Source organism: Perca fluviatilis, chromosome 15, assembly GCF_010015445.1.
Source record: "Perca fluviatilis chromosome 15, GENO_Pfluv_1.0, whole genome shotgun sequence".
NCBI lineage: Eukaryota > Metazoa > Chordata > Actinopteri > Perciformes > Percidae > Perca > Perca fluviatilis.
The window spans coordinates 35928572-36000660 of NC_053126.1; the positions used below are offsets into that span (position 1 = coordinate 35928572).

At 41.0% G+C, this 72089-nt stretch overlaps 3 protein-coding genes across 3 annotated transcripts; all 3 read right to left on the minus strand.

Annotated features, from left to right (window-relative positions):
* Window positions 1–16899: 16899 nt before the first annotated feature.
* Window positions 16900–28641, minus strand: LOC120574793 (keratin, type I cytoskeletal 13-like). Its single transcript, XM_039825245.1, has 8 exons — window positions 28133–28641; window positions 25607–25689; window positions 23130–23286; window positions 22628–22789; window positions 22275–22400; window positions 19052–19305; window positions 17319–17344; window positions 16900–16934 (listed from the first exon to the last, which is right to left on the minus strand). The coding sequence occupies exons 1-8, from the start codon at window positions 28562–28564 to the stop codon at window positions 16915–16917; spliced, it is 1260 nt and encodes a 419-aa protein (XP_039681179.1). The 5' UTR covers window positions 28565–28641; the 3' UTR covers window positions 16900–16914.
* A 32424-nt stretch (window positions 28642–61065) lies between these two features.
* LOC120574807 (stonustoxin subunit beta-like) lies at window positions 61066–65723 on the minus strand. The gene is made up of 3 exons (XM_039825261.1): window positions 65712–65723; window positions 62577–62602; window positions 61066–61943 (listed from the first exon to the last, which is right to left on the minus strand). Exons 2-3 carry the CDS (start codon window positions 62581–62583, stop codon window positions 61402–61404), a joined length of 549 nt encoding a protein of 182 aa, XP_039681195.1. The 5' UTR covers window positions 62584–62602; window positions 65712–65723; the 3' UTR covers window positions 61066–61401.
* Window positions 65724–65740: 17 nt separating this feature from the next.
* Window positions 65741–69985, minus strand: LOC120575323 (keratin, type I cytoskeletal 13-like; the record flags this gene model as incomplete). The annotated part of the gene is made up of 6 exons (XM_039826040.1): window positions 69487–69985; window positions 68297–68379; window positions 67484–67640; window positions 66844–66957; window positions 66392–66553; window positions 65741–66058 (listed from the first exon to the last, which is right to left on the minus strand). Coding segments are annotated over exons 1-6 (1221 nt in total), but the record flags the coding sequence as incomplete, so codon positions are not given.
* Window positions 69986–72089: the final 2104 nt, after the last annotated feature.

Below are 72089 nucleotides of genomic sequence, written 5' to 3' on the forward strand. Positions count from 1 at the left end.
CCAGTCTCTGGTCTCTTCGCTGCCGCCACCAGTGTCTGGGCTGCATCGGGGGGTTATGTTCCTATTCCCTACCCCTTTAAGAAGATTATTAATTCGATGGAGTCCAATCTCCAAAAGACTTTGTACATTCAATATCATACAGTTGTACAATAAATATCTTTGCATATCTGCAAACGAAGTCTCTCTTGATTGAAATCAAGAGAATAGTGGCAGCGCCACACCAGTTACAGAACAACATGCATCTCACCGTCAGTCCAAATTACGCACAATAAGCAGTTTGAACTCACTGATGTAATGGCATTTACTTTCTAAGTGTTAGTACGCTCAGTGAAACTGAGTCCAGTGCGAGGGAGATCCGACTCAGAGGAGGAGAGGTTAGTGAGGCCAGCGTCTCCATGGCAGGTGACAGTGCCCACGGATCCGCTGCGCCACTAATGGATGAAATAGTAAATAGGACTATAGTAACAGAAATATGTGCCGAATTAAGACCCAGTGTTTGGTGGACCGGGGTACACCTTGTACACTTAATAGCCTACAAATCATCCACGGGATCAATTACGCATCACATGAGTTTGCCCACCCGACACAGCGTTTGTTCCTGGGGAAGGGATCCGTGCGTCCCCCCTCCTGTGCGCCATGGATATCAGCAACTACTGCTACAGGCAGATTATATCTTTATAGTTATAACTATAAAGATATAATCTGCCTGTTCCCAGCATAAGCACAGCACTTTGCGACGATGGTTAGCTTGTTACCTATGACGATATATGCTAAATGTAACGTCTCTTTCACATTAGCGTGTGAGTGACTGACCTATCTGGGTGCGTTTTGAGATGCCTGATGAAGTCCGACGTTGTTGATCCGGCATCATTTATCTTGGTGTCCCACACCTTGCATGTAGCTGTTGGCTTACTTCCACTGTTTACCAAGTTATTGAAAGCAAAACTAATGACAAAAGGCACAACTCCGGGAGGACTTGGTATTTTCTGATTCTAAATCTACAACTATTTTTTGTTTTTTGGTGGTAAAACCGAAACTTGTCAGGGCCGAAAATGAATTTGGCGCAGGTGACCTTTTTTTCGGTGGCATAACTGACAGTGATATTTATATGTATTGGTATTTACCTCAAAAGCACATTAAGCTAAAAGCAAGGTCACTTCTTCAGACTTGCGAGTGCTGTGAAGTCGATCGTATGCGGTTTGCTCACGTAGCCTGGTGGTTTGGTGGTGAAGTGCAGTCATGCTGCGTTCATGAGCATAGGGTAGGCTCAGGTCTACGTCCGTATCCTATATTTTAATTTAACGTCTTTAATGGTAAGAGATCGCACAGGGATGGATAATGAGCGTTGATTAAGATTAAATCACAATGCCACATATGGCAGACACTTTCAGATATGAGAGACCCCCTCAGATTTTTTACTTTGGTGCTTTCATGGCAGCCAGTCCTCACTCTATGGGAGCTCGGCTCCCTCTGGCTCCCACGTAATTCGAACACTGCAGTACAGTTTGAAAAGCTTGTCCACAGAACACGTCAGGCCATCATCCAGAGGAATGGTTACTTTGTCATTCTTAGCAACAATGACATACAGCTTGGTTGTACTCTTCACATCACCGATGCATATCAGCTGTGGTTGGTGAGTTGTGGATGGTGCTGCAGGATCATTGCAAAGTGATGCAATACATTTTCCAGGCTTAAAGACAGAAAAGAAAGAGATATACGTCGGTTAATTGATCAGCAACATTGCGACAAATGCTATTTTTGAGTAAATGCAATCTGAACTTTACTAAATACATATTGGTTTAAAATCAACCAGGTGTGTTATTGCAGATCTCAGACTGCAACAACTGGCACCAATCAGGGGCAGCAGGTGTGTTAGCAACACTAGGAAAGTGTAACACGTCTCATCTGTCAATGAAAACAAATTAAAATGCAGAAATGCAATTAATGGAGTGTGCCACTGAAATTATTTTTGTCGTCTCTACTTTTAATGTCACATTAAGAATTATTTAGTGCCCTCTCTGGTAGAGAGAATGTCATTTGGCTTCTATGTAAAAAAAAAAAGTCCTTATCAGACAAAGCTGGAAAAATATACATATGACTTTAATTCACTTTCCATAGAGATCACTCTACACCAACATGAATGAACATAATACAATTACCCATCTACCATTGAGGGGTGTCTAACAATTTTCAATAATATAGGCAGCCAAAAATATATAACCCCTTTTTAAATAATTCTTGTGATATATTTTTAACATTCACTTGTTAATTAACCAAGTAAGGACAGAATAACAAGACAACTTAATTTGAAGGTTTTTTCTAGCATCACACTCAAGGCTTCTTAATTATTTCTGATTTGGAGGGATTTATGTTTACAGAAAAATACCTTCAGTTTTTCTTCAATACCCTTCAACAGAGAGGACACTCTTGGTTCCAAGGCAGCCACTGATTTGAGTTTGGGAATGATGTTGGCCTCCCATCTTCGTAAAAATAGGTCCGTCTTTCCGCCTTTAAGCCCAGCTTACACAGAGGATAATAAAAAAACACATTACAATCAACCTACCAAATATTAACAAACTCACAGCACTAAAGTTTTTTTCAATTGCTTAAGCACAATTTTGAAAACAGGGACCGTTTTTTAAAACACTACACACAATTAGCACAACCACACACCCAATTAGCAGAACACCTCAGACCCTTTGCAAAATGAAACACTCTTGCAAAAACTATACACTAATTTATAAAAAACATATTTTGTTAACCTATGAAACACACACGTTTCATTTGACTTAATCTTGCTTGACCCAGATACACTGCTGTTGCTAACCTAAAACACTTTTAGCAATTCTACTTCTCAGTGATTAGAGTACTGTAAATGAAGTACACAGAGAAAGTGCAAATTTACAATAAGTTCACCAAACACTACACAAGACCAATGCTGCAGAATGAGGCAAATGTAATTTATTTCTCTCCATATACCCAAATTGGTCAACATGAATCAGAATCATGAAACAAAACAAGTCCCAGTTTTCATGCTACTACAGTAGTGTGCATAACACTGTTAACAACAGACAAACATAAAATATTGTATCCAGTACAGGTTACAATCACAGAAAAAACAGACAAACAAAAAAAATATCTGAAAAAGTGCAGAAAATACCAGACATTATCTCTTCGCCTAGCTGGATCTGACCAGAGAATTTCATCAACATCACAGGAAAACATCCTCATTGGCAAGACAACCATCTTGAATGTGGAATCCATCCTTGCACAGCTGCGGCATCGACTTGGTCACAGGCGTCTTCCATGGCCTCAATGAGGGGTACCTGAGCCTGGGGCCTCAATGAGGTGTACTTTAGCCTGGGGCCTCAATGAGGGGTACCTGAGCCTGGGGCCGGAGATCGTAAACCCTCGTGTGAATATGGGCCCCGTTCCTCCTTGTCGTTCTCGAACCTCAATCCTCAAATGTCACAGGGAGGGGTATCAAAAGTGCTGATATGGTGCATCTAATGAGCAGCTGATTACTGTAACTGTAGACAGATTTTCTTTTACCTGTTTCCTTGTCGAAATGTCCTTATGACAGATGCCACTGTATATCTGCTACTCCCTCAGCGTCAATCCGTGGTTCACAACATGGTCCACTAGTGTTGCGCGACTTTCATTTGATAAATTTGGTCCTCTTCTTCTTTGACCATATTCTCTGGCTTCAGGTCTTCCTCTCCCTCTCCCTCTTCCTCTACCTCCACCTCGGCCTCTACCTCTGGCTGGGCCTCTTCCTCTTCCTCTACCTCCTTCTCCTCCTCTGTGGATTCTCACTCTCAGTCTTCTTCTGACTCCTTCCATTTTGGTTGAAGGCAGGTAAACTTACCTGCTGCATTTTATATAGTGCTTAAACCTGATTGGTGTGTCTACAATTAACCAATCATGTGTTTTCATACCTGGTGGCTGTGTTTAACCAATTGGTTCATGGGTGTGTTCATTTGAAAGCCTTTGCTTTGAAATTGCAAGGAAAATGCATACAAGTGTGTTTAGTGTTTTGCAAATCACTGTGTGTAATGTTTTGCAAAAAGTGTGAAGCTGACAATGTGCTTCCAGTTGTGCAAATCTAGGCTAGTGTTTTGCTTCTTGAGTATAATGTTTTGCTACTTGTGGGAAAGTTTTAATTTTATTGTGTAAGCAATTGTAAAAAACTGTAAAGGAGAACTCCGGGCAATTTTTACGTTGATCTTGATCGCTATAAATATGTGAGTATTGTCAATAGCAAAAAAAATGAACAGAATTGGTCTTAGCAAACTGTAGTTGCTGCAGCTACTGCCCATAGCTCCCAGTTAGCTAACACAGTAGTTTTGGGGGCATAACATAAAGAGTGCATTTGTGCCTCTTAACAGACACATGCAACATGAACAGGGCTCTTACATGACAACAAGATGCGTTTTCAACTCATACCTCCTGCCGGTTGCTAGCTTGCCGTGCTAGCTGCTAGCTGCCGTCCAGGAGGGAGTGTGTTCAGCCAGGCAGGCTTCTGTGATAATCCACATGCAGCAGTTCCGTGTGTATTTGTAGCATATATATCCATTTTGTGTGTGATCCATCTGGCATTGGTGAGTAGGAGTATTGGCAGTGGTGATATGTGTATTAGTTTCCTTAGCCGTGCTAGCAGGCCCGGCCGGCGTCCCTGCTTCTGCTTCCTCCTCGTCCTCCTCGCTTGCCCCGGCGGACAACAATCCAACGAGCGCCCGCTGGTCTATGCTAATACCATACTCACAATTGAGAAATATCAGATTAATTAGGCTACATTAAGATACACCTCTTTTCAAATTTTGTAAACTATACGCATGTTGGCCCAATAAATCTTAAAATATTAGATTTGGTAATTTGATGAAGATTATGAGGGTAAGAAAAAGACCAATAACTGGACATGTCATTTGGCTTTTATAGTTGATATAGGCCTACAATTTAATTGAGTAACATAAAAACAGGACCAACACATAGTTACTGAGATACTTGTTTTTGGTGAGGCTGTTGTTGGACTGAAAATAACACATTGATTGTGTTAAATTGTCCAACACATGCAGTGTGTTAAGATATTTTTACGCATTATTACACATCTTATGTTGATATTCACACACAATATGTAAAATGTGTAACAACACATTTTTTGTGTAATTTTTTTAACACAACCCTTCTAAGAGTGAAGAGACATTTCAAACCATGGAGGTAAGTAAGAAATTAACGTAATGTTACTTTATATTTTAGAAAGCTAATGCCAACTCATGAGGCTGTGGTTAATGTGTCTCATTTTAACGTTAGCTTTAGACGTTAACCACTGGAGCTGAAAACAACTGAGACAAACGTGTGTGTGTGTGTGTTTGTGTGTGTGTTTGTTTGTGTGAGAGAGTGTGTGGGTTCTTATTTCCTACCTGACTGACTCCATTTGTAATAAGCATCCCTTGTTGGCCAACATTTTGGTTTTGTCTATACTTCTACGTACTTATACTATATTGACTGGATTAAATAGAATTGCATTACTAAAAAGAGACTAAAATACAATTTTCGTCGACTAAAATGTCATCAGTTTTTGTCGACTAAAACTAGACTAAAATAGTCATGGATAATTCTGACTAAAGTAAGACTAAAATGCTCAGACTAGACTAAAAAGAGTATGAACGTGACTAAAACTAATAAAAACTAAATGACAGCTTGACACAAAGACTAGACTAAAAGGCCCATGCCCATGCTGGGCGCAAGGTCGGGAAAGAAATCTTCATGACTGCGCATGCATGAAGGTATAAACCCAATAACAACAGCTCTTAGAGGGCAAAGCCTATATGAAATAGAACAGGTTGGACTCTGATGCTTCACTTGTTTCTACTTTTAGAAACGTTTGAACCCCCCTCGCCACAAAATAACATTTTACGAAAAGTTTTCAGATGCAGATTTCTGTAAATGTTTGTTCTTACCTCCGTAGCAGGTCTTGGTTTGGAGAAAAGGACCCGAGCTGATGGCCCGGCCCATAGGCGCCGATACGTGGGTGCTCAGGAGCTCGAGCACCCACGGAAAATACTGAGCACCCACGTGTGCCAGACTGCCAGTAGGCTCCATTCATTTAAAATTAAACATTGCAGTTGGTGCTGAGTGGAGCGTCTGTCATAGTGGGATTGGTTATGTTGGTGTCAGTCCCCTGCTGATTGCGGTTACGTGTCAGTTAATCTTCTCATCTCCAATCCTATCTGTATTTGTGAGAAGTGGCGCTATCCTGAGTTGAAAGCCTACTTTACAGCTTTGTTATCGAGTTAATAGACGTGTTTGTTCGTGTTGGCCGCTGTCCATTTCCTAAGGTTCTGAAATGCAAAAATTTTTTGACTACTTTTTTTTTTTTTTTAAAGGGAGTGCCGTGAGCACCCACAGAGGAAAACATAAATCGGCGCCTATGGCCCGGCCATCCTTACGTGTGCCTGAGAGGATCATCTTCTTCTTCTTCTTTCATGTGTTATATGTCAGCCAGAAGAGGGTGCCCCAAAGCCCCTCCCTTAGGTTCACAATATGATTTTCTTGATATGTTAAATTCTGCGAAGAGCTTTATGTCGACAACAATGCCACGAAGTTTAGAAAATGTGACAAAAATGTCAATAAAAAGCAACAAGGAGGAAAAAAAGTGACAAATGAGAGAGAGAGAGATACCCGTTTCTCTTTGGGAGAATTTGTTTAATACATTAGATTTAGTATTTAGTTCATACTTTTTTTGGTGTATTTGTTTTCTGATTTATTAGAAGTTGAGTTTCAGTCTGTATGATAAATGAACAGTTGTACATAAAGTGGTAACATGCTGTTATGTAGACTAAAGGGGAGACACCAACCTTTATAATTTGAATTGCTAATTTCCATCTGTTGTCCCTGGGCATATACAGTGCACTACAATAATATAGAAATGATAATTCCACATAACACTAGGGACACCTAGGACACGGCAGTGCATAGGCCTACCCATTCAGAGAGGCCTACTTCTTTTCATAATTTAAACTGACTTAAACTAATGTAGCTCAGCGCAAATTCTTTCAGGAAGACCTAACAATAATCAGTTCTCTCCTAAAGCGAATCAGCGCTGGAGGCTTTCACCTTTCTGATAAGCCAATCAGAATCGGCCACAGATTCCATAGGCCAATCACAGCGTCACAACACTGCTTTAAAATCTGCTTCTCTCCCTGTGCTATCAGCTGTCATTTCAGGAAAGGCGTTCATCCCTCCTCTCCTTCCACCTCCTGTCATACCAGTGCCTCCTCAGTCTGGTCTTTCGGCCTTTCTCCGCCACCACCGGTGTCTGGATTCCATCGGGGGGTTACAGCATGGTTCTCTACCCCTATATTAAATGTATTAATATAACGATGGAGTTCAATCTCCAATACTCTGTACAGCTACATGCTCTTGTACATTAAACTTTTTGCATATCTGCAAACAAGTCTCTCCTGATTGAAATACACTAATAGTCGGGATGGCGTTCCACTCTTTTGAATAAGTAAGGGTTGTTTGAGCTAAACCATAAACAATCAAATTAAAGCTCAATAAGTTTTATTTTTCAATATTATTGCAATAGTTGTAACATTGTGAGGTTTTCTTGTTTAAATGCAAAGTGGTTATATTGTTGTGGTTTTTATTTCTAGCTGTTATTTTGGAGCCCTGCAGGCAGCGTCTGTGCTGTTAACAGCGTTTTCTGTGCTTGGGAACTTGCGAGTTCATTCTTCCAAGAACAACCAGCAAGAACGTTCTCCCCAAGAACACAAGTCCGTTCTTTGCATTCTTGAGACTGAGAAACAGCCAGAGTTTCTGCGCTGCAGAGCGAGAGACGGCCTGCAGGGGGAGCAAGAGACAAGAGGGAGAAAATCAAATGGAGATGGAGGGATAAAAGGAGAAGAGATCGTATAACATGGAAAGGAAAGACGAGGACAAGGAAGAAAGAGAGAGAGAAGAGGAAGGAGGATATGGGAAGGAAATGAGGAAGAAAGAAAAAAGCACAATTAATTTTCATATTATACAATATATTTACACTCCCACAGCTGCATTAGGTTTTTACGGTATGTAAGGGACAATGTAGAGCGAGGCGGTTGTTATAGCGACTACAACCCCGGCAGGGTTATCAGGACCCTGACGCGAAGCGTAGCGATCATAGACGTATATAAAGATGTAGAGATCATAGACCGTATATAAAGATGTAGAGATCATAGACCGTATATAAAGATGTAGAGATCATAGACCGTATGTAAAGATGTAGTGATCATAGACCGTATATAAAGATGTAGAGATCATAGACCGTATATAAAGATGTAGTGATCATAGACCTTATATAAAGATGTAGTGATCATAGACCGTATATAAAGATGTAGAGATAATAGACCGTATATAAAGATGTAGAGATCATAGACTGTACAGGGCTGCCAACTTTTCAAAAACCCTTGGAGTGAGATTTGGTGGGGCCAAACAAAATTTAGCCGCGTACAAAGCTAATTTTTTTTTTTTTCATTCAGCATTATTACCTTTATATATAAAGAAGAATGAGAACCACTGATTTACATAAATTCTAATCCTTCAAAATTAAATAAATAAAAAATTTTGGACACCAGGGGGACTGGTGGCCAAAGACCAAACATCATTAGATTAGGCAGTGAGGGAAATTCATTCTTCAATCAAGGTCCAGCAGAAAATAGACTGAAAAATACCAACAGCAAGACAAAACACACAGCATGGCTCATTTTGTGCATGTTTACTTTGAAATAAAGTTCATGTTATTTTAACATTCAAACTACATGCAGCCAATAACTTAAATACAAGAAGTGTACATTGTCTTTAAAGGTCCCATGGCATGAAAATGTCACTTTGAGTTTTATTAAACATTAATATGAGTAATATATATTACATGATATGTATCTGTGCAGTAACGAATTATTAGTATAATTTTTGGTTCTGGCAACAAAACTGTCTGATCATGTTTCATAACTCAGATTTTATTAAAATAAATTGTAATATGCACAGGAATTATCCTTTAACTTTTGTGTGTCATGGTGTTTTTTTTAGAATTGCAGTTAGAGGATATTAATTTTAATATCCTCTAACAATCTTGTTGCTGCTTCCTTGTTGTATTAACTGAAAAACATGACAGCACAAGAAACACAAACACCAGGCCTTAAAACACCTAGAACATTTTTTTACTTTTGTTTTTGTATTGCCAGGGACAAAATTAACTTAAGTCAGTGCGTACAAAGTGGCAAAAAAAATGGGTATGTGTTTTATAACTGATTATTAAGAAAGAAAGTAAAAGTAAAATCAATTAATAACTAGCAGCAGCAGTAACTGCAGCAACAGGATATTCTTGTTGTTTTGCCCTTGCATGCATGAGTTACTATCTTAACTTGGCAGCTGATACTTTGCCAGAGTGGTTGTGCTAAGAGGTGTATTAGAAGTGATAATAGAGAACACACTTACAGTTGAAAAAGACCTGCCCTTCAATAGCATTTATTGGCCAGGCGTCCATGCTTACGCAAGGTAACGTAACCCCATTGGTACAGGTCCTATCACCTGACCAATCAGCTATCTCTCGAGGTCAAATGCCTAACCTCAACCAATCAAGGTGCTTCGTAGGGCGGGTCTTGGCTTGGCCATAGTAGCATTCGTAAATTTGCAACCGGGTTGACACCGTTGACACAGGTTGACTCCGTTCTCAACCAACATCCATGGTTGACACTTAAGCGTGATAAATCGGGGGCGTGGCGTGTGAGAGTGTGAAACCAATCAAATGCGTGTGTCTCACGGCCAATGCGTGAGAGTTGGCAGCTCTGGACCGTATATAAAGATGTAGCGATCATAGACCGTATATAAAGATGTAGCGATCATAGACCGTATATAAAGATGTAGAGATCATAGACCGTATATAAAGATGTAGCGATCATAGACCGTATATAAAGATGTAGCGATCATAGACCGTATATAAAGATGTAGCGATCATAGACCGTATATAAAGATGTAGAGATCATAGACCGTATATAAAGATGTAGCGATCATAGACCGTATATAAAGATGTAGCCATCATAGACCGTATATAAAGATGTAGCGATCATAGACCGTATATAAAGATGTAGTGATCATAGACCGTATATAAAGATGTAGAGATCATAGACTGTATATAAAGATGTAGAGATCATAGACCGTATATAAAGATGTAGCGATCATAGACCGTATATAAAGATGTAGCGATCATAGACCGTATATAAAGATGTAGAGATCATAGACCGTATATAAAGATGTAGCGATCATAGACCGTATATAAAGATGTAGAGATCATAGACCGTATATAAAGATGTAGCTATCATAGACCGTATATAAAGATGTAGAGATCATAGACCGTATATAAAGATGTAGAGATCATAGACCGTATATAAAGATGTAGCGATCATAGACCGTATATAAAGATGTAGAGATCATAGACCTTATATAAAGATGTAGTGATCATAGACCGTATAAAGATGTAGAGATCATAGACCGTATATAAAGATGTAGCGATCATAGACTGTATATAAAGATGTAGAGATCATAGACCGTATATAAAGATGTAGCGATCATAGACCGTATATAAAGATGTAGAGATCATAGACCGTATATAAAGATGTAGCGATCATAGACCGTATATAAAGATGTAGCGATAGATGCTCACCAGATCTGCAGAAGTTGCTCCACGTTTCCCCACTTTTTGCCACAGCTGATAAATTATCTGGACTTCTTCCAGTGGATTGACTGATAGCTCTCCTCCAGGGTGAACAGAACTGCGTCCATGGCAACGCTCTGCTATGCATGCAAGGTGTGTTATACTTAGCAACGGTCTGTTATCAAGAAATAACAGACCGCATTCTACATTAGAATTCAACCAAGCCATGTAATAATAAACATTAAATCAGGAAAGTCTAAATCCTTTACACAACCACCCTTCATTGCCATGCTTTTATTTAATTGAAAACATAAATCATCTTTGACTGTCTTACTGCACAGTCACATTTTTCGTCATTTTTGTAGGTTTTTTTGGTCGCTTTTTAAAAAATGGGTTGCTTTTTCTTTGGACACTTGACGTTCTTTTCGACACACTGAGACAGTAAAAAACAGCTGTTTGTGTGTATGTGTGTGATCTGGTAATCATAATGTTGTGGGGACAAACTTCTGTTTACACAGTCACGTCATGGGGACGTCTTGCGGTGTGGGGACAAAAAATAAGGTCCCCATAAGGGAAACCCTTTTAAATAAATGCTGAAGTTATTCTGAAGGAGCCTGCATGTGTGTGTGTGTGTGTGTGTGTCTGCGAACATGCGTGTGTGTGTCTGTCTTACTGCATTTCATATTTTTTGTCATTTTTGTCACTTCACTTTTAATTTGTCGCTTTTTTTGAAAACTTTTCTTAAAATGTTATTTTGTGGCGAGAAAACAAATGATTTAGGGGGGTTTAAAAGTAGAACCAAGTGAAGCATCAGAGTCCAACCTGTTTATACTTTTAGTTAACAATGTGTCCCTCACAAACACAACAGGAAGTCCTTCTAAAAAAAAGATTACAAAAAATTTTGAAGTATGTGGTAAAAGAACATGTACAAAGTATGTCAAAATAAGAGCTCGCTTTATTTCTTTTTTTAACACAAAAAAAATTACAAAGACATAGACTGTGAATTTACATATATTTTGGGGATAAAAAACATGAAAAATAAAACTCCTCAGATCTCTGCAGGGTAAATCCAGACAGCTAGCTAGACTATCTGTCCAATCTGAGTTTTCTGTTGCACGACTAAAACTACTTTTGAACGAACACATTCCTTCCTGAGGCTATTTGGCAGAGGCACCGTGGCTCCGTCCGTCACTGAGCTCCGCCCAAGACGATTGTGATTGGTTTAAAGAAATACCAATAAACTAGAAAACATTTTACTCCCATCCCAGAATGCTGTGTGGACTAGACAGACCCTCCTCTTCAGTGCTGTGGAGGAATGTCTGGCCTAATTGTGTAGGCTATCATCCAAATTGTTGTGCATAAGTTTTCCTATGATATTTAACAAACTCCTTCATGAGAATGCGTTTAACTAAACAGCTTCACGAGTGGTCGTGCTTAACCCTCAAGGCTCCGGCGTTTCCAATTGATGTTTAAACAAACTCAAACTCAAAAAGAGATATTACAACATTTCATTTGATGATGAAGGTACATGTGTTGGCACTCCATTCAGAACCATGATAGGTTATTGATAAGTCACTCTCCATAGATAAAAGTTTAAAAAAGTTGTTAATTGTAATTTGAATGTGACCAAACTTCTGTATTCTGTTGTATGTGATGTATGTGTATGTGATGTACACATACCACATCCCTGGAGGGGACATGAACGCTCTACTAAAGCATGTTTAGGTATGTTAGGCAGAGGTGGGTAGTAACGAGTTACATTTACTCCGTTACCAGGGCTGTACTGGGACTGAAATTCAGCCCGGGACTTTAAGATGGAGAGGCCTTTTACGCGAGTGCCCTTGGTGCACGAGCAGAAGGATTTTTTGCAGTTATTTTAATTCTAATAGTGTTTTTATGGTATAAAGAGAATCAGATTACGCTGAACACACTCATATACTCAAAAACTACAATGCAGTCCCATAAAATAGAGATTTGTGTGTGTGTGTGTGTGTGTGTGTGTGTGTGTGTGTGTGTGTGTGTGTGTGTGTGTGTGTGTGTGTGTGTGTTTGTCCTTACTTTCTCAGCTTGGCTCCCTGGCTCAGCTTGCCCTGTGATGGACCGTGCCTCTGCTTACTGATTGTGCAGCTACATATCATATGTATGAGAAGAACATCAGTTACAAATATGACTAAGAATAAAACATGTTCTAATTCAATCTGTGCTTCAGTCAAGTTATTATCTAGTATGTGGAACTATTGGCATTTTATCCTATATGTAAATATCTGATTGATTGATATGCCTAATATGATTGCCTACCCAGCCCTGCACACTGCCCCTCTACCTGTCTGTTTCCTGCTCTTCCTCTCTCCTCCTCCTCCTCCTCCTCTCTCCTGCTGCTCCTCCTCCTCTTCTCTCCTGCTACCTACCTCACATCACCAAATCCAAACCTGACTGAAAGTAAACTCTTTTTTTCGGCGCCTTAAGTTTGAGCCAATCGGATGTCAGGAAAAACGCGGATCAGTCCAAGTTAGGAGGGGCCGCTCGTATCCCCCCTCAAGACTGAAAGTATTGGTTTGGCCCGGTCTGAAACACACACAGACACAGCGCTCCGCTGCAGCTGAACGGCCGGCCAGGCCGGTCGCGTATGAAAGAAAAAAAAACAACAACGTGTTGACCACGGGCCGGTTCGGCCTGAAATGGACCGGCCGTTCGGGATTGTTCCCGGTTTTCCCGATGGCCAATCCGCCCCTGTCCGTTACATTTACTTGAGTAAGTTTTAGAAAAAATTATACTTCTAGGAGTAGTTTTAAATCACTATACTTTTTACTTTTACTTGAGTAGATTTGTGAAGAAGAAACTGTACTCTTACTCCACTACATTAGGCTACAATGAGCTCGTTACTTTTCTTTTTACCTCTTTGGTATTCTACGCGTCATTGTTTTCATCCCCCCGCGTACGCCTCATTTTAATGTTTTATTTTGACAGAGAGAGAGACTTCCGCTAAAGGCTCTACCACGTGACTGTGTTTCACCAATCAAACGTAGTTGTGCAGTCTCGTCACGTGACCATACTCAATCTCAGCGGCGGGACCGGACCATGGATGTATTAAAAGAACGGACGGGTCAGCTTTACAGTCGTAGCAAAACAAAAATGTCAGAATCAACCGCCTGTAGGCCTACTACCAATCCAGATCAACATGACCTGGATTGATTTCAGTTCCCCGGCTTCACCTAACCTAATAACCGCGGTCCCGCATAAACTGTGTCACGACGGTGGTTAACGACTAGTTCAATCAACCATCAGCGTTTCCCAATCTAGAGACGCGCACGTTCACATAAAAGAGGCGATGTTTGCACAACATGACCAATAGCCACATATTTTACATAAGAAGAGTTATAATTCTACATAAATATGAAGAACACAGACACGGTTTTACAGGCAAAACGCAATACATACGCTGCTTCCTAAAACAGGAAGGAAAGCTGGCAAAAAAAAATAGGCGACACTGCAGATGCGTAAATCACAACACTTATCAGTATAACTTCCCCATCAGTCAGGCACAAGATCTGACCATAATTACACTTGTCCTTTCCATAAACTGTCGTTGCTTTAGGGTAGCCTATTTGCAATTGCAACCCTGGCAGTGGAAGCGATCATGAGAGCAAATAAAAAATATATAAAAAACATAATTCAAACCGCTGTGCGCATTTGCGACACACGGCTCAAGAAGCCAAGAAATAGCGGATATGTAATTCCCTCCCTTTAAAATCTATATATTTCATAAATATACCCATCAGGGAAGGATAACGGGGTTGTGTGTCTCTAAATGTTTTTCGTATGAGCGCAACCCTCTCTCCCCCTCTCGCTCTCTCTTTCTCTCTGCGCACCGAGCTCCGTCTGATCTTCTATAAGAACGGTGATGCTGTTATCAATCGAGTATTGATTGGTCAGTAGGCGGAGCTTTTACACCGGTTGATCTCTGATCTCCAACCTGCTCCCGGCCAGGTTAGGCATCCAGCATTCCCACGGCGAACCCGGTATCAACCTGAAGTTACCTCGTTAACCCCAAATCTTGCGTCGTAGTACAGGACTCTGACCTCATAATGAAAGCATGTTTACCTTAGTAAAAGTGCAAAACAGCAGCTCCATTACCTTGTTTTAGTTCTGCCTGCAGAGCCTGGTAAAAAAGTATAAAGGTTTGGAAATTTGTGTTCCTTGTGCTTATTTATTTTTTATGTGTTATTATTTTATTGACTTTATTTTTTAAGTACTTGAATTTACCTGGATTATATTAATTTAAGCTATTTTGTAATTAATTAATTCATTTTAATTTATTTTATTGATTGGATGAAGTATAATTTTCCTAAAGATGATTAATTAGTATTTTTGTCCATCTGATTGAATGCTTGTGTTAAAAAATAAATCAGACGTTACTCAACAGTTACTCAGTACTTGAGTAGTTTTTTCACCAAGTACTTTTTTACTCTTACTCAAGTAATTATTTGGATGACTACTTGTTACTTTTACTTGAGTCATATTATTCTTTGTGTGTGTGTGTGTGTGTGTGTGTGTGTGTGCGTGCGTGGCGCGTCAGTCACGGGGGGAACTGAGCAGCAGCCCCTTCTGCTGCAGAGAGCCGACAGGATTGAAACAGCAGCAGCTTTCAGCAACTTTAGAGACATTGATGTTAAAATGTATAAAGGTCTTTCGTTGTTTTGTTGGAAAATGTGAGATGTTTGACTAACACACGTCTCATCTTCATATCAGAAACAAAGAAATTAATTTGGTAATGTACATGTGTTACATCAACACATTCTCACTCCCGCTTGGTCAGTGGTTCTCAGAGTACGCCTCAGAGGAACATACTGACACAAAGAGTGGCTTTAGATTGGTTCAAGTCGCGCGGCACGGGTTATTGAAATAAGTCAAATTTGCAAAAACGTTACGGTTATTGGTCAAAATTGCGAGACGCACAAAGTTCATGGTGATTGGTTTAATTCGCGTGAATTGTTTCGATTGTGACATCGTGAAATCCTGGACTGATAGATTGTGAAGGAAACATCTTTATTCTTCAATTTGATTTGATACTTTTGATTTTCAAACTGAAACTGAACTCATTAAATCTTTTTTTATCTTTAAACCTTTATGTAAATAAATCACTAACAGCTGAAGCTGCTCCAATAAGTGAAAATCAAAGTCAACACAGTTTATACACAACTAGTTTTCATCCCTGAGGCGATCATTTCAACATTACTAAAGAAGAAGAAGAACATTTCTGACATTAAAGACACTATCAGTGAGACTAATATGAACCAAAGTGAAGCCTCGTCCTCCATCAACATTTAAACCACAGGACAGGAAGTTGTCTCCTCCTACAGAGGACACAGAGAAACTGAGGAAGCAGCTGACCAGGACCTTAACCCAGGATAAAGAGGTTGAGTGAATGTGGTGTTGAAGGTGTGGAGGTGGATCAGTGAGTCAGAGGAGACTGTGTAGAAGGACAGAGAGCCAGCAGGACAGTCTACATACACTGCTACTCTGTTAGAGACAGGGGAGGAAGTGAGGGCTGTTTTTATCTTATTGTGCATGACAGAGTAACCATCATCATCAGAGCAGATCAGACTCCAGGACTGATCATTCCATCCAAACACACAGTCTTCACTGTATCCTTTTCTCCTGATTCCTCTGTAACTCACTGATATATAAACATCTCCTCTCCTCTCGACCTCCCAGTAACAGCGACCAGTCAGACCATCTCTACACAGCAGCTGATACCAGGATTCAAATCTGTCTGGATGATCAGGATATGGCTGATCCTCTCCCACCCATGTCACCTTCCTGTTGTTGTCAGACAGTTTGAGTTTTTCGTTTACTGTGTTTGTGTCCACTTCCAGTTCACAGGAATCTGACGGAGAGAACAAAACACAACACACCTGCAGTTAATAATTACCTCATTAGTTAAACTTTAGTTAATAATTATTATACTGTTAATGAAATGATATTTAATAATTTAATAATTAATAACTGTTTTATAAAGCATTAAATAATAATGTTTATAGATTATAAATACATAACATAATTTAGAGCTTTAAAAACTCTGTATTAACCGTTAACAAGTTACTATAATCAGATACAACTTTATAATAACCATCCAAATAATGTTTATTGACCTCAGCTGTGTCGCCTGAAGGAGGGTGTCTGATGTTTCGAAAGACCCGAAACACCCAATGAGATCAGGAACATCACTGATGATGTGCACTAGCTTAGCATCAGAAGATGTATCATTACAAAATTGATATGATTTATTAATCATTTACAAATACTTAAATATATACAATATTATGATGTGAGCAATATAAATTATAGCATAACTAATAATTAGTAAACATTAATTATCATTTTATTGTTAGTAGTTGTAGTTTGTTGTTATTGTAACAGTAAAATAACTATCAACTTAAGTTAAATTAACTATTCATTTATCATTTATTAGTGATGGTTATTATAAAATGTTACCCAAAACACAGACTAATCTGAAGGTTTTATTCTGTGCTGATGTTCATTTACATAAAGTTTAAAATTGACGCATGTAGTCAGTAATGTTCTAATGAATAATCAGCTGTGTATTTAAAGAAACTAACAAACTTACATTTCATCAGATCACGCCTCTGCACCCTGGAGGAAGAAACACAGTCAGAATGATTTTCTATCCAACATGAGTCCTAACTGCTGTTAGACATGATGCACAGTTCCTCAGTTTGTCAGAGAGACTCATCTCAGTTAAATGCACACTATGCAAGATTTGTACCTTAATATAACAGCTTCAAAGCAATTTCGATGTTAAACGAGCACGGGGGGACGCCGCTGGCAAAACCAGCAATGCACGTTTGTGAGGTGGCGCCCCGCCAAATGTCGCAAGAATCACGACTTTCTTTATGGCACAATGTCACATACATCAACAACATATAAGAAGCAGCCTCTATGGAAGACACTAGTTGCACAGTTGAACATTGCATTATGTTTTATTGGCTAGCTTGCCACACGATCAAGTTTGCCAGCTGAACTCAGGTGTTGTGAGGTGTATTTATCAAGTAGTCCTTTGTCTGGTTCCGATTTCGTAGCGTGTGTGTACTGTGCTTAAGCAAACTTTAGCTGGCTAACAGTGAACTTCCCGACTGAACCTTGAAATTGTGCTTTTTACGAGTCAATTACATCAGGCCGTGAGTGCAGAGACGGCTCTGCGTGAGTGGTATTTACAACAGTAACGTTAAATACAGGTACTCCACAGCGACTCTAGAGGTAGCTGTTTGATAAAAACGGAAACTGCATAGTATGCCTTTAACTGGTCACTGGTATCTAAGAGGAACGGGAAGATAATGTAGAAATAATAGGAAACACAGACATCACTAATCTGCTCTGGTTTCATTAATGTCCTCCCATATCATAAAACATAATGTGAAATATGACATTTTCTGCCCATCACATTGTTTGTTGCAGTACTCTCTGAAACATCACGGGGGCATACAAACCAAATCATCTGTGAATAAGTAAGTAGTAGAGAAGAAGTCGAGAGAGAGGTAAAGAAAAGCAGGCTGCCTGGCAACAGCAGTAAACACATTCATAAACATTACATTTCTACATCTACTCTAATATTGTGACTGTGGTTTATTCATAAGGATACTGCTACAGTGGCCGGCTACGAGCTCTGTGCGCAGCGAGACAGTTGCTTGTTGTTTAAGCCTTTACAGACCTCCGTCAAAGCTTGGCCATATCAGTGGCAGTTAGTAGATGTTTAGCCGCTACAGAGCTCTGCGACGCCGGCTACGGTTGCTCCGCATGGTGCTCCGCATGGTGCTCCGCATGGTGCTCCGTCGGGTCAGTGGTAGTTGGTGGTTCAGTTACCCGAGAATAAGGTAACCTTGCTCCTTATGACCTCATAAGGAGAAGATTCCAGATCGGCTCATCTGAGCTTTCATTTTCTCAAAGGCAGAGCAGGATACCCAGGGCTCGGTTTACACCTATCACCATTTCTAGCCACTGGGGGACCATAGGCAGGCTGGGGGAACGCATATTAATGTTAAAAAACCTCATAAAGTGACATTTTCATGCCATGCCAGTTCTTCTAGTGGAGCTAAAAACACTTCTGTGCACAGAGATTACTTTTGGCTCAAAACACCGCTTAAAAACAAGAACGTAGCGATGTAGATGTAGCCAGAGTAGTTTGCCGCTCTCTTCATCAGTTAAAATCAGACGTTACTTCACTTCCTGAAGTTTGCGCTTGTGAAGCAGAATGAGACGTAGCTCCGTTTGTTCCGTAAAGTTAAAATAATTCTCTGTTTCCTTTTCTTTTTCAAATGGGAATCAACACTTTGCTTCTCTCACCCGCTGCTGTTGCCGCTGCCACCGCTAACGCCGCCGCTGCCCTCTCCATCCAGCAGCCTCCTGTACTCGGCGATCTCCATCTCCAGTCTGGTCTTGATGTCCAGCAGCATCTGGTACTCCTGGCCCTGTCTCTCCAGGTCGGCCCTCAGCGACACCAGCTGCTGCTCCAGACCACTCACCTGCATCTGGTAGCCATTCAGCTGCATGGCGTAGCGGCTCTGCGTCTCGGCCAGAGTCGACTCCAACGACGCTTTCTGCAGGAGAGAGGATTCACGGCCGCACAAAGACACACTTTAACAGCGCTGTAAAAAAGTATTCTGATCCTTTACTGCAGTAAAATTACTAACACCACACTGTTAAAATACTCTTACTTACAGTAAAAGTCCTGCAGTGAAAATGTTACTTCAGTAAAAGTCTGTAAGTATCATCAAGAGAATGTGGTTAAAGTATTAAAAGTAAAGAAAAAGAAAGAATAAACTACATGTGCTTTGTGTACGGAAATCTTAATGTGTAAAGTAACTAGTAACTAGAGTGACCAGATGAGAATGGGTAAAATTCGGGACGAGGGGTGGCGGGGGGGGCGGCAACATCCAATCCAATCATCTTCTTCGTAACCAACATCCAATCAATTATCCAATCCTCCTTCATCGTGCGCCCCTGCACTTCCCCTGGCGCTGCATCCGCTTGGCTCTCTTCATCTACTCTATGACATAAAAAGGGGACAAATAGGTTGTATTTTCTTTGTGCGTATAAAACAACAGAAACAACAAAAGTGTAATACACTAAAGCTATATTACCTACCTAAGATTGCTTCGAGAGGGATTTCACTACCGCCGGCCCCCTCCGTTTCCCATGATGTCTTTGTGGAATTCTGCACAGCTCATTTGTAAATTCATTTTTACTTTAATTTCGCTGCGGACCAGGTTAAATGAGCATCTGTTTCCCACATCAGACCAGGCACCTTTCATTATGGAAAACACAGGAAAACACCGCTCTGAGTAAGCGTTGCTCACAGGGATGCTCAGGACGAAGGACAGCAGTTTGGCATACTGAGGGCACGAACACTGCTCTTCAGCGCTTGGGCCCAAAGCTCACCTACAGGGTGACTGTCTGTCGCCAGATTTGGCAAGACATCTTTCAGAGCACAATTCCGTTGTAAAGGCTCATCCATGTCGAGATCCTCATCCATCTGAAGGGCGGATACAGCTGTGGTCAATTGCCGGTAGCTGATGGCTTGTTTTTCCCGTAAGTTTCAAACACTGGATGTTGAACAGGTGCCCAGTTTCGGAGAAGTTGAACCATTTCTCAAGGTATTGTGCTCGCCGGTATCATAGAAGCTGATGAAGTCTCCACGGAGCCTGTCAACCCTCAGAGTAACGGAGGAGGCGAAGACACGGTCAACTTTTGCTCCGAAGAAAGCATCTTTTTTGCGCTGCTGGAGTTTGGTTCGGAGGCCGTTCATCAGCGCATACACTTCAACTGAGGTGAGACTGTCACTCTCAAGACTCAGCACAGCACCAGAGAAAATCTTTAGAATATTTTGCAAGAAGAAGAGAGTGGCCTCCAGCTCGCTGCACTCATTTTCCTCTCCATGCTCGTTACCCCGGAGCGCATCCCAGATGACACGGGGGCACTCTTCGCCTCCCAGCGACAAGAAGTAGCTCTGCACAGCTGGCCAGGTGTTGATAAGTCTGTCAATTGCAGGGAGTAGGCTCAACCAGCGTGTCGGGACGTGGCGCAACAAGGTAAGATACTCCATGTCAGCAAATTCAAACATTTCTTTGAGGGTGGTAACTCTCTTGGCAGAACAGCTGAAATGATTGAATGACTTAATCACTATAGACTCGACATCTGTTTTCAGTGCATTGCTGGCACGTTTTACTGCATTGTGTATTATGTGAGCTGGGCAGTTTGCAGGCAGGATCTTGCTGTTTTGTTGTTTTAGATTTTGGTAAATGGAGTGTTTTCTGCCGTAATTCACAGCCGCATTGTCAGCTGAGAAGGCCGAGACGTTATGGATGCTGAGTTTGTGTTCTGCTAACTTCTGCAGTAAGGTTGCTGTGACAGCATCTGCACTCTCGGCTGCCTGTTCAAAAAAATCCAGAACCCTGTTTTGGATGCCTTGTTCGGGGGTCCAGAATCTTACAGAGATGGGGAATGTTTTCACATTGCCTTTGTTAGAGGCATCAGTTGCAATAGAAAAATACATGTCTTTTGACTCAAAGGCTCGGGGAGGAAGTCAGGACGCCAAGGGTGCCAGTATGTTTGTGACAAGTGCCTCTGCTTTTGTGCGACCGCAGCAGATGTGTTTAGCTATAGCCGGAGTCAGAGTACAGGTGCGTTAACTTCATAGCACAGTCAAGCGATCTGTATGACTGTTGGTGGGTCACACAGTGGAACACAGATGTCAGCTCAGCAGCAGCTATTTTATTATACGTGGAGTCATCCTCCCGCTTAAAGAACGAGGAGACCAACGTGTTGGTCTGTACAGTTGTGCTGTTAGCTGTATGTAGTTTGCCGCTAGCATGCAGCCTGACGTCGGACTCCCCCCCGTGTGAAACACCAAACTCCTTCCTACATACATTGCAGAACGCTTTGTTTGCATCGCGTAAAACTGCAGTAATCCAGGGGTATTTCCCTACCCAGTCCTCCCGGTATCTGCAGAGACGTTTTTGCTTTTTAGCTATGTGTTGATCTTGATCGGGTCCGGGGACACCAGCCTGAGCCTCCATTTCAAAAATGAATGAATGAAAATTCGCGCCTATAGCTGCCTATACATACTATTGCAACTTGCAGCCAATGAGCAGCCGAGGGGAGCTGGCTGCAGGACGCCTCAATGCATGGACAGTTTTTTATGTTCTATCATACCAGAACTAACCGAGAGTCAAAAAAAAAAAAAAAAAAAAAATTACTTGAGTCTGCTTTTGAGACTTTTTTCTAATTTTCGGGACAATTAGGGCAGGATTCGGGATTCGGGACAACTGCTTGGATTTCGGGACTGCCCCGAATTTTTCGGGACATCTGGTTACCCTACTAGTAACTAAAGCTATAACAGATGAATGTAGTGGAGTAAAAAGTCCAATATTTCTCTCTGAGATGTAGCGGAGTAGAAGTAGAAAGTGGCATGAAAAGAAAAGACTGAAATAAAGTACAAGTACCTCAACATTTGGACTCAAGTACAGTACTGGAGTATATGTATTTATGTACTTAGTTACTTTCTCACCATGCTGCGCTGCGACTGTAGCTCGATCTCCAGGCCCTGCAGCGTTCTCTTGAGCTCTGTGATCTCTGATTTGGACGAGTGGAGAGTTTCTGTGCTGACGGCGACTTCTTTGTTCAGCTGTTCTGACTGGAGAGAGAAACAGCAGGCGCGTTCACACTGGAACTACATGGGTTCTAAAAAAATGTCCTTTTTTTAATATTCAGACGTTTTTCTTTAATTATTCCATCTTTTTTTTCTTTCCTTTTCCTTACATATTCAACTTTTTATTCTAAAAATATTCAACTTTTTATTCTAAAATATTTAGACGGGAGTTTTAAAACCAAAAGTGGGGCAGCTATACCTATGCCCCTTACCTTGGACTGGAACCAGTTCTCCAGTTCTTTGCGGCCCTTGTTGGTGACGGTTTCGTAGTGCTCCCTGACCTCCTCCATGACCTTCTCGAGGTCCACGGCCGGAGTGGCATCCACCTCCACCTTCACCTGGCCGCTCATCCGTGTTCGCATCGCCAGCAGCTCCTGCACACAAACACACGGAGACCCATGAAACCAGAGGAGACCCATGAAACCAGAGGAGACCCATGAAACCAGGGGAGACGCATCAAACCAGACCAGACCAGGGCCCCCAATCAGGGCCAGTCCGTGGTGTAGGCAGTATAGGCAGATGCCAGCAGTCCAGATGAGTAAAGAAAAGTTCAATATAATAAGAAAATAAAAAGCCCCCCAAAAATGTCAGAAAACCCCGCCAATAACATTGGGAAAAGCGACAAAAACATTGAGAAATGCAACAAATACAGCTGTAATCTGGCCTAGCTCTGAAATACCCGATAGACTCACAGAGATCGTTCAGCGCTCTCACCTCCTTGTGGTTCTTCTTGAGGACGATGAGTTCCTCCTTCAGACCCTCGATCTGCATCTCCAGGTCGGTCCGGCTCAGAGTCAGCTCGTCCCGGACTCTCCTCAGCTCGCCCATGTCGGCCTCCACCGACTGACGCATGGCCAGCTCGTTCTCAAACCTGCAGGGAAAACAAAGCATTCATTTCAAAATCAGTTTCCCCCCAAAATATAGCTCGCTGAAGCAGGCCAAGGACGCAAACAAAGAGGGAGAAGAGTATTGTTTCTATTGTGTGTCTATAGAGACAGAGCGCATTTAACCCTTGTGTTTTCTTCCTGTCCACCATGAATGTTTGGTCTTTCTGGGTCAAAATTGAAAATGAAATGTTTTTAGCAGTTTTTTCCAATGTTTTTGGCACTTTTCTCCACGCTTTTTTAAATTCATGGTAATTAAGCCTAATGTAAATGACATTATACCTAATTTTTCTCTCCACTCTCCAATGACTTGTATTGCATTAAGGTTTCATCCTCTTTATTCTGTCTGCTAGCAAACAACAGAAACATGTCTAAAAGCTGCTGTGTGCTGATAGAACCCGGTCTCACGCCAGTTCGTGAAATAGTCACGTTATTTTGATTTATTACTTTGTGTACAGGTCATGATTTTGACGTTTATTTAGTGTATATGTCACGATTTTTGAACGTGTAGAGGTCGCGATTTTCGAACCTGCTCTAGGGGACGCAACAAAGGGGAAATGAGGTGCCACACGCAGCCACCAACAGGACGGACCGCCACGGGCGCATCCCCAGGCACAGGGGCACACAACAACAGGGAAACGCAACGCCACACACTGGTCACAACAACGGGACGGGCCGCCACTCGCGGGACGGGATCCCCAGGCGCAGGGGTACACAACAAAGGGGACATGAAACGGGACGGTTGTGGTTAGGAACAGAATAACTTGGAAAGGAACCGTCACACGCAGGAGACGCCGACAACAGCGGGAAGGTTGTGGATAGGATGAAAATAACGAGGAAAGGAACTGCAACACGCGGGACGCGATCCCCGGTCTCCTGGGTGAAAGTCCTGTGATGTTTGACCCATCCACCACCCTGACCAACCTTCCTGTGCGGACTTTCGCCTTATCAATACTACTCGCTACAGTAATCGTTCGGTGATCACGAAATATGCTTCCCATTGAAATACATTGCTTTAAAATTCGTAATCATCACACCAAAAAAACGATATTATCATGTCCTGTCCACGAATCAATAGATTCAATAACGTGACCATTTCACAAACTGCCCTGGGACCGGGCTGGATATTCACTACCAACAATGTAAAGAACCCAGAACGAAGGAATCAGCAGGAAGAATGGGAAGATGCTAAGGTAACATCATGTCTGATGTTACGTGTGTCAGCTTAACTGTTAACAGTTAACAGACATATAGTGAGCCTAAAACTGCCATTTGGATGTTTGACTTGGTAACTAAATGTTTGCTGCAAACGTCAGACGTAACGTTAGTTTAGTGTGTCTCCATTCTCTCTGCTGATCTGTTTTCACTTTTGTCTTCATAAAAGCCTAGTTTTTCGGCTCAGCAGCTTATAAAAACTTTAGTTCTCGGTTCTTTACATTGTTGGCAGTTCATATCAGCACACAGCAGCTTTTTGACACGTTTCTAAAAATATTAAAAAAATATATGTTTTTTCTAAAAACAATCAATGTTTTTTCTAAAAAAAAATCAATGTTTTTATAATGTTACATTGTTGTTAGTTCATAGCAGCACACAGCAGCTTTTAGAAATGTTTCTGTTGTTTGCTAGAAGATGGAATAAAGAGGTGGAAACCTTCACACAATACAAGTCAGCGGAGAGTTGTTTTCCCGTCCGGTGTGCGTGGCTTTTAGAGTATGAGACGCATTCTGTCTCTGTTGTTTCAAACTGTTTGTTTCAAACTGTTTGTTTGAAACAACAGTTTGCTTTTACCTCAGTTTTGATTATTGAAGTAGTAGTTCTTTTAGGATTAGCTGCTCAGCGCGCCCCCAGAAGAGGAGGAAGTGCTAATATATTTAGGGTATTGTTTGGAATTTTTTCCGATAGCGGTGCTTTAAAAAAGAAGAGCAGAAAACGATGATCAGTGACATTAGTTTAATTTAAAAAGGAGAGGGAGAAATGCCACACTTCTCCCTCTCTCCGTTTGCGTCCTTTAGTTTCCGTTGCTTTTCCATTAATGATCCAGACCTGCTGGGATGTACAACTCTCTGCAGCTAAATTAAGATACAATTTTAACCATACAGCGTAGCAAAGACGTTCTTTAATGTCGTTGACTGTCATTTTGTGCTCTTGTTTTCTTTTTAAATCAGTTTAGGCACCGGTAACAGAAACAAAACCCAACCTATACCTAACCTTGCATATATAGGTCTAGCAGTGGTACCTCCGACACAGATTCAAGGACCATAAATCAACGCTAAGTGTGACGACTCATGAATGAATGAATCGACTTACTTCATCCTGAAGTCGTCGGCAGCCAGCTTGGCGTTGCCGATGTTGAGGTAGATGCGGCTGTTGATCCTGGTAGCTTCCTGGATCTGGGAGAGGAAAAGGAATACTGTCAGCTTTTCATGGTCATCCAGACTTACTAAGATAGATAAGATATACTTCATTGTCCCCGAAGGGAATTTTGTTTTGGAATTTTACAAAAAAAAACACAAAATACAGAAAATAAGCATCTCTCAACACATACTCTCATACAACACAAAACATGCCCTCATATACATTAGACAGGTCCATATATATTACGCACATTAACTCCTCCTTTCAGTGGCAGTTTTTAATTGAACAACCCTGTATGTATTGCACAAAATGACACAATGCACTGACATAATGCACAACCCAAATAGCCTACATATTGCACAACTGACACATTTCCACATAACCTATGCAGTACATAATGACATATTGAACAATTCAACAACCCTATGCCCTACCACTAACATAACCCCAATAACCTACTAATATTTTAAAGTTCCATCCACATAGACGGACGGAGAAGTACCTGATTATCTATCAAGATAGAGGGACGACATCAGGAAACCAATCAATCTATACATTTATCCCTTTTGGTTTCTTACACGTTCATACTTCATACAGAGTGAGCAGCAGCTTCTTGTGGAAGTACTGCATGATAACATGAAACACATTATTTGTAAAAAAGAAAGATGGGTGCTGTAATGAAACGGCGAGAGAAAGCTTCACAGACGATCTCAGACCGCATGAATACGTATGTAGCCTAAAAATATACATTTACTGGCCACTGCTCTGAATTGAAACTTTCGTAATCATACCATTCAAGGATTAGGCTACTAATCATTTGCAAAAGTAAGCAGAAGATAATGTTACTCAGGAAATTTACCATGAAGATCAATTTTCTACAATGCATATGATGCGTAAATATCTCTTTCACTCAGTTTCTCCCTCTCTCTCATGGGCTAAAATATAAATTACATAAGTCATATTAACTTCTACTGCTCACTGCAAAGTGTACAACTGTTGGTTTTTGCAAATGACAGTGACTCATTGAATGCTTTCAGTTAAGAGCAGTAGTTCATAAATGTATATCTTTAGACATATAATTTAGTTGGTATGCTATTATCTGCCACGCTTTTTCTCACGTGTCTTTTTTATTTATTGTGTTACTTTTAAATGTCCTTCTTTATGTATTATATGCTTTGCTCTCTCATATATGGACATAGAAAAGAAAGATACTGAAGAAATTGGACTCTAAAATCTAGAAGCTATAAAGATAATTAAGTGATAAATGTCATGCACACTGCAAACATGAATGGAACAGAGTATATTCATCAGTTATTTCCCCCCAGCAAAATAAAAGTCTAAAAACCATTGAGGTGGCCTCTCCCTGTTGTTATCTGAATATCTGAATATCTGAGTGGTCTACACTAGATAGTTACGTATTGGTTCAGTGAACTAAGACTGTCATTTGGGAGATTTGTTATTAGGATATGTTCTTAAAATTGTATAATCCTCCCAAATTATAGTCATTAAAGAATACAAACAAATTAATCAACTAAAATAATTCAAGGTGCATTGGTCCACCATAGAAACACACATGTACAACACTTTATATATTGCCCTTAGTAACAGACTTCATTTAAAACACATTTGGCAACTTCATCAGCCTTTTCTAATTATCTCAACAACTGCAGTAATATATTCATCAAACTTCTAAACAACAATATGAACAGCAATCTTCATACAGTAATATAACAGTAAAAATGACTGTCACATTAATAAGGGTCAACTTTAAATAATAACTTAATTTTAAGTCTTAAATGAACAGCAACATGCACCTGTTGTATTTTAATCCAGGCTGATAACAATAAGGTAAACCCACTGCTGAGTAATCAGAAAAGGCTCCAGGATTAAATAAATCCTGGCTGTTAGCCTGGTCAGGAGCAGGCTAGCTGCACAGAATAAATCTCCATGGTGATTTATGTGCCTCTGCTTTTGTGAAACCGAGTCAAGGCTAAATTGAGCCAGGATAACTGACACAGATATTCATCTGATCAAATAAAACACATGTTGACAAAGTTTTTCTTTGGCAACATAATTTGATGTTGGAAACAAGGTAATATGTTGCAATATATCACAGAATATCACAATAATTGTGTAGGCTATTGGGGTTGGGCAATATGTTAGTTGTGCAATATCTTATTGCGGAGAATGTAGCCGACTGGGTTGTTCAATTAAAAACAGAAACTGAAAAGAGTAGTTAATATGCTTACTATATATATACATATACCTATACCATCTTATGCTTATTTCCTGTATTTTGTGTTGCATAACCAAGAGTCCAAAACAAATTTCCATTCTGGGACAATAAAGTATATCTTATCTTATCTTATCTATAATTTCATTTGGTGGGGCCTCTGGTGATTCCCATCCCTAAGGATTATTCTACACCTTCCTGTTGTTGCATGCAGACAGTTTTGGGGGTGTCCCCGGTGAGCCTACCTTCCCCTGCAGCTCTGCGATGGTGATGTAAAAGGCGCTGTAGTCTCTGGCCGACGGCCCGACCTTGCTCTCCAGGAACTGTCTGATCTTCAGCTCCAGGGCGCCATTGGCCGTCTCCAGCTTGTGCACCTTGTCCAGGTAGGTTGCCAGGCGGTCGTTCAGGTTCTGCATGGTGGCCTTCTCGTTGGTGGAGATGTCCACGCCGCTGCCTCCTCCGCCGCCAAAGCCAAAGCCACTTCCCGCTCCACCACCAGAGCCGAAGCCATAGCCAGCTCCACCGCGGCCGCCGCTGCTACCAGACATTGACATGGTGGAGCCACCGTAGGAGATTCTGACGCCAGAGCCTCCAGATCCTCCGTACATGGATCGGCTGCTGCTGCGCATGTAGCCACTGCCCCGGCCACCGCTGATGGACTGGGAGTAGGAAGACATTCTGGTCTTTCTGTTTGGCGTTGAAGAGTGAAAGCTGTCTATCTGCTTCAGATACTCAGGAGGGAGTGAAGAAACTCTGATAGAGCGGCTGATGTTTTATACTGTGTGAGTTTTGTGAAGAGGCGGAGGGAAAGGATGGCGAGCGCTTGCCAAGCCTGGGAGGAGACACCTGTCCTTGTTTAACTTGTTTAACTTGTTTAACGGGCCGTGGATGTGTCTGAGGAATGTAGAATCCACTTATACAATCGCCTGTATGTGCTGAGAGGCTTCGTCACGCCATCTCTCATTTCCTACAAAGAGCGAGGAGATTAAATCTGCAGGGCGAGTTCAGACACAGGTGACATTTAGATTTACAGTTCACGCCCAGCCAGCATAACAAAAGCAATCAATCACTCCACAGCGGTAAAAAGAAAAGCCTTCCTCAGAATAACCTCAATCTGTTATTAGAGTTTTTATAAATTGGGTAACTGATGGCATCCCTAATAAATAAGCTCTATTTTTACATTGGTGTGTATGGGATGGAATGCTCAGACTAAGAGGGCAGAGCCCAACTGACAGACTGGCAGCATTCACAAAGAATTGCCTGGAGCAGGGGTCTTCAACGTTTTTTAAGCCAAGGACCCCCCTAACTGAAAGAGAGATGGAACAGGTACCCCCTGCTACATAGAAAATTAAGTTGCACATTAAACTGGGCCTACAATAACATGTAGGTTGGCCTAAAGCCTTCATACATTTGTTTGCATAGGCTATTAAAATAGCCTAATATATGTTGGCATGATTTTATCAATCATGTTTTAATGTTAAATATACACAGTGTATCCTTAAAATGAACTGTATCTGTGCCTTAGTGACTACCTTGCCTATAGGCCAGTATACCTATTATCAGTGGGGATTTATATTTGCAAATAATATGTTGGATTCATGTTAAGACTTTTTTATTTTTGAAAAAACTTAAAAACTTTATTGGATTGGATTGAATTTGGAGGCCCCCCTGCATTGACTCTGAGGACACCCCCCAGGGATCCCGGACCCCCTGTTGAAGACCCCTGGCCTAGTGGTTATCAAGCTTTTTTCAATAATGTTCCCCCTTTGAACAGTGTTTTTAAACCAGCGCAAATTATTTTTTTGTAGAAAAAAAAGTCTTTATGAAGAGGAAGAATACAGCGATGTCAGCAATAGATTTACTAAACAACAGCATGGGCGTCAGTTTGGTTTGAAATGTGCTGGGGACACAGAAGCATTCGGAAGTACATTTCCAGAAGTGCTGGGTACAATGCACATTGCCTACTTTTTTTCTCTCTCTTTCACGCAGGTCATGTTGTGAAAGACGCTGTCCTGTAGCTTATTAATTAATAAAAACGTGGTGATTTAATGTACGTTAACAATGATCAATGATTACCAGATTTCTCTCTCATATTGAGACTCACTTCTTTTCAGTGTCTATTTTTGTGTGAAAAATCGAAACGCAAAAAGTGTCTCAACTGTACTGAGTCTACCCGTTGGGTTTCGGTTTAGTTCTTTTGACAGGCTTAAGTGTTCATTACAAGATATGGCCATGAGAAAGTTGGTGATCATTGATCGTTGTTGAGGTACATTAAACCACGTTAAGCTGTTTTCACGTTAAGCAGAATGTCCCGACAGGCAGAGTTCGAGCTCGAGGTTTTAAAAAAAAGTGGTGGGTACAAAATAACTCATGACGAAATCTGGTAGGTACGCGTACCCACCGTCCCCACCGAAATCGACGCCTATGAACAACAGCCTTGGACCTGGAGCTGATGACAAAAGGAGACAAAACCTCGGAAATAGACGGTAGAAAGAAGAAAGTAAGACAAGAATAGGTCAAAAATAGTATCAAAAACTTTGAAAAAAGAGACACAGTGGAAAGAAGGAAGGCAACACTAGGGCGACTAGAGTGACAAAAAATTAAAATAAGCGACAAACTTAGAAAAAAGTGACAAAAACATTGAAAAATGAGACAAAAACTTTGAAGAAAAAAGTAAGGAAGAAATGCAAGAATAGGTCAAAAAACTTCAAAAACAGCGACAAAAACTCTGAAAAAAGCGACAAACTTGGAGAAAAAAAGACAGTAGAAGTAACTACAGCCTTGGAAATGAAAAACAAGGGGTACAGGTATCCCCTGCAGTCCTCCAAAGTACCCCTAGGGGACACGTACCCCCTGCAGTCCTCCAAAGTACCCCTAGGGGACACGTACCCCCTGCAGTCCTCCAAAGTAACCCTAGGGGGACACATACCCCCTGCAGTCCTCCAAAGTACCCCTAGGGGACACATACCCCCTGCAGTCCTCCAAAGTACCCCCATTTGAGAAACACTGCTCTAGGCAATTCTTTGTGTCTAACACAATGACAAATAACTTATTTTGAGGTCGGGGAGCTTGTTGTAACCACAGAGTTATGGTCATTTGAATGGATCAAATTGCTGTTGTAAAAATAATACATTAAATGTTAATAAAATCAAATAAATGCATACCATAAAACTTGTTAGCCTGAGTGAAGGTCTTTCTGTTAAATGCATCAATGCCTACCTGATTTTGTTATGTTTATCTGTTATATCATTTGTGCAAGACATGGTTCAGAAGCTACCAAGTAAAACTGGAATCTATTCAAATAACTTATATTTCCCAGTGCAGTAGGTGTATCTCAATACCTATGGAAAGATACTGCTAACCTATTTAAACAGTACCCACTGCACCTTGGATTTCATTAAGGTGGATATGTTTTTAGTGTTTACTCTGTACCATTTGTATTTTATTGTATGTATGTACGTTATCAACGTGTAACTTTGCTGCTTTCTTGGCCAGGACACCATTGATTTATAAATGTCAAATATAAAATAAAGTAGCTGTAATTGTAAACATGTTTATGTAAACATAAATCACCTTGGAGATTTATTCTGTGCAGCTAGCCTGCTCCTGACCAGGCTAACTTTTCTGACCACCCAGCAGTAGTTTTACCCTGTTCTTATCAGCCTGGATTAAAATACAACAGGTGCATATTGCTGTTCATTTAAGTACTGTTATTATTTAAAGTTGTGACCATTATTTTTATAATTATTCATGTGACATTATTACTGTTGTATTGCTGTATGAAGACTGCTGTTCATATTGTTGTTAGAAGTTTGATGAATATATGATGGCAGTTGTTGAGATCATTAGAAAAGGCTGATAACATTTCAAATGTGTTTTAAATGAAGTCTGTTACTAAGGGCAATACATACAATGCTGTACATTTCTATAGTTGACCACTGCACCTTGAATTATTTTAGTTTATTTTTTTAATTTTTTTATTATTCTTTAACAATATGGTTCATGTTTGCATTGTATTTGGCATTCTTAGCACACAATTTGTGTTGTCCAGTAAACTGGGACTATAATTTGGGAGGATTGTACAATTTTAAAAAACATTTCCTAATTGTACAATCCTCCCAAATGATAGTTTTAGTTCACTGGACCAGTAACTATCTAGTGATGTATGCTACTGTACATTCATGTAACAACAGGGAAATGTTTTTTTACCTTATATTTTGCTGGGGGGAAATAACTGATGAATATACTCTGTTCCATTCATGTTTCCAGTGTGCATGGAATTTATCACTTAATTATCTTTATAGTTTCTAGATTTTAGAGTCCAATTTCTTCAGTGTCTTTATTTTCTATGTCAATATATATGAGGGAGCAAGGCATATAATATGAGATAATAGCGGACAGACTTCATGATAGGCTATATCTAAAAATATACATTTATGAACTACTGCTCTTAACTGAAACCATTCAGTGAGTCACTGTCATTTGCAAAAATGAACAGTTGTACACTTTGCATTAAAAGAAAGCAGTGAAAGTTAATATGACTTAGGAAATTTATATTTTAGCCCATGAGAGAGAGAGAGAGAAACAGAGTGAAAGAGATATTTACGCATCATATTCTAGCGTTGTAGAAAATGGATCTTCATGGTAAATTTCCTGAGTAACATTATCTTCTGCTTACTTTTAAGGCAAAGAGTACAACTGTTAATTTGTGCAAGTGATTAGTAGCCTAATCCTTGAATGGTATGATTATGACAGTTTCAGTTCAGATCAGAGGTCAGTTAATGTATATATTTAGGCTATTTACAAATTCAGTCGGTCTGCGATCGTCTGCCTCGCTTTCTCTCGCTGTTTCATTACAGCGGCCGTGTTTCTTTTCTTTTTATACAAACAATGTATTTCACGTCATCATACTTCCACAAGAAGCTGCTGCTCACTCTGTGTAAAGTATGTACAACGCGTCTTCTCCATTTTGGCATAAATCTGTGATCGACCTCATGGTCTTTTGAGGAAAGCTGTGAACTTGCATCTTTCTGAATTACTTCAGCCTGACTCGACCTAGTCTCTCCTCCTCAGCCTGGCTCGGCCTTCGTGAAACGCACCAAGGCAGGATGCACAGATTAGACTAGGTCAAGCCTCGCTTTATCAGTTATCCTGGATTTATATATTCTGCTTTTGTGAAACAGGCCCTCTCACCCACAAGGAGCTCCTTAGTCTAAGCCAGTGACGGACTGGTAATCTGGCATTTGGGCAGATGCCAGAGGGGCCGCGGGCCCTCATGGGCCGTTTGGGCCGGCCGGCCAATCAGAGAGCCGCATGATTGAATTTAATTATAAACAGCGGCCCATATATTTTCTCTCGGCCCCCTTTCAAACATCAATAATGAAGTTCTTTGGCTAAACAATAGCCAAATTTGTCCAAATCCTTAACACCTAGTGATAGTGTAATCTGATCATTATTTATACCATGTATGAATCTCTTGATATCACAGTCATGGTTACCCTCTACAGTCACAAACTTTTACATCAGTCTGTATTGTTTTGTAGCAAAATTACTTATTCAGATCAGATGTTCAAAAACGTAAACGTGCATGGTTTGAAATAAAATAAATCTACCTGCTTTTCTTTTTTTTGAATATTTGTTTGCAAAAATTGAAAAGAAGCAATGCCTTCTGGGAATTTCAAGACAGAATTGAGTAGACCCATAGACCACATCTGCATCTTTATATATAAGCCTACTGTCTATGGTCTGCGTCAGCGTGGTTATTGGAAGTTGAAAATTGGAAGTTAGAAGCTATACTGTTGACAAAAATGGAGGCATCAAGCGACACAAGGGAGAAAAAGAGAGAGAAATATAAGAGAGCACTGTTGGCTGACATTGAAAAATGGTGCAAACTGACTGATTTGTTTTAAAATCAAGTGCAGCTTCAGCTAGCATTAGCGCTAATACTGCTAGCATGTTAGCAACACATCTGAGCCAGCACACCAGGGAGAAAGACAGGACAGTGAGGAATATGAGGAAGAGAAAGAACAAAATGAGCAAGAGGAGGATGAAGAGATAGACATGGATAACGAATCTATGGAACTAACCAACACAGAACAACAAGCGTGCTGTGGGTCTGAATGTGGATTACCAGAAGCAACAGAGATGGAGACCGATGCTGCAGGAGGGAGTGGCAATCCAAATCTGTGGCAGAGATAGAGGCAGTGATGTTTCCTGTTTCCTATACGGGACTCCTGTAAATTAAATCAACACAATTAGTTTCTCTGTTGGTCCTGCCCCTCTCTGTGCCTCCTCTGTGTTCTCCCCCTCTCCTCCGGTCTAATGCCGCCATCTGACGATGCGCACCTGTTTGCCATCCCATCATCACCTCCCCTGCCGTACACACCTGCCTAGCCTATCCTATCCTATCCTACCTAGACTATCAGTCCCTCGCCATCACTCGCCATCCTACCCCAAGGATCAGTCCTTCACCATCCCTCGCCATACTACCCTGACTATCAGTCCCTCGCCATCCTATCCTATCCTTCGCTTCCCCACCTCAGAATTCTGCTACTAATTCAGCTCCGCTATCTGTCACCTCTTCTTCCCTCGAGTCCCCTGCTTCACGCCCCGATAAATTCTCTGGCATGCTGGGAACCTGCAAGGGGTTTCTTGTGCAGTGTGCCCTTGTGGAGGAGATGAGGAGGGTGTTCGATCGCCCTGTACGGGGGGCGGAGTCGGCTTCCCGGCTCATGTCTCTCTGACAGGGGGATCACAGCGTCGCGGAGTACTCGGTTGACTTCCGCATTTTGGCCGCTAGATCGAGCTGGTCAGTCCGGTTCTCCGCTACACGTTCCTGGCCGGACTCAGTGAGTGGACGAAAGACCTATTAGCCACCGGAGGATCTCAATGACCTCATTGAGACAGCCTTTGGTCTAGCCTCCTGAGACCCAGCCCATTAACTTATGTCCACTGTAGTGGACATTTGAGTTTCATTCCTCTCCTTGGAATCTTTTGTGGAAGTCTCTTAGTTCCTGCTGTACTGTACAGAGGACATCTTGGGCTTTTCACTGATGTGTTATTTGATTGGCTGGGAGGCCGGGAACCGCCTCTATCTTTCAATCCAAAATGGACAGCACAGGAACAAGCACATTTTATGGAAAGATAAGAGATGAGTCAAATATTATTTGTCTATGGTTTTGTTACTATGATAATCATATATTTTCTTGTTCATTAAGGTGTTAGGAATCATATATTGAGTTCTGATAGCAACTACATTATGTATCTTTTATGAATGTCAATTATAGTGGACATCAGGACTATCTTCATGTAAATAATGACTCCACATCTACTAAATTTATCTTTTTTCGTAATCAAATGATCCTGTTGTCCACTACAGTGGACATCCTGTAAATAAATAAAAATTTAAAAAATGTAATTGTAAGATGTTTTTTTTTAACCTTAAACAGGTATGGAATCATAAAAATATGATTAGGAAAAACAAAATTTTCCTCGGTTCTCAGGAGGCTAGATAATTGCATCCAGGAGAGAGAGAGAGCGTGCGCCCCGTGGCTCCTCCTCATCCCGGGCCTGCCCTCCATCATCGCGGGTCATGTTCAGTCATTCCTTCGGCTCCCCCTTCTCCACCTCCACCTGAGCCCCTGCAATTAGGCCGCGCTTGCCTATCCACCGAAGAATGCGAACGCCACTGTCTTGTGGGCATTTGTATTTATTGCAGAAACCCCAGTCACTTTATCTCTAAATGCCCAGTTCGCCCAAAAGATCTGGATTGCCAGTAGTGATGGGGACCCTGGGGGCGTTGGTAGACTCTGGGGCTGATGAAAAGTTTTTGGACTCTGAAATCACCCGTCAACTCTCCAATCCCCAGATTCCCTTGGACACCCCTCTTCATGCCTCCGGTCTCAACGGCCAACCCCTCACCACTATTACTCACCGCACCCCTCCACTCCATCTCCTTACCTCTGGCAACCATCATGAGTCCATTTCCTTTGACCTCATCTCCTCTCCTGCATCCCCCATTATCCTAGGTCTCCCCTGGTTCACCACCCAAAACCCCAACGTGGACGCAAAGATTACATTTCTACATCTACTCTAATTATTAATGTCACTGTGGTTTATTTATAAGGATAATACCTAATAATTTCAAGAAAAGGTGTTTTATGGGGAAAATACTTTTAATGATGACGCTAGACAGAAAGTCAGAATTACTACAATTCATCACATGGGGAACATTAATGTCTGAACCACATTTCATTAAAATCCATCCAAAAGATGATGAGATGTTTTCACTTAAAGCTAAAAGTGTAAACACCCAGAGGATCACTATGGATGAATCCTCTGGGGAATAAATGTCAGAATAATATGTTATCTCAACACATATAGTAGTTGTTGAGATATTTCAGACTAGAACAAAGCGGTGGACCGACATAACTATCCATAGAGCCATGCTGCTAACAGGACTAAAATGAGAATGATTTTCATTCGAACCAGGGTATGATGAAGGCATGTTGGGTGGGTGAAATTAAAAAGCGAACGTTAGCTAACGAGCAGAAGACAAAGAGCCAAACAACACTTTTTTTGCTCACGAGTTCCATGTCCACTTTTTCACAGCCTACTGCATTGAACCTACGTAAACACCTTCCCATAATCAATGGCGGCGTCATTACATCAACCAGCATAGCACAGACTTCCGGTTATGGCGTGGTGCTAGTGGTGAGGCTCCAAAGCTAACTTATTTAACTAATTATTCACGAGACCGCAAACAGTTTAAACTTCACATATACTTGAAACAATAGAATGCCAGACAATACAAAGGTTGGGAAGTCTCAGAAAACAGCCCAACAAAGCTCAGCAACATCGAAAACACCAGCTACTTCACAAGCTACTGCTAGCACGTCTTGCTAGCGAAGAGGAGAAGGCTAAAGATGTGACAGCAGATGGGTTCGGCAATGAGGTCCTCAGCGCCATACGCTCGATAAAAAAGGACTTCTCAGATAAATTCGAAGATGTGTTAGCCGGGATAAATGGACTCAAGAGTGAATTACAAAGCCAAGCTAACAGGATAACAGAAACCGAAGACAGAATTGGGAGGGCTGAGGACAATCTACACGCTATGCACAACACTATTAAAAATCTGAAAGAGAAATGTGCCACGCTGGAAACGATAGTAGAAGAGCAGGAAAATAGAGGACATTGCAACAATTTAACAGTCATCAGCCTCCCTGAAAAAGCTGAGGGCCAAGACGTGTGCTTTTTTAGAAGGATGGCTACCAAAAGCTCTTGGCACGGACACCTTTCCCAACCCTCCCGGCATCGAGAGAGCGCACAGGATAGGACGACTTATTGCTGGCCACGATAGAAAACCAAGAGCGGTAATTATGAGATTCCTCAACTATAAAGAAAAAGTTATGCGAGCAGCCCGAAGACTAGGAGAAGTGCAGTTTGGAAACTACAGCGTCCGATTCTAGCAAAAACTCACCGGCAGCAGCGGCTCTTCGACGCGGTGAAAAGGCAGCTACAATCCATGAGTCTCCGCTATGGCATGTTCTACCCGGCCATCCTGGTAGTCACGCACAACGGACACTCATTCACCTCGGCCCCCAACACAGAAAAGTTTGTCCGAAGAATAAAGAGAGATATCACCTCCACATCAGCGCCGGTCGATGAGTAGTTTGAACAGAATTTGCAGTACCGTGGCTATCTCAACACCGGCTGTCTCCATGTGGCCAGAGGTAAACAACCTCATGATGTACAGATGAGCCAGAGCAACGTCATGATGAGTGATAGGCTGTGATAAGCTATAACTGCGGTAACCTGTAATGTTAACTGCCAGTGCAATTATGCAATGCTATACTGAAAACGACTCGTTCCTGAACGGTTGTTTAAAGATGACTAGGCACTCAAACATACATACATTTCTTATTTCCTTATTTGATAACAGTCTACAAATGTTGCCATGCCAAGAGGCAAGATCCATTTCATGTTCACAGAAATGTTCAAATGGTCTGATTATTTATTAGTTTGCTGGAGCCCTCAGAGGAATGGGAGCTCTTGCTCCTCACTATGAGGACCAGGGGTCTCATTTATAAAACTGTGCGTAGGATCCTTACTATAACCCTACTACACGCCCATTTTTAACCATAAATAGTCAATGTAAAGCACCTTGTGAATGCTGATCAGTATGTTAATGACCCTGGCAGTTGTTCTTCGTTACACCGAAACATGCCGAATCATGACGACTGGCGGAGAAAACAAACAAACAAAGAAAAACTCTCAGACGCTCGGGAATTGCTGCCAATTGAATTATAATTTCGGCCTGTTGTCGCACAGCGTATGGAAACCGGATCTATAGACTACCTTTATTAATAAAATCTTCCAAATCAGCAGGCATTACGGTACTCGGGGACAGCTTCGATACACCAGACGTATATAATAAGATTTAATAGAACTATATATTGTATCCAAACAAGCCTTAGTGATGAAGTTGAAGATTATATATAATATTTATTTAAAAAACACTTAGCTGTCAGCCATTTCCCTCTGGAAACAGCCGGTTTCACCCAGAGTGGTGAGGACCTGTATTTGGACCGGGATGGCAAGGTTCTGGTGCGTTGCCCTCTCTACTGGACCCAATTCAGTACATAGATCCAAGAGCGCAACTATATTACTATTACAGCTATATTAGGGAATTTAAATCGGCATCGTCATGGTCCCTGAAGTCTCTTTTTCTCCTGATTCTTCCATTGCTGTCCTGTCCATCATGCAGCATTACGCACGGTTTCACCGCAGTATTTATATGTTTAGTCTACAACAATTTGTGATTGTTAACACCTTGCTAAAATCACAGCAACAACTGGTATCCCCCACCCGGAGATACAATTTGAAATCGAAATGTAATAGGCAAACACACTTTTCTTCATGCAGGGTTTGTTATAAACAGTATTACATTTTAGACCGATAACAAGGACATAGAGCGTAAAGACAGATATTTAGTTATTTACACTGTGTTCTGCAGTTATCTAATGCTAGGGTATTTGATGCTATCCTGTATTCCACGCTGGCGGGACATCTCCTCCTCCTGCGCTCCATAGCGGACAATGTGACGGCGAGACAGCGCTGATTAAATATTAAGAATGAGCTTTTATTAAAGATTTGAGTTTGAGGTGTTTATGGAACAATTAATAATTAATCTTCATATGGTGTGAAGAAATGTGCGTGAGGCATTATTTTTTAATACTTAAACATATTAAGAGTAGCCTAACCCTTATTCCCACATGTACTTTCTGCAGTCTGACTTCAGTTCACCACCTCACCATCTGCGTCGCCAATTCCTATTTTGTCTCCAAAATGTGCGTACGCATGGGTCAGAGTTTGCGTGGAGGACTGCACATTCTCCCGTCAAGTTAGTTTTTTATAAATCACAACCTTTGCGTGAGAAGTGGCGTACGCACGTTTTCAGCCCCGTTTTGTGCGTACGCCACGTTTATAAATGAGACCCCAGTTGTCTAAAATAACCAAAGTAGTTACCTAAGGGGTTACAATTAGTCAGTTGGGGAAATACATAAGGGCAGGGCCGGTTCTAGCCATTTTGTTGCCCTAGGCGAGATTGAGTTTTGCGCCCCCCTCCCCCCCAGTCTTGCATTGCCAGATCTCCACAGCGCTGTGTCAGCAATAGAGTAGCAATGTATGTTCATTTTAGTTTCTAGCTTCCATGTAAGTTAGATGGCACCAACATTTGGTCTAATCATAACTGGTCTGGCAACCCAGAGGCCAGCTTTTTGTTTCCAGATTTGTGTACATGGTTACTTATGATGGGCGGGGTCTGGGGTCCACCCCCTGAAAATTTTGAGCATTAAATACTTCATTTCCTGCATTCTGGTGAATATGTATGCACTTATTTATTTATTTATTTTACCTTTTTCTGAATCAATTTATGCTGGAAATATCTTTATCTAAAGGGAAACATATAAAAACATAATGGAATATTTAGCAGTAAGGCTCTCAGGCATTCTGTATTGCTTTCATCTATTTATTCTCCTTTGGATCGATGTTTCTAATTATATCTGAGTCGGCACACATGTACCCTAGGCATCATTTACTATTCCCACTTTTACTTCTTTTGTTGAGGAAGTAACCACCTTAAACGTGCATATTAAAAAGATTCACCTGAATGATATATGAATTCATTTTAATGAATTAATAAACCCCTGGACTGTAATATTTCAGATGAGTTTGAGCAATATTTCAGCTCAAGTTCAAAACTTTGTGCACATTCAAAATTCAGTATATATCATCTGTGTTCTCTGAGGTTTGGAGGAGTTGTGATATTGTGAGAAAAATAAAGTGATAATGCAATAGCCTACTACAAGAATAAAGTCACTATATTTCAGAAAATAATTCACCTGCACCATAGTCTGCTGTGCATTACGTGATTGCTCTGCTGATACAGTAGATCTCAGACCTGCTGCCAGACACAGAGCCCCGTTTGGGACGGTGGTCTCTGAATGAGACAGTTTAGGGAAGTGGCTGTAGGCTACGCTGCTCTACATCGGAGGTGGAAACACAAAACTACGCAGAAATAGGGACACATCTGCCGCAGCATGCCCACAGCAGAGCGCGTCCATTATAAACCTGAAGCTGCACAGACCAGGGAAGGCGCGCTGCAGCAGCCCCGTGTCTGTGCCGCTGCTCGTCTCTATTTCTACAGCGAGAGTGGACACTAAGCGACACACAGGTCTGCTTCAGAGCTCCGTGTGTTTGAGTCTGACCCGTAGACTGGAAACGTCACGTAATGAAAGGTTGAGAAGTAAACGTGTGACTGAGGGGGCGCCCTAGGATGATCATGTTTAATAAACACGTTTTATTTTGCTTGTCATTCATAATTCTATTATTAATGGGAAGTAGACCTAAGGGCGACACAGCGCTTTTGACGCCCTAGGCAATCGCCTTGGTCACCTATAGCAATCGCCGGCCCTGCATAAGGGTTTTTCAGGCTTTTTGCTTACTGTATACATGTGGTTACTGTTTTTCTTTTCTTTTTTCTCTTGTGTTTTCATTTATTGTTTTCTTCCTTGATAAAAAGAGAGGCAGGGTTGGTTTGTATGTGGTGCCCTGCTGCATAGTTACTTTTATGCTTAATGGTAGGTGAATCAGAGATTAAGATCACATCCTGGAATGTAAAAGGATTGAATAAACTTTCTTTCCAGAATTACTTAAATCACAAATTATTTTCCTGCAGGAATCATATTTGACTGATATGACTAAAGTTAAAAAAATATGACAGCATAGTATTGTCTGATCATGCTTCTATATCATTTACTCTTTATATACCAGGTCTTGTCAGGTGTCCTCCCAGGTGGTGCCTCCATACAAAGTGGCTTCAAGACCCCAAATTTGTCAAATTTCTTGGTGATAATATTGATAACTACTTTTGTATGAACACAGATCAGACCAGTGCAGGCACACGATGGGAAGCATTGAAAGCTTATATTAGAGGTGTGATGATAATCTATACAAGTTATAAGTCAAAGTCCCATTATAGAAATCTAATCATCCTTGAGGCCCATATTAAAGCTCTGTAGCTAGACCTATACCAAAATGATAGTTCAGAGAAACATAAGGAGCTCCTTTTGTTGAGAACTAGGTATAAAGAGCTCTATACTAGTAAAATTGCCGCAAATCTTCTTTGGCTGAAACAGTCCTATAATGACCAAGGAGATAAGGCTGGCAAGCTTCTTGCATGGAGATTTAAAAAAATGCAATCTCCTAGAGCTATAAATTCAATTCAACTAGAAAATGGAGACCATACAGTGGATCCAGTTGAAAATAACTCCTCCTTCAAAACATTTTATGAATCCCTTTATCAATCAGAATACCCAGATGACACGCAGTTACAGTCTGAATTTTTGGACAAACTAGACATTCCAACTATGCCAGATCATGATAAGACTAAACTGGACAAACGTTTAACGGTCAATGAAATGTCAGAAGCTGTGCGTAATATGAAAAGTGGAAAGACCCCAGGTCCAGATGGGATCCCTATAGAAATCTATAAAATCTTCCCAGATAAATTGCTTCCCCCTCTGCTAGAAATGTTTGAGGAAGAATATGAGTCAGGAACCCTACCCCCATCCCTACGAACTGCACTCATCACCCTGGTCCCAAAGCCTGGTAAACCACCTACAGACAAGGGATCTTATCGTCCTCTATCCCTAATGTGCTGCGACACAAAAATACTCTGTAAATTCCTTAGCAAGGAGGTTAGAGAAGTATGTTCTATCCCTGATCCACAATGACCAGAATGGTTTTGTTTTCACGCGCCAAGCATTTCATAATATACGCAGATTATTAAATATATTATATGAAAAGAATGATGCTAAAGATAATGCAATCCTGTCGCTGGATGCCAAAAAGGCCTTCGACAGGATTGAATGGAAATACCTGATGGAGGTTCTGGAAAGATTTGGATTGGGTGACAATTATCTTAAATGGTTGAAGCTCCTATATACAGATCCAACAGCTGAGATATTGACAAACAACCAGATATCCCAATCATTTAGATTACACAGAGGCACGCGACAAGGCTGCCCCTTGTCCCCTCTCTTATTTTCGTTTGCTATTGAGCCACTAGCCCTGGCCATCCGTCAACATCCAAGAATCCTAGGGGTGAAAATAGAAGAAACAGAGCATATAATTTCACTCTTTGCGGATGATATTATTATTTATTTGTCCAATCTGGCATCATCTATACCAACACTAGTTAGTGTAATAGAATCTTTTGGGAAATTCTCTGGATATAAGGTTAATAACTCCAAATCCACCATTTTGTTTTTTAAATAAGAATGAGAGACAAAACCCACAGATTATCATGCTTTTCTCAGCTTCTCAAAAGGGTTTTACATACTTGGGGATCAATATTGTTCCAGAAATTGAAAATATTGTCGCCTCTAATTATGATCCTTTAGTACAGTCTGTTACTGAATCTCTGAATAGATTGATGCCTATGCCCATTTCCATGTTAGGCCGCATTAATGTTCTTAAAATGTCAATTCTGCCCAAATTCCTCCATTTATTTCAATCTATTCCTCTCCCATTTTCACAATCCTTTCGTAAACTCAGAAACCTGTTCTCAAATTTTATATGGATCAACAGACGTCCAAGACTACGGGTCTCCCTATTGTATCTTCCCTATGATGGCGGTGGACTTCAAGTCCCTAATTTACAGAGACGACTTAGAAATAAATATTACAGAAAATGAGTGGGGAAATGCTTGTCTAAAGGCACCAACAAAGACTATAAACACAGCACTAAAACTCATACAATACAAGTGGCTACTCAGAACTTATGTGACACCTGTAAAACTACATCGCTACAACCCTAACATTCCTGACAGCTATACTAAATGTAGTGATAGTGTTGGCACCTTTCTGCACTGCATGTGGGAATGCCAAAAAATCCAGTCATTTTGGAAAGATGTAACCTATATGGTTTCACATGTTACAAATATGGTGGTTCCACTTGAGGCAAAGCTCTGTATATTAGGTATTTTCCCTGATCACTTTACACTGGGCCGCAAAAATGCACCCATGATTTATCTATCCTTGCTTCAGGCTAGGAGAGTGATTGCATTGAGGTGGAAAAGTATGGATGGCCCTACACCTGGAACGTGGTTACGGGAAATGGCGTCATGCTTGGCACTGGAGAAATTAACTTATGTTGCCAAAGGCAAACTAAATAAGTTCACAGAGATATGGGACACTTTTATGCAGTTCCTAGAAAGTGGCCAGACTGAAATGAATGATTAAATTTGAATGGTGGCGCTTGTGAAAGCTGGCATGTCTCTTATAAAATAAACAGGACCACTATTGATTGGATTTGGTGCATCCCTAATTGGAGGAAGAATTAAAAAGGCTGTCAGAATGGCCTTGAGGTTAAATGAGACCTTGGTAATACCTGAATAGTAAAGGTTCAACTGCCACCTGCTGTTGTGAATTTCATTGAGTAGAGCTGTAACAATTCAAAATTTGACTGTACAATTAATTGTCTCAGAAATAATTACAATTAACAATATAATTGTCTCTTTTGGTCAAATGTATTTATTTATGTATCACTTTTCGAACAAATGAATGCCATGATACATCTTTTGTTATATCAATGTCATGTGACCCAGATAATGTAATAATACAAGTACGCAAGTCTATAAAATAAACCCTGCCTCTTTATAATCATAAAAAAACATTATATTTTGTTCTTAAATTAATATAAATTTGACAATTACCATCAACAGTCATGGACTTTAGGACCTTAGCTTATATCAGCAATTAATTGCGGTTAAACAAAGAAACTGTGATTACGTAAAAAAATAATTGCGTTTAGATCAGGCCTATCATTGAGTAGCAGTAGCAAATGACATGATGTCCTAAATAACTGTTTTTACATATACGAAAAGTTAAACACTGTAATTTTTTTATTTCACATATTACTGGCAGCACCACAGTGAAGTTTGCTGTCAGGCAGCGCCATCTACACTTACAGAGTCCTGCCGTTCTTGCACCACGTGTAAGTATGCAAACAAAACTCTCAAATGAGTAAACTCTAAGATAAAGGTAGAAGAGGCAATTTCCTTCCAGTACCCGAGGCTGGATTCTTCAACAAACTGTGCCATAGCTCACTGGAGGAACAAATTCTTTGTATAATCAAACCCTGAGTCCAGTTTAGACTAGGGGTGCGGTCCGATGCCGTGTGCATGTACTCGTAGCCCACAACACAGAGTTGCAATTTCCCAATAATGGATGGACCAGGAAACGAAGAGGGTCAAAAGCCAAGAGGAGGAAGAAGAGCAGCAAGGATGCGTGGTGGAAGGCAAAACAGAGGAAGAGGCAGAAGAGGACATAGGCGCATATCTGATGACATAAGGGCCACTATTGTAGACCATGTTGTCAATCATGGCCTTACAATGGCTGAGGTGGGTCGAAGGGTGCAGCCGAATATTGGGAGATCAACCGTGTCCTCAATAGTTCAAACATTTCAAAGAGAGAACAGGTATGTCCACCAATGTACAGTGCACTGTTACTGCATATAAGCAGTATACTGTATACTTCCTACAATGCTTCATATTACAGTAGTCCACTTGTATTTCACAGCATACAGAAATATACTCTATACAGATACATACTGCACCTTACATGCACCCACCTGTATGTTTTACAGTAAAATGTGTTGTCGTGGAAGTTTTCCTCGAAAGAGCAAAGTTAGTGATATTCATGATAAAATCAAAACGAACAACAACTGTTTGAGAATTAAACCAAAGTTTGGTCTTTGAGTATTTATTTACATTTGCAAATGGAGAAAACACAGTTTCAAAGGTACACGCAGCACAACTGAAAATGTCTTTCTAACCTAAAGTCTAAACATCCAAACATCATATAGTGAAGAAACTCCGTTAAGCCACCCCTCTAAATGTATCTTCTAGTATGGCCATAGTTGAAAAGAGGACATCATGAAAAGTCAAACCATTGTCTCACCTTGCTCTCTGCTCTCTGTTCCTAACATTAGCCTAAACAACAGTTTATCTCAGGAGACAGAATCCTACGTAGTTCTCACTGTCGTAAACAGTCATCGGCCTTCTCCACTTCTATCTAAGCAAAAGACAACAATGTGAGAAGGTTCAGGCTAGTAGAACTAAATAACTCTACTGGGCTATAGTTCACGGTTGCCAACTATTTCACAGGGAGCCTTTTGAATCTACACATGAAGAAGCTAAATCTTGTGGCGTTATAAAACAATCATTAAACCAATGGTTAATATCATTAAACAAATGGTTAAAATAAAATATGCCACCACAGTTCACCCTTTTGATTACAAAATAATCACAAAAATAAATTTTACTTTTAAAGATTCAACCCTTATTAAAGAATTAATCACACTTCTTATTATTCAACCCTATGGATGTTCATGTCTATTTCTTACATGTTAAATGGAAAGGTACAAAAAAAACCTCTTTTAATAGTAGCAAGAATCAATCTCACACAGTATCAGAGACGGTGTTCAAACATTATTATCATATTCAGAAAGACGGAATACGTCAGAAGGCTCAATCATATTTACCATAAGAATGAAGTGAACTCTTTTTCTTGATTAGGGTAACGACATAGCAAACAAAAAAAACAAGACCAAACATAATCTGCTAAAATCCCTGGACCTTAATGTCACTGGTTAATGTCACATCAGACTAGTGCCTTATAATTTGTGTAAAGAATGTGTTATGTATTTAACCATTAAAATAACCTGGTGTGAAGTTTGAACATTTACTAATTTCATATCTACCCATGCGTATGTCCATTGACAATCCATGGTTAAACCCCAAGTACAGAAAACGCATACAGCAAAGTCAAATTTTCCATAAATCTGATAATTAAATTATCCAATAGCATCAAATGCTTCCCTCCTTTGGTTATTTTAATATAAATCAATTGAAGCACGCTCAGTGCAATTATCAAAGCTCTCACAGAGTGAAAGTTGAGAAGAATCAGAATCAAACTGACCCCTCCTTGTCTCTAACATCATTAAGTGCTGTCAGAGCACAAATAAAATTCAGTTATTCTATGTGTGTGGTTTCACTGGAAATAGCTTATTTCTGTGAGCGAAGAAATAGTGAACAAAAATCATTATAACCTACATCACGCATACATTTCTTAACTATAACTAAGTCATACTTTAGTAGAAATTGTATCTATTAGATAATCTTTCAAAAGTCTAAGTCAAATGTGGTGTCTGTGTGTCATCAAAATGCGGAAAGTGAAATTACCTCAATGTAATAAAAGATCCACAAGGAACTTTTCCTAAGTTCTAAAGCACACAAAAAAATGGCCTAGGTCTTTGTTCAATATTAAAAATATTGCTGCTTAGGAATAATTTACTTTCTTTATCAATATTGTTAAATTTGTGTGGTCATGAGGAACCACGTAAGTTAATCATTACAGTAATATCAGCTCTGTACTAGTACTTATTGTATTCCAACTACCATTTAAAAAAAGTAGTGAATGCATCACTCGTCTTTTCTCCATGTTCTTCACTATTGTTCCTAGAGTGTTTTTGTATGCAAATATTGGGAGGAATGGTTACACGTGATTTATCATATTTTTCTCTCATCAAAAATAAAATGCAAAAAACATAAATGCAATAGAAAATCATAAATGCAGTAATGAAGAATAAACACACTACAAATGTGGAAAACCCCCATGTTCTTCTTGAAGGGTACCTATTCCAGTCCTTTCTGTCCTCCTGCTCATTGTGTGTGTGTTCAGAGCACTCTGCACTGAGTCACAGAGGAATGTCAACATCTCCTCAAAAGAATGTGCAGTGAGTGTGTGTGTGTGTGTGTGTGTGTGTGTGTGTGTGTGTGTGTGTGTGTGTGTGTGTGTGTGTGTGTTCAGAGAGAGAGAGGTGGTGTGTTCTCTACAATTGTGAAGTATATTCTGCTGTCACTGTCAGAGAATGTGCTGTGGTTGTCAGAGAAGAGATGAGTATCACTGCTGTCTTCTGAAATGATTTTAACCAGCAGGCTACAATACCAGTATGTAGCTTCTGGTTTTTCCTCCTTGGAAAAACTTCTGGTTTTTCCTCCTCTCTCAATTTGTTGCAAACAGTGAGAAAACTCCAGTTTCCCCTGTCGCTTCAGAAATGGCACGTGGGTGACTCAGCAGAGGATCTGCTCGTCACTTGTTGCAGGTTGTAGAAAAACCTGTCCTCCTCTCCACATCTGGAACCTTTTGTAGTGATGCGTGTATCCAGGTGGCTCTCCCTGGAACCTTTCGCTGCCCTGTGTCACTGGAAGGATCTCGATGGTCTCTGTCACCGTCTATTTGCCAATCCTTCCTCCTGAAGTTGTTATCACCACGGAATCCCCAGGCTTGACACCTGGATTCTTACGGCCAAACGAGCAGAAGAAAATTCTCACGCAACAACCTAACCTATCATTTCCCTTATACTGCCGTGGAAGAAATAGGTGTTTTTTATTATGGGCCTCTCCCTACCTATGTATAAATAAAGAAAAAAAATCTTTAGAGCAAAATTCTTTAGAGCAAATCAGAATCAACAAAACAACAACAATTACTATTGCATCCCCTTATACTACCGTGTCAATCAGGGGTAGATGACCCTTTTTTATAGTCTATCAATTTTGTTCTCACCTAAGCAGATTTTTTTCTTTAAATGTACAATTGTTAACTATTCTATCACTTTGGTTATCCAAGGTCTTTTAAACTGGAGCTACAGTGATGTCACAACAAATGTTTCAAACGTCTTTAGAAAAATTATTTAACACTAAAATTATTTCCCTTGCTACTTTTCCGTTTTCTCTTTATTAAACCCCTTATTTATCATTATTACTATATCCCTCCTATTTGAGACATGACAAAGCTCATGACTCAAAAGCAATATAAATAATCTGTTTAATATTCTAATCCTTAACATTGTTCTAGGTTTAACAGCAAATCCTGTTTATCAGTAACCAAAGTTCAATAAATAATTTCTTTAGGGGAATTTTCACCTCAGTAAATTTTTCAACGTCAACATCAACTAATTTAGTTTAGACAATTTGTGATATAGCAACTCAAAAACTCATTAGAGTATGATATGAAATGTACTGCTTTTAGGATTAAATCTCATTTAAACCTTCATTTATTCAATATCATCATTAAACTAAGACAAATTACCCAAAATACATTGTTTGTCCTTTTTTATCTCCAGTTTACAAACCAAAGTAACACTAATTACCATCTGCTAGTTCCAAGAATCATTACAACTTAAAGTTTTCAGCCTTATAAAGCAAACCTAATCACTTCTAACTTGAACATCTATTTATCCAATTTGTTTACCTGTTATGGGAAACATATCACATCATATAACATTCAACAAAAATGTATATCAAAATCATTTCTTTAAACCAAAATTTCATTTGTACTACTCATGTTTGGTTTTAGCTTGTGTCTTATCTCTGTGTGGTGTGTGTGTGTGTGTGTGTCTCCTCCTCTGGCTGTCCTCTCTCAAAGAAAGAAGGATTTCTCCAGGGTACATTTAAACACTCTGTTATTCTTTTTGTAATTTATGGCATCATTTATTAACAACTCAATGTATTCCTCATAAAGGTGTGTCAAGGTGTACAGCTTACCATCACCCAGAACTATAAAACCATATTTACTGTCTTTTCTGCTGGAACTCTGAGGAAAGAAAAACGTTAGACGAGACAACAGAGAATGAAAACATTTAACATTCCCTGATCAGAATGTTATGTTTAGCTGTGGGAGACACTAGGTGCTCGAGCATAGACCCACATAGACCCACTGCATTTACTGCTCGAAGGTCCTGAATGAAACAAAACTTTAACATTCATAATAAAAATGATTCTTCTTATTTATGTTACTTGAGAGAATAAGTGTACGTGCTGGAGAATCTAAACACGGAACTATAAACCCCATCCGTCAATAAAGAGTTAAAAACACGGTCGGATTCCTGTCGATTACTTCCTGTTTTAGCGTGTACTGATGTTTCTGGGACCTGTAGTCCGAACGCAGCTTGATAACTACAAGTTAACAATTTGTCTACCAATCCACGTCACATTTGTGTGTTTTGCCCAGAGATAACGCTGTACCTGAGACAAAAAGTGGTGAAACATCAGTAGATAAAATATCGTTTTTACCGTGTGAATATGCATCTATTTGTAGTCACACGTTCACTGAATATGTGAACGCTGTGAATACAACACATACGGTTGTTGTATGGGTTTTCTATTGTCTCCTGTCGATGGAGACAAATAAACACATTATCAATAGTCTCAGTCCAGTCAGTCAATTTTACAAATAGTCACAAGGTGTCCTAGGTCTGTCTCCTCTTCTGTTGGAGACAAAGAAACATTAATGTGAGCTTTTGAGTTAGAATTTCTGAAAACTTATGTAGTTTATCAGTCAAGGTGACAGCCACTGGACCATGTGTATATGGCCGTGGACAAAAAGAAAACCCATGCTCCTCTTTAGATTGGTTCAAAAAACACTTTTCAACGTAATCTTCATCAGGGTCAAAAAGGTGACAAAAGGAATGCATGTAATATTTGTGATTTCCTTAAGCTCAGCTACAGTGTCTCAATTTATTTTACCGTAGTCAGGAGATTAACAGACTGACATGGTACGTGTTCCATTATAATTTGTAAACAAATACATACTTTTAGGCTGTAACAAAAATATGTCCGCCAAAGAGTGATTTTTATCAAACCCACAACTTTAAAGCCAGTGGGCAAAAGAATAAACATTCCTAAGACCCGTGGGTGAAAGAATGACTTCAATTTCAAATAGACATTTTCAAATCTCTCCTTAATAAATTTTCAGGACACTCAGATGGAAAGGAGGAAAAAAAACAATGACCATTTTCCTTTCTTATCTAGTTCAGGATCCTAAGGATCTGAATATACATAAACCAGTTTACCAGAGAGCTTCTGATTGAAGAACAAAGATCTTCACTAAACCCAAATTGTTGCTCCCAAATCAACTAAAAATCCAATTTTCTTCCCTTGTATAATTGACACCATGGTAGGCAATTTGTATACTCATCACATAAATACATTGAATAAATTGAGCTATTTTCCAAAAGTTGTTTCTATTCAATGTGCAGTATTTCTGTCTAATTTGATCTGTCTATCATGTAGGGAGTGTTGCAGCGTGCAAAAAGCATGTCTTCATTGCAAGCATGTATATGTACGTGTGTTCATGTTACCCTCCTGAAAAGATGCAAACGTCCTCCAGTCTCTTAGTCGCACCACCAACTCCACCCCCCACCTTCTGTCAATCTGCATACTGCCGAGGGTCATTTGTGCTGTTCTTCGGATGAATCCCTCCTGGGGGGAGGACAGTCATAGGACCAATGTCCTCTCTTGCCACAGTTGAAGCATGTGTCTCTAATCACTGCCCTATCCTTGCCATTGCCTTTGCCTCCTCTGCCCCTGAAGACCCCTCTGTTTGTGCCTCTGAAAGCTCCTCTGCCAGCACCTCTCCTTTCTTGGGACAGTGCTGCTACAGTTTTCATGAGAGTCAGCTGTGCATTGTCATTGTTCTGTTGTCTTTTCCTTTCTGCCTTTTCTTTCCTGTTAGCCATGATTTTCTCAGCATGTCTGGGCATGTCTAACGATCTCCGTCAGAGCTGAATCTTGCAATCCAATGCATGTCTTCTCCGCGTGTGCTCGAGCGATCGGGAGCAGCCCACCCAAAAATACGTTTTTGAAATGGGCTTCCCAAAGTTCAACCACCGCTCCGGCGGCGGTTGTGCGTGAGATACCGCTGTGTCGGTCAAAAGTCTCAGCCAGTCGGTGCTGGAAATCCTCCACCACCTCGCCTTTCAACTGCTTGGTGTTTGCCACACGTGACATATCAATCCTGACCGGAAAAGTGGTCTCTATTCCGGTGAAGAGTTCCTCCAGCGCGTCGTTGTAGTCATCATTTGCTCTATTATTAGGGGTCGGATGACGAATGACTGGATCGTGGGTCGGATCTCTAGGGAAAAAGTTTCTGATCTTTGCATACTCCATAGGCCCAAGATTTTGCATCAGAATGCGTCGTATTTCTTGAACAGTGGGCAGAAAAGTCTCAAAGAATGCTTTGAGGGACTTGGAAAATTGCGCACCAGTCTTTACACGGGGGGAGATGGCTTGTGGCTCTTCTAATGTCCGTTTCAGTCCAGGGTCTATACAGCACACCCACTCCTCCCTGTGTAGCAACCTGAATCATTGGGAATGCATCAGCTTCATCTTCGTCTGCATCCCTCTCTGTTGTTCCTTCTGTGGGGGCTTGGAATGCTGATAATTCAGCGCCCACGGATGCACTAGGGTGGCGGTGAATTGGGTGGAGGTTTTCTCGTGCCCGCTTGTTTCTCGCCCGTCGGCCTTTTCCTTGCTGCGGTGGGGTTTGGGTGTGGCAGTGGAACGTCGAGACCTGGATCCACGCCTTTCAAACTCGGATAGAGAGGAGAAATTGTGTCAGTGACAGTGTTCATGTCTTTTTTCTTTTTCTCCGTTTTGTTAGTATCACTCATGTTTAACAGTGTCGTCTGTTTCTGCAATTGTTTTCTCTCTCTGTTATCAGCTTCTTTCATCCACACATTAAAACATGCCTTATTATCCTCAATTTGTTCTAAAATCTCTGTTTTAATTAATAAACTGCAGAGACAGTTTCAAATTCACGAACGCTTAATGGTTGTCAGGTTTCATGCAGTCAGAGGCAGGGCTGATTACAGACGCCGCCTCAGTGAGGTCATTTTAGCCACACTGGAATTAACAAAAGTGGTTATGTTAGATGCATCATTACGAGAAACTCTCAATCCGTCAGGTGTTGAGGTTAAACCAATGTTAAAAGTGCACATTAAATCACTACCTAAACCAAATAAGTGGACATAATCATACACCAAGAATTGTTTTTCCCATGTACAGGAGAGAGGAACAGAGAATTGTTCTCTTACTGTTTGACCTGCAGCCCCAATTGACCAAATAGAATGACCAAATAATCTTCAGTGTCAAATCTATAGCTCTAATAATCAAGTTATGTGAGTGGAACCTCTTTAACTTTACATTCAGTAGTAGGCATCTTCTTCTAGGTTTCAGAAGATAAGAACTTTCTAACCTATCAATTGTCCCTAATAGCAAAAACAAAAACAGTGTATCAGTGCAAAGCATTTCTTCATTGCATGAAGCGAGTGTGTGTGTGTGTGTCAGCACTACCTTCCTCATCAGCTGTTGGACTCAGTCAAACAGAGGGACAGGTGTTGTTCTCTGTCTGAGGTGTTTTTTTTTCTTTTTCTTCAGGCATTTACATACCCAATGTCCAAAGTCCTTGCAGTACCAACACTGGTCTGGTTCGTTGGGCTCATTATTTTGCCCACGGTACCCGCCTGGGACTCTCTCTGGCTCGACCACGTCCTTTGTGGGAGCAGCCTTTTTCGGGTCCGCGCTCCATATGTTGCCCACCAGCCTGTTGTAACATGCAGACAAACGCTTCAAACATGGTTTTCTCACGTACTCGTTGGTCTTAATTATTGATTTTCCCATTAATTTTCTTTCTACTTCTTCTAAAGGGTGTTTTAACATCCTTAGCTTTACTAGACTTAGAGCCAAAGCTTTTTGACCAATATAACCGACATCTCAAACAATCCGGTCCATATTTCTGACACATCTCACCCACAATGGGTCCAGATGCTTCAAAGGGCTTCGATGGTTCGTTACCCATGATGACAGAAGCTTTTATTTTTTCAATGTGATCGTCACCACAAAGCGAGGTTATTTCTTCGGCAAACCTTCGTAAAAACCCGGGACAGCCCCGGAAACAAAAATCGCTTAATAGTCAAGAACCTGCTTAGGGTGTCACAGACTATTTACTATTTTATGTCTTCTGCAGTCCGTCTCTAAATAGTCAAGAGCTTGTTTAAAGTGTCACAGACCATTTTTTTTTTTATAAGTAGTCAAGAGCTTCTTTAAAGTGTAGCTTCTTCAAAGTGTCACAGACTATCTTATAAATAGTCAAGAGCTTCTTTAAATTGTCACAGACTATATATATTTTTTTTATTTATTTTTTATTTAATAGTTTCTCAGACTATTTCTGTTCAATTGTAATTGTTTTGGTCTTCAGACCCTTTTGTTAGTTATCAAACTAACTTTGTTGACAGTCCACAGCCTGTCTCTTCTGTAATCTATTGTCACACCCGTATCAAAGAAATAATCAGAAATATGTCTGTCTGCTAAAGGATGTCACTCGTAACCCAGTTATATCTTTGTCCTATCTGACCCAAAAAATACCCAGTTACTCACTTCCCAAAAGTCAGAATTAGTTTCATTTATTCTCTTTAGTTAAGAGAATGATTTTGACAATTATTCATTACTCAATTCGTTTAGTAACGGTTACTTGTTTAGAATGTTTGTTCAAAACCTTGAATTCACAATCCAATTGTAATTAATCAATTTTATCTTACCGTGCTGCTTGAAATCTCTTCCTGTTCGTTTTTGACGGAGTGGAAAACAGTCAAGAGCGCTCCGTGGTCCTAACCAGAGGTGGGTAGAGTAGCCAAAAATTGTACTCAAGTAAAAGTACTGTTACTTCAGAATAATATGACTCAAGTAAAAGTAAAAAGTAGCCATCCAAATAATTACTTGAGTAAGAGTAAAAAACTACTCGGTGAAAAACCTTCTCAAGTACTGAGTAACTGTTGAGTAACGTCTGATTTATTTTTTAACATAAGTATTCAATCAGACGGACAAAAATACTAAATAATCATCTTTAGGCAAATTATAGTTCATCCAATCAATAAAATAAATAAAAATTAATTAATTACAAAATAGATTACATTAAAATAATCCAGGTAAATTCAAGTACTTAAAAAATAAAATACATAAAATAATAATACATAAAAATAAATAAGCACAAGTAACACAAATTTCCAAACCTACTTTATTTTACCAGGCTCTGCAGGCAGAACTAGAACAAGGTAATGGAGCTGCTGTTTGGTACTTTTACTAAGGTAAACATGCTTTCATTATGAGGCCAGAGGCATGTAGGCCTACTATGAAGCAAGATTTGGGGTTAACGAGCTAACTTCAGGTTCAACCAGGGTTTTCTTTATCACGAAGGTGGATCACTTGATACCGGGTTCAATCGCCGTGGTAACTCATGCTGGACGCCTAACCTGGTCGGGAGCAGGTTATATTGGAGATCAGAGATCAACCGTGTTTTGAATTATGTTTTTTATATTTTTTATTTGCTCTCACGATCGCTTCCACTGGCAGGATTGCAACTGAAATAGTAGGCTAATTACGACAGTTTATGGAAAGGACAAGTGTAATTATGGTCAGATCTTGGTCCTGACTGATGGGGAAGGGATATTGATAAGCGATGATTTACGCATCAGCGTCGCCTATTTTTTGTTGCCAGCTGACGAGACTGCACAACTACGTTTGATTGGTGAACAGTCACGTACGTGGTAGAGCCTTTGGCGGAAGTCTCTCTCTCTCTCTCTCTCTTTCAAAATAAAACATTAAAATGAACGATGCGGGGAATACAAACAATGAACGCTCAGAGATACCAAAGAGGTAAAAGAAAAGTAACGTACGTACGTTAGCCTAATGTAGCGGAGTAAGAGTACAGTTTCTTCTTCACAAATCTACTCAAGTAAAAGTAAAAAGTATAGTGATTTAAAACTACTCCTAGAAGTATAATTTTTTCAAAAACTTACTCAAGTAAATGTAACGGAATAAATGTAACTCGTTACTACCCACCTCTGGTCCTAACCCTCTTCTCTCTGAAAAACCTTTTTAAAGGTTTAGAGGTATGAGGCAGGTGATTTTTGATCCCTGGATAGCCAGTCATCAGCGACCCAACGGAGCTCTTTTCTCTGTTAACTCATCCGTCCTGCCGGACAACGCCAAACTGTTGTGGAAGTTTTCCTCGAAGCAGCAGAGTTAGTGATATTCATGATAAAATCAAAACGAATAACGACTGTTTGAGAATTAATTAGAACTAAATAATTCTACTGGGCTATAGTTCACGGTTGCCAACTATTTCACTTGGAGCCTTTTGAATCTACACATGAAGAAGCTAAATCTTGTGGCGTTATAAAACAATCAAACCAATGGTTAATATCATTAAACAAATGGTTAAAATAAAATTTGCCACCACACAAGTTCACTAGACCTGCTGCCACAGCTGCAACTCCAACAACTCTTTCTGCTGCTCAAACGTCAAAGTCCCTACGCCAGCAACCAGACTAACCACTGGACTAACCACTGGCTGTCTGCAAAAAAAACCTTCTCAAACAAACCTTCCTTTAAACAAGTTTTAACAATCTCCTTTAGCTTCTTATCCACAACGTCAACCCCATAGTGCTCTGCAATCTTCAACAACTGATCTTTTGTGCATTGCTCCAAAAGAGACTCTGAAGGATTTTGAACAAAATTATCTATGAGAAAAGTCATTCTCACCAGCTACACCAACCTTGATTGGGACAAAAAGGGAAGAAAAAAAACGACTCAAGAGTAAAACTAAAACAGGAGCCTCACCCCTACCTAACTAACCACAACCATATAAGCTAGCTAACTAACTCACCCCTAGTCTTCGTGCAGTTAATGGTGGGGGGTACTTATGCACTCTAAACCAGTGGTGTGAAAAAAGCAACCAGAAAAACTGGCGACCCTCTCACAGCCACGGAGATGCTCCCGAGCTAATAGCTCTACCCACCTTCAATGCCACCTAAAGCAACACCACGGGTACTATAGGAGTACTCGCTGCCAAGCCTAACAGGGGAAGAGGTACTCCTGCACAAAACACCAAACACTGCTGATTAATCCCACCTTGAAGTCCCAATCAAATATACAACTCCAAGCTATCCATACACAGCTCCTACAAACTTCCACTAAACAAAGCTAACTGGCACTAAAAACCTGGATTTGCCCTCAAAACAACTGACAAAGGTACTCTAGGCCAAATTACAATTTAGGCTAAAGTAGACAAACTAATTCACTCCTAACCCTTTAAGACGAGCCCCCACTTGTCACAAACCGACTCAATGCATGTGACAAAAGAGGGGAGACCAAACAGGTTAAAATGCCAATTAAGTGTTTATTGCAACATAAAGAAACTACTATTAACAAAAGAATCAAAACAGATGTGGAGTCAGTGTTATCAGTAGTGTAAGCGGTGTATGTGTGAGTGAAAGATAAGTAAGCAAATGACAACTGCAACAAAAGAAACAAACCAAATCCAAACCAAGAGATGTGGAACCTAGGAGCAGGAGAATGAAGAGACGGAACAATCAAACATGACTTGTATGAATATTATTGGTTGAGGCCTACCCAGGTGTCCACCCAGGAGGAACATTTCGTTCACCAAGTTCTCGCCACATTCTTTTGGGGGTTCATACTCCGGCCCTACCCCTTTTTAAAAGTTTCTCAGAATTTTTAAATGATGGTGGAGTCTAATGGATGGATCACCACCTATGTTGGTGATAGACGCTTCTCGTTGCGTCACACCTAAACCCGCCTCAAAAGCAATGCTGATTGGTCGGTCATTTGGCGAACAGCTCCAAATTTTCTCTATCTCAAGATGCCAGACTGATTTGCGAGTGGAAAACTGGAGCTTGTGAGATCAGGACGGTCTCACGAAGGCTATCATTTTGTAGGATATCATCCGAATTGTTGTGCATAAGTTGAGAAGCACAGCTTCATGGGTGGCCGTGCTTAACCCCTTAATGCTCCAGCGCATCCAAACCATGTTTAAAAAAACTCAGACTCAAAAAGAGATATTACAACATTTCATTTGATGATGAAGGTACATGTGTGGGCACGCCATTCAGGGCCATGATAGGTTATTGATAAGTCACTCTCCGTAGATAAAAGTTTAAAAAAGTTGTTAATTGTAATTTGAACGTGACCAAACTTCTGTATTCTGTTGTATGTGATGTACACATACCACATCCCTGGAGGGGACATGAACGCTCTACTAAAGAGCACATGCAAGTTATAAAGCGCACATGCGACGGCGCTGTCCTGCTCCAGTGTTGCCCGTTTGCCCACAGAATGTGTCTAAGAACCGTGCCTTCTGACGGGCATTACTTTAACAATGAATTTAAATAACGTTAGATAAACAAGACAGATAGCTTCATGTTAGTTTACCCGTTAGAGCCAGTTTGGTTACACCTGACTGATCACTGAACTGCAAATATCAATGGAGAAAAATAACAAAAGCATTTAACGCTAGTAATATGGCTGATTAATGCTGGCTAATGTTGAATCATGTAACGTTAGGCAAACACTGTACCCTCACTGTACAAAAAGTTAAGGGCTTTTCACATGGGGCGATTGTCGCAACTCGTGATTCATTTTCAACGACAGGAAAGCGGGCAGATAGGGAGGCGTGGGCAGTTTCACAGGCGACGCAACAAGCAGGCGCAATCCCGTGAAACTGTCGCATTCATGCTTGTCACACGCACACGCCCGCCCGCTGTAAGAGTTGAACTGTGTTGAACTTTTCCCTGCGCGAGCGACACGCAGCGCAAATCAATGAGCAAGAGACTGATTCTTCTATTTGTGAGTTCTCTAAAATATAAACCTGTTTTCTAAACAATTATCTGGACATAGACAGCGGGGTTTCTGCTTGTCAGAGCATCGGCACAAGACTGGATTTATCAGGTAATGTACGTAATTATGACCATGCTAATGTACCGTATTTTCCGGACTATAAGTCGCACTTTTTTTCCTACTTTGGCTGGTCCTGCGACTTATATATCAAAATATATATAATTTAACATGTTTTTAAATGTTAATTCATACTGAAAACATTACCGTCTACAGCCGCGAGAGGGCGCTCTAGGCTTGTGACAACTATATGCTGCTCCTAAAGACAACTGAGAAAGAAAAGAGATAACAAACTGCAGGTAGTAAAACATGCAGCCGAAAACGGTAATCGAGCTACAGAAAGAAAGTTTGAAATGAGGGAGAAACTTGTGAGGGAGACTGGTGAAAAGGTGACTCTTACTGCAATGAAGAAAACAAAGAAAGCTAATCGGCTAATGGCGAGCTGAAAGCAAGATGGCCAGAGCTGGAGGAACGAGTCGGGAGGGGCTCGTTAACGGTGCAGCTACGTCTCCACGCCTTTTAATACATCCATGCTCCACGCCCTGGTAGCTGGTTGTTCTGGGTTCTATTGTATAGTTGAATAACTAATGTTAATGTGTTACGTTAACATACCGGACACATACCGTATTCAGACTGTTATTCTGTTTGCTATTGTGTAGTTGACAGATGAAAGAAAAAAAAAATCTAAATAAATATTAATATACTATTATATATAATATACTTATAGTCCGGTGCGACTTATATATGTTTTTTTCCTCTTCATGACGCATTTTTTGACTGATACGACTTATACTCCGGAGCGACTTATACTCCGGAGCGACTTATAGTCCGGAAAATACGGTAGCTATCAACAATACCACCATTTGTTATAAATGGATAAATGGATTGTCTGGGCAGAGTTTTGGGAGAGTCATCAGCCATATCGTCCTGCAAACCTTGACTGCAAATCTATAGAAGACAGCCTACTTCTTCTTCTAGTACAGCCAATCAGGTGCCAATCAGGCACGGACCACATTCTGTCCTGTCTCATCCACCAGCGCAGCTTAACTGTCCTTGGCTGCTTGGTTTTGCTGAAGTTCATTAAAAGACGTTCAAACTTTTGCATGGTCGGTTAGCCTAATAGCTGGTTTGGTTTGCATTGAGAGATGATTTTGTGGAAAGTACCCCATGCCAATCTCTAGGTATGGTGAAGGGTATGTGATGTGGGGGTATGGTGAAGGGTATGTGATGATGTGGGGGTATGGTGAAGGGTATGTGATGATGTGGGGGGTATTGAAGGTGTGTGGTGGGTAAATATGATGTAAATTATGGGTATGGTAAGGTATGTGATTGGTATGGTGAAGTATGTGATGATGGGTAAGGGGTATGTGATGATGTGGGGGTATGGTGAAGGGTATGTGATGATGGGGGTATGGTGAAGGGTATGTGATGATGGGGGTGGTGGGGAAAGGGGTATGTGATGATGGGGGTATGGTGAAGGGTAATGTGATGGATGGGGGGTTGGTAATGTGATGTGGTATGGTAAGGGTATGTGATGATGGGTATGGTGAAGGTTGATTGGGGGTAGTGAGGTATGTGATGTGTGGGGTATGGTGAAGGGTATGTGATGATGGGGGTATGGTGAAGGGTATGTGATGTGGGGGTATGGTAAGGGTATGTATGATGGGGGTATGGTGAAGGGTATGTGATGATGGGGGGTATGGTGAAGGGTATGTGATGATGGGGGTATGGTGAAGGGTATGTGATGATGGGGGTATGGTGAAGGGTATGTGATGATGGGGTATGGTGAAGGTATGTGATGGGTGTATGGTGAAGGGTATGTGATGTGGGGGTATGGTGAAGGGTATGTGATGATGGGGGTATGGTGAAGGGTATGTGTGGGGGTTGGTTGTTGGGTTGGTAGTATGTGGGGTATGGTAGGTATGTTATGGTATGGTAGGTTATGTGTATGTAGGTTTTGGTGTGGTATGGGGGGGGGGGGTGTGGGGGTATGTGGGTTGGGGGGGGGTAGGTGTATGTGTGGGGGTAGGTGTTATGTGTGTTAGTGGGGGGGTTGGTGTAGTTAGTGGATTGGGATGTTGGGTTGTTGGTGTAGGGGTATGTTGGGTATGGTAGGGTATGTGGGTAGGTAGGGTTGTTTGGGGGTTAGTATGGGTTTTATTGTTAGGTGGTATGTGGGGTATGTTGTAGTTTGGTATGGTAGGTAGTTGGGGGTGGGTGGGGGGGGGGGTGGGGTTGGGGGTGGTGGGGGTGGAGGGTGTGGGGGTAGGTAGTTTAGGTATGTTTTGTGGGGGTAGGTAAGGTATGTATGTTATGGTGAAGGGTATGTATGTGGGGGTATGGTGAAGGATATGTGATGATGTGGGGGGCTATTTTAATTCCAAAGGCCAAGGGAACTTTATCAGGATGCATAGTATCCTGGATCCATGAAATAACTGGCCTTTAAAAATAAACATCTGCCTGCCTCTATGGTAATCTAACATAGGGGTGGACTGACTTTAGTTGCCAGCGGTGTAGACATTAATGGCTGTGTGTTGAGTTATTTTGAGGGGACCGCACATTTACACTGTTATACAAGCTGGACACTTAATACTTTACATTGTAGTAAAGTGTCATTTCTTCAGTGTTGTCCCATTAAAAGATATAATGAAATATTTACTAAAATGTGAGGGGTGTACTCACTTTTGTGAGATACTTTGTTTCCTTACTTGGGTCTTTATGTCATTTGTGATAATGTTTCATGTATGTCCTTTGGTGTTACTCATCTTATGTATTTCTGTGTGTATGTCTATGTCCTCTTTTTTATTTGAGCTACCCAGGGATGCAAAAAGAATTTCAGCCTTGGCTAACAATAAAAAAAGTTGTATCATATTCTTTAACCAGATAATTCATTTGTTGTCACATTGAAGTTAGCAGAAGGATACATGTGAGACTATTGACGTTTTTATACAAAACACATAGTCTGTTTATGGAAATAACATTCATTGGATTATATACAGAAGAAGAATAAATTAAGAAAATGCCTTAATTGTGAAGAAAACATCTTTATTCTTTGATTTGATTTGATTCTTTTGATTTGTTAAAACTTGTTGAACTCATCAAGTATTTTTAATCTTTAAACCTTTATGGAAATAAATCACTAACAGCTGAAACTGCTCCAATCAAAGATGAGTAAAGTAAAAATCAAAGTCAACACAGTTTATACACAACTAACATCCCTGAGGAGATCATTTCAACATTACTAAAGAAGAAGAAGAACATTTCTGACATTAAAGACACAATCAGTGAGACTAATGTGAACCAAAGTGAAGCCTCGTCCTCCGTCAACATTTAAACCACAGGACAGGAAGTTGTCTCCTCCTACAGAGGACACAGAGACACTGAGGAACCAGCTGACCAGACCCCAAACCCAGGACAGAGAGTTTCAGGGTCAGAGAATTTGATCATCTCGAAGGTGTGGAGGTGGATCAGTGAGTCAGAGGAGACTGTGTAGAAGGACAGAGTGCCAGCAGGACAGTCCACATACACTGCTACTCTGTTAGAGACAGAGGAGGAGGAGGTGATGGGGTATTTTTTGTCGTTGTGGAAGGCAGCGTAACCTTCATCATCACAGCACCTCAGACTCCAGGAATGATCATTACATCCAAACCAACAGTCATCTTGGTCTCCGTTCCTCATGATGTTTATGTTACTCACTGCTATATTAACCTTTCCTGTCCTCTCGACCTCCCAGTAACAGTGACCTTTCAGCTTATTTTTACACAGCATCTGATACCAGTAGTGAAATGTCTCTGGATTATTAGGATTTGACTTATCCTCCTCCGCTGTCACCTTCTTCTTGTTGTCAGACAGTTTGAGGTTGCTGTGTACTGTGTTTAGGTCCAGTTCCAGTTTACAGGAATCTGACGGAGAGAACAAGACACAATACAGCTGCAGGTTATAATAACATCATTAGTTAAACTTTAGCTAATAATTATTATACTGTTAATGAAATTATATCTAATAATGAAATAATTAATAACTGGTTTATAAAGAATTAAATAACAACGGTTATAGATTATAAAATATAACATAGTTTATAGCTTTAAAAACTCTTTATTAACCATTAACAAGTTATTATAATCATCAGATACAACTTTATAATAACCATCCAAATAATGTTATTGATATGATTTATTAATCATTTACAAATACTTAAATATATAAAATATTATGAGAGCAACAATTAACTGTTAAAATAATGTAAATTATAGCATAACTAATAATTAGTAAACATTAATTATCATTTTGGTGTTAGTTAACAGTAAAATAACTATTAACTTAAGTTAAATTAACTATTAATTTATCATTTATTAGCGATGGTTATTACAAAATGTTACCCAAAACACAGCAGCAGTTTATCATCAGACACATCTGGAGGTTTTATTCTGTACTGATGTTTATTTACATAAAGTTTAAGAATGATGCATGTAGTCAGTAATGTTCTAATGAATAAAAACTATCAGCTGTGTATTTAAAGAAACTAACACACTTACAGTTCATCAGAACACGCCTCTGCACCCTGGAGGAAGAAACACAGTCAGAATGATTTTCTATCCAACATGAGTCCTAACTGCTGTTAGACATGATGCACAGTTCCTCAGTCTGTCAGACAGACAGAGAAACTCATCTCAGTTTACTGGTCACTGGTATCTCAGAGGAACGGGAAGATAATGGAGAAATAATAGGCTTGTTCGATCTGCGCAGAATCGATCACCGGCGATCGGCGCCCAATGCATGCTGGGTAGATTTGTGTCCGACTTGATCCCGACTTGCTCTGACGTCATGCACACGTGGGCAACGATAATCTCACGAGACCAAGGCGGCCGCAGTTCTGAGACGCAGGTAGCGCAGTTGCTTTTCACCGACTGCAAGAGCCAGGCGGACGCAGTTGGACCCAGGGCATGCTGGGAAACGCCGGCCTCTCAGCTGATCGAACAGCTGATTGGTTCAGAATCGACTCAACATAATGACGTTTTATATAAACCTTTTATTGATTTTGAATCGGAGGGATTTTAACTGCGATTTGTCTGATTTAAAAGCTTATTCTGTACAGAACACATGCTGTGAGGCTGATAGTGATGTTTAGAAGTCAGAGAGACTAAATCTGATCAGATTACAGATCATCTACAGTCTGTTGGTGATTAAAATCAGCAACAGATCGCATGTAGAGAATTTTGACAGCTACTCTGTCATAATAAAACCAACTGGAGACTGTGTAGGAGCTGATATATGGGTCTGATAACATTTTATTAAATCGGAATCGGACCCGAACGGACCACTGTGTTTGTGTCACTTCCTGTTCAGCCTGAAGGCTGCTGGAGTCAGCTGGAAAACTGTCCGACTTGAGAGCGGACTTTCGTCCCCCCCCCCGCTGCTGCCGCCTGCTCTCGTCTACTTTACAGGCGAGGCGCAGTTCATCTCCAACGAGCCTAATAAGATCACTGATCTGCTCTGGTTTCATTAATGTCCTCCCAAATGATAAAACATAATGTGAAATATGCACGGATACATTTCTGCTCATCACATTGTTTGTTGCAGTAGCCTACTCTCTGAAACATCACGGTGGCGTACAAACTAAATCATCTGTGTTAAGTAAGAAGTAGAGAAGAAGTCAAGAGCGGAGGTAAAGAAAAGCAGGATACTGCTACAGTGGCCGGCTACAAACGCGCAGAGGAAGGTGACCGGATTTCTGAGACAAAATCCAGGGACATTTTCAGCTCAGAAGCATAAATACTTCCCAAACAGGTAATATTTTTATCTTTGTAAACTTAAAACGGGGACACTGCCCCAGGGGCATCACTAGACCTAGAGCTGCACTGGGGCTCAAGCCCCCCTTGGGTGGTCCATGGACATGCTCCCCTGTAAGAACATTTTGTCTATTTTAACGTTTAAATGCATCAATCTGGTGCACTTTGAAAAGAAATTCAGATGTTAGACTTGATTATTCTTATCTATGGATGGAAATATTTGTGCTGTAGCCTGAAATATTTTGCACTTCAGAATTTTATGAGACACAGGTGGAATAGTTTTTTCTTCATATATTTGCATTAATGTCACTAGGAAGCATACGAGTAGAAATATATATTCATATTTGTAAGTGGGATTGTCTGGAATCTGGCAATACCATTATGGTGGGATACACTGGCTAAGCAATTTACAAAAATGTCTGAGTGCTGACATAAATAGTTTACATGAGAATACATTATAATTTTGGCTCAAAGTTGGAGTCCATATAAATGCTGTTGCTATTTCAAAACCGGATTACCCGGGAACCGCTTGTTGTACTGATGCATGTGTTGAGTGAAGAGTTTGTGAGATATTTCACAGAGAGTAATGGGTGTGCAGAGATTTATGCAGAATGCAAATATGATAACATTTCATGTAAGTTCAATGTTAATTTTCTCACAAACCATTTGTCACAGCAACTGGCGCTAATATCATTGGAAAGCTTAGATTCTGTTTGAGGTGGTTGTGCCAGACTCAGGCCTTTGGCTGAGTCTCTATCTGTCAGAGGGAGAGCAGGAGACGGTTGTGAAGAAGTTGCTGAGTTGCTGAGCCCCCCCTAGAGGTCTGATCCTAGAATCGCCCCTGCTGCTCCACTACACCTCTGAGGGAAATGTTGTAATGTTTACGGCGCTACATTTATCTGACAGTTTTTGCGTTATTGCTTCACGCTGGGCATGTTTCTGCAACAGTTCATTGAGTATCAGATACAATTAAAACTATTGAGGAAATATTTTCCTTTGACATTGGTCCAGTATTAAACAAGATCGCTGCAGTCAGCAACGGTGAAACAAGCTACAATATAAGTTAATAGGACAATTGTCCAGCTTGTATTTACCTTCATAAAAGTGCTCGTTTTGCCACTGACAGGCTCAGATTAATATTCTAAGTGTCTGACAACATTATGGAAATGGTCGACCTTTCTGTTAAAGAGTAAAATCCTTTTTTAAAACATAAAAAAGTCTGCGAAATTGCGTTCACTAAACCCACCAGACTCCATGTAAATAAACAGTAATTTTAGTATCGTAAAATATGGGCATTCTAGAACATCTCTGAGCTCTGAGCAGCGCTCTGGATGTCTTGATCCTGCACGTGTAGGGTGCGCGTTTGGTCAATGTTTTCTTTCTTTCATTCCAATTTCGGGTCTGTTAGTCACAGTGAAAACCGGGGACATTTCCGGGGACAGCTCCAGCCGGGGACAGGTCACCGAAACCGGGCACTGTCCCCGGAAACCGGGGACGTCTGGTCACCCTAGCGCAGAGAGAGACAGTTGCTTGTTGTTTAAGCTGTTACAGACCTGTCGGTCGTTTCGGCAGAGATTACGGTAAAGTTTAGGCAACAAAATGTGAGCGTTATGGGTCTTAATAGTTATTCTAGTGCAGCTAAAAACACTTCTGTGCACAGAGATTACGTTTTGCTCAAAACTCCGCATAAAAACCAAAACGTAGCGATGTTTAAACTACCTGCTGCCGCTCTCTTTGTCAGTTAAAATCAGACGTTACTTCACTTCCTGAAGTTTACGCTAGTGAAGCAGAATGAGACGTAGCTCCGTTTGTTCCGTAAAGTTAAAATAATTCTCTGGTTCCTTTTCTTTTTCAAACGGGAATCAACACTGCTTCTCTCACCCGCTGCTGCTGCCGCTGCTGCTGCCGCTGCTGCTGCCGCTGCTGCTGCCGCTATCGCTGCCACCGCCGCCGACGCTACTGCCGCTATCGCTGCCACCGCCGCCGACGCTACTGCCGCAGACGTATATGACGTCGCCGCCGCCCTCACCGTCCAGCAGCCTCCTGTACTCGGCGATCTCCATCTCCAGTCTGGTCTTGATGTCCAGCAGCATCTGGTACTCCTGTCTCTCCAGGTCGGCCCTCAGCGACACCAGCTGCTGCTCCAGACCACTCACCATCATCTGGTAGCCGTTCAGCTGCATGGCGTAGCGGCTCTGCGTCTCGGCCAGAGTCGACTCCAAAAGACGCTTTCTGCAGGAGAGAGGATTCAAGCGGCCTCAATTACTGATGTAAAGTATCATCAAGAGAATGTGGTTAAAGTATTAAAAGTAAAGAAAAAGAAAGAATAAACTACATGTGCTTTGTGTACGGAAATCTTAATGTGTAAAGTAACTAGTAACTAAAGCAAACAGATGAATGTAGTGGAGTAAAAAGTCCAATATTTCTCTCTGAGATGTAGCGGAGTAGAAGTAGAAAGTGGCATGAAAAGAAAAGACTGAAATAAAGTACAAGTACCTCAACATTTGGACTCAAGTACAGTACTGGAGTATATGTATTTATGTATATAGTTACTTTCTCACCATGCTGAGCTGCGACTGTAGCTCGATCTCCAGGCCCTGCAGCGTTCTCTTGAGCTCTGTGATCTCTGATTTGGACGAGTGGAGAGTTTCTGTGCTGACGGCGACTTCTTTGTTCAGCTGTTCTGACTGGAGAGAGAAACAGCAGGCGCGTTCACACTGGAACTACATGGGTTCTAAAAAAATGTCCTTTTTTAATATTCAGACGTTTTGCTTTAATTATTCCATCTTTTTTTTTTCTTTTCCTTACAGTTGACTTTTTTTCTAAAAAAATTCAACTTTTTTTCTAAAAATATTCATCTTATTTTTCTAAAAATATTCATCATTCTTTCTAAAAATATTCAACTTTTTTTCTAAAAATATTATATTAACATAATAAATATATATATATATATATATATATATATATATATATATATATATTATGTTAATATAATATAATATAATATAATGACGGTTTTGTAGTGCTCCCTGACCTCCTCCATGACCTTCTGGAGGTCCATGGCTAGAGCGGCATCCACCTCCATGTTCACCTGGCCGCTCATCTGCGCTCGCATCGCCAGCAGCTCCTGCACACAAACACACGGAGACCCATCAAACCAGAGGAGACCCATGAAACCAGAGGAGACCCATCAAACCAGAGGAGACCCATCAAACCAGAGGAGACCCATCAAACCAGAGGAGACCCATCAAACCAGAGGAGACCCATCAAACCAGAGGAGACCCATCAAACCAGAGGAGACTTTTATCCGCTAGAATCTTGAATGTAAACCTATTTTCGTTTAACTTTATTGAGACGTTTCATTTCTCCCCAATCAGGGCCGGCCCGTGGCATAGGCAATACAGGCAAATGCTCGGGGCGCCGGCGGTCCAAATGAGTAAAGAAAAGTTCAATAAAAGAAAAAACAGCAAAAACACTGGAGAAAATGTTGAGAAACCCGCCCAAAAAAATGTCAGAAAAACCAACCAATAACATTGAAAAAGTGACAAAAACGTTGAGAAAATTTCTTTCGACAAAAAGCAACAAATACAGCTGTAATCTGGCCTAGCTCTGAGATACCCGATGGGCTCACAGAGATCGTTCAGCGCTCTCACCTCCTCGTGGTTCTTCTTGAGGACGATGAGTTCCTCATTCAGACCCTCGATCTGCATCTCCAGGGTGGTCCGGCTCAGAGTCAGCTCGTCCCGGACTCTCCTCAGCCCGGCGATGTCGGCCTCCACCGACTGACGCATGGCCAGCTCGTTCTCAAACCTGCAGGGAAAACAAAGCATTCGTTTCAAAATCAGTTTCCCCCCAAAATATAGCTCGCTGAAGCAGGCCAAGGACGCAAACAAAGAGGGAGAAGAGTATTGTTTCTATTGTGTGTCTACAGAGACAGCACATTTAAGTCCCGCCCCCACCGGGGATTAGCAGGATTAGCTTCTTACTGCGACGCCTTAACCGGGAGTAAGAGGGAGAAGTGCTAATAGATTTACGGTATCGGTTGGGATTTTTCCGATAGCGGTGCTTTAAAAAAGAAGAGCACAAAACAACAGTCAGTGACATTAAAGAACGGCTTGTTTTTTGCTATGGCCGTGTGGTTAAATGTTAGTTTAATTTAAAAAGGAGAGGGAGAAATGCCACACTTCTCCCTCTCTCCGTTTGCGTCCTTTGGTTTCCGTTGCTTTTCCATTAATGATCCAGACCTGCTGGGATGTACAACTCTCTGCAGCTAAATTAAGATACAATTTTAACCATACAGCGTAGCAAAGACGTTCTTTAATGTCGTTGAGTGTCATTTTGTGCTCTCTTTTTTTTTTTTTTTTTCAGGCAAGGGTAACAGAAAAAAAACAACCTAGCGTAGATCCAACGCAGCACCATAAATCAGCGCAAAGTGTGACGACTCGTGAATGAATAAATCGACTTACTTCATCCTGAAGTCGTCGGCAGCCAGCTTGGCGTTGTCAATGTTGGGGTACATACGGCCGTTGATCCTGGTAGCGTCCTGGATCTGGGAGAGGACAATAAATAGTGTCAGCTTTTCATGTTCTTTTTTATTCTTTATTGTCCCCGAAGGGAAATTAGTTTTGGACTCTGTCCGTTCTGCAGCTTTACAAAAACAACACAAAATACAGAACAGAAGCATCTCTGAACACATACTCTGAACAACCCTGTATGTATTGCACAAAATGACACAAAGACATAATGCACAACCCAAAAGCCTATGTATTGCACAACTGACACATTTCCACATAATCTATGCAGTACATAATGACATATTGAACAATCCAACAACCCATGTATTGCACCACTAACATATTGCATAAACCCCATAACCTACTAATATTTTAAAGTTCCATCCACATAGACGGAGAAGTACCTGATTATCTATAGATAGAGGGGCGTTTGTCAGTAAGCAACCTGTTGCTTTGGTATCTGCAAAAACCAATCATATTTTTTTGAGGGGGACAAATCTGTCTCTTCTAAATATTGGGGGTGGGGATGTTGGACATATCTCCTGCACTTTATATCTTTGAATTGTGGACAAAACAAGACATTTGAGGACATCATCTTGGACTTTGGGAAACACTGATCCTCATTTTAGAGACCAAACTACTCATCCATTCATCCAGAAAATCAACCACACATTAATCACACGGTGAAAACAACGGTTAGCTGCAGCCCTAGTTCTTTCTAATCACCGTTAAGTGGTCCCTTGGCAAATAGAAAGCCCAATTCCCCAAATGAGTCCAACATAAACCGTAAAATAATCTTAAAGATGAAGAGAACTAAATGACTGATGTCTACGGTACGCTGCTTTTGATAAATATTGATTTGGATTAAAACAAAGTCAGTTTTTCAGTTTGTCTGCTTGACAAAAAGCGTTAAAAATGAAGTGAGATGAACTTCATTTGATCAGATAAAACCGATGTTGACAAAGTTTTTCTTTGGCGACAGAATTTGATGTTGGAAACAAGGTAATACGTTGCAATATATCGCAGAATATTACAATAATTTCATTTTGTTGGGCCTCTGGTGATTCCCATCCCTAAGGATTATTCTACACCTTCCTGTTGTTGCATGCAGACAGTTTTGGGGGTGTCCCCGGTGAGCCTACCTTCCCCTGCAGCTCTGCGATGGTGATGTAAAAGGCGCTGTAGTCTCTGGCCGACGGCCCGACCTTGCTCTCCAGGAACTGTCTGATCTTCAGCTCCAGGGCGCCGTTGGCCGTCTCCAGCTTGTGCACCTTGTCCAGGTAGGTCGCCAGGCGGTCGTTCAGGTTCTGCATGGTCGTCTTCTTGTTGGCAGAGATGTCCACGCCGCTGCCGCCTCCGGCGCCAAAGCTGCTTCCTGCTCCACCACCAGAGCCGAAGCCATAGCCAGCGCTACCGCCGCCGCCAAACATGGACATGTAGGAGCCACCAGAGGAGATTCTGACGCCAGAGCCTCCAGATCCTCTGTACATGGATCGGCTGCTGCTGATAGACTGGGAGTATAAGACCATGTTGTGTTTCTGTTTGGCGTTGAAGAGTGAAAGCTGTCTATCTGCTTCAGATGCTCGGGAGAGAGTGGAGAAACTCTGATAGAGCGGCTGATGTTTTATACTGTGTGTGAGTTTTGTGAAGAGGCGGAGGGAAAGGATGGCGAGCGCTTGCCAAGCCTGGGGGGAGACACATGTCCTTGTTTGACTCAGCGGCGAGCGAGTGAGTTTGACAGGCCGTGGGTGTGTCTGAGAAATGTGCAATCCACTTAGACAATCATCTGAACGTGACATTTAGAGTTATGCCCAGCTCAGCATAGAAAAAGCAGTTAATCACTCCGCAGCTGTAAAAGAAAAACCCTTCCTCAGAATAACCTCAATCTGTTATTAGAGTTTTTATAAGTTGGGTAACTGTTGGCAGCCTCCTGTGATTGTGTAAACCTCTTGTTTGATGAGGGTCTTTGTCAGCGGCCGGATCCTGAGTAAAAACAGCTGAGGACAATAAGTAGAGACCCTTTATATTCTGTTAAGATCAATAAAACAGTCCGAGATGAGATTGGGAGACTCAGGTGCAAAGAGCTTTGGTAAAAACATTGGAAAAGGAAAGAAAGCCGCAGAGTTTAAGAGAGATTATTGCACTTAAAGGTGCTGTTAGGTATTTTAGTTTTTGTAAAAATAGGCTAAGGATTGGGTCATAACCACGCGACTTGCTGTCTCGCAGTGGAGGAATTACCGTCCTTCGTTCATCACGGAGGGAACTGGAGCAAACTGATGGTAATGCCTATCAGCTGTTCTAGCTGTATGTGTTGCAATTAATGTTTTGGCTAAATGTTATCCTTCTGTGTTGCTTATGCTACCGCATGCCATGCTCTACTCTTATTACATTACATTACATGTCATTTAGCTGACACTTTTATCCAAAGCGACTTCCAATTAAGTGCTTTCAACCCTGAAGGTGCAAACTCCAGACAACAAGTATTAAGTGCAAGTATATTAGCTTTAAATAAACAAAATACAGAGACATGTGAAAGTGCAGCTTCAAGAAATATATATTATTATTTTTTTTTTTTCTTTCTTCTCTCTTCTTTTCCTTCTTCATGTTTATCCGAGGTGTAGAGAGAAGAGATGTGTTTTTAGACTTCGTCGGAAGATGTGTAGGCTTTCGGCCATCCTGATGTCAATAGGGAGCTCATTCCCCCATTTGGCAGCCAGGACAGTGAACAGTCAGGACTTCGTTGAGTGATTAGTTGTCCCTCGCTGTGGGGGGGCAGCAAGCAGGTTGGCTGATGCAGAGCAGAGTGGGCAAGTTGGGGTATAGGGTTTGACCATGTCTTATAGGATGTTCCTCAACCTGTAGTTTCTTTAAAGTTCACCTCTGGGTCAAACGGGTTGCTGGGCATAGGCGCCGATACCGTTGGTGCTCCGCTAATACTGAGCACCCACGATGCTGATTGCGGTTATGTGTCAGTTAAACTTTTCATCTCCGATCCTATCCTGAGTTGAAAAATAGCTTATGGCTTTATTATCGAGTTGATAGGCGCATGTGTTAGGTGTCGGGCTTGCGCCCGTGAGCACCCACGGAGGAAAACATAAATCGGCGCCTCTGTTGCTTGGTCTCCCAAATGGAACGGTCAGGGAAAGGGGGGGAGGGGTGGGGGGGGACCACGAGCCTCCTTGAGCTCATCACTTTTATGCATGATAATAATAATAATAATAATAATAATAATAAATTGAATTTATATAGCGCTTTTCATGGACTCAAAGTCGCTTTACAGGGCAGGGTAGATTATAAAAACATAACAAAACAAAACGAGCAAACAAAACAAGTAGAAAAAAACAAGATACAGATGAAAAAGGGAGGGGGCAGGTGGACTATGGGTAGGCTGAGGTGAAGAGATGGGTCTTGAGGCGGGACTGGAAGATGGTGAGGGACTCAGAGGTGCGGATCTCTTGGGGGAGGGAGTTCCAGAGCCTGGGAGCTGCTCTGGAGAAGGCTCTGTCCCCAAAACAGGCGGGTTGGACTTTTGGATGGAGAGGAGACCGGCTGAGGTGGATCTGAGGGACCGTGAGGGTTGGTAGGGGGAGAGGAGGTCAGTGAGGTATGAGGGGGCCAGATGGTGGAGGGCTTTGTAGGTGAGGACCAGGATTTTGTAGGTGATCCGGTGGGAAATAGGAAGCCAGTGGAGTTGTTTTAGGACTGGAGTGATGTAAGTAAGTAAGTAAGTAAGTAAAATCTATTT

Coding starts and splice junctions, on each gene's coding strand:
- LOC120574793 (XM_039825245.1), bottom strand. CDS start 28,564: ATGTCTTCCTACTCCCAGTCCATCAGCGGTGGCCGGGGCAGTGGCTAC. Junction 25,690..28,132: donor TCGCAGAGCTGCAGGGGAAG/GTAGGCTCACCG, acceptor TTCCTCTCCCAG/ATCCAGGAAGCTACCAGGAT. Junction 17,345..19,051: donor GGCAGCGGCAACAGCAGCGG/GTGAGAGAAGCA, acceptor TTCTTCCTCCAG/GGTGCAGAGGCGTGATCTGA.